We start from the raw sequence: 72,089 nt of genomic DNA on the forward strand, positions 1-72,089 counted from the left end.
CCTGAAAGGGAAGCCCTGAATATGGTGTGGGGGTGGGGGTTTTGTATTTGTTTGGTTTTTTTTAAACGGTGTGGGGAAGGTAACACCTAATGTAAATCTTGGGAAAAGTTTCAGATGACAACGACAGCAGCTGCATGCATGGATGTAATGTAGAACATCACATGGATGAGGTTTTCACAGGAGTTCGACACTCCTCTGTTTCACAGCATTGTTGATTTATAGTCCAGATCAATTTTGACATGGCCATGAGACACACAGTACTGTACCACTAGTAATGAGTAGGTATTTATGAACAGCAACAGACAGCTAAGCTGAAGCAGGTAAGAAAACAGACATTTATGCTAGAGGTTTGCCTTTAATCTTTCATAAAAAATGGAAGCAGGGCCTCCAGCTGAAGTGTACGAATCAACTCTGCTTAAATTTTAAAGTCTATGGCCTACGTAGTGGGGCAAGCAGAAGAGGGAAGGAAGCAGCAGCAATGCCACTGTGTGCATGAAGGTACCTCGTGTGAAAGGTGGTGCATCTTTTCCAGGCTTTCCACGTACTTAGAGGAAGGAAATGATTGTTTTCCAGGCTCACTAATAGCCTGCACCTGGTTCCTGGTCTAGATTGTTTTCTGGAGAAGTAGATTTCTCTCCTCTGAATGTGTCTTCCCTCCCCGAAATAAGGCAATTTGTGATTACAGTAACCAAAGGAAAGGAATGAGGTCAGAATACACCTACAGATGATACAGATCCCAATTGGATATGCAAAGTAAACATTTGAAACAGCTGGGTGAGCGTAACATACAACGATTTCCTCCCCTGCATTCAGAGGAAAATGAGATGTTGCCTGCAAAGAACGAACTCTGTCCAGGAACTGTAATGGACACTTGCTCTCATCCTTCAGATAAGGTGGAAGCAGCCAGACAATCCTCATGAACCAAAGCAGTGAAAACTATGTAAGTGTATCCACTCATGTTTTCTGATTTTTGGGGACAATGGTTTTACTTTGTGCAGGAAAGAAATGGTTGCTGAATATGAGCAGTGATCACCAGAACAGCAAAATTTGTGACAGAAAAATGGAAGCGTAGCTGTGGTTTACCCTAAGAAGAGTAAGATGTGATTTTTTTTTTTTATAGGCAGTGCAATCCCATTGTCATACAGTACATATATCTGAAGTTCTTCTGAGGAACGTACTGCAGGTGTATCTCAACAAGAGTGAAGAGAACGTCTAGGTCAGTTATATTTTTAGAGACTAGACTTAATGAGGATGAGAGCCCAGAGCAGCAGGAATTGGGGAAGGAGCCTGGAGCTGAGGACATTTACTGCTCAGGTGGCCGAGAGCTGGGGGATGCTGGTGGTGGGGACTCTGTGCACCCTCTGCACTCAGCAGGGCAGACTCTTTCTCCAAAAGGGTCACCTCCTCAGTACATCTAAGTGTGACAACTTGGCTTTGCCATCACTTTTCTCTAACACATCCCTTCTGATAAAAATCTAGAGTTTTTGTCTGTAGGAAAGGGAATTTATTCTGTTAATCACAGACTAAATCCAACTGTTCCTACTTCTGTTGGCATAAGCCCAGGTGGTAGGCCCTCTGAGCAGAAAATCTGCCAACTGGGAAGTCATAATAGGAAAAAAACATCTGCTGTTTTTCATGTTAAAATCATGGATATACTGTGGAGCTCAAACCATGGTCTTAAGTTTTCCTTTCTCTGTAGAAAGCTTAACAGTATGTGAAAGTGTCAATACTGCCTGATCACCATACAGAACATACCTCCAAAAACACCTAGGGCTTATTTAGGACTCAAATATACATCTCATAGATGGTCCAGGTATGCATTTTTAGCCTCTAGATAGTGTTTACCAACTCACACGAGAATAAGCAGTGGTTGAAAAGGAGGAACTTTAACCTATGCTTCAATGAAGTGTTTTTGTTTTTGGTTTTTTATGTAGATGTTGCTTATTGAGTTTTCATGAAAGAATGAAAAAAACACATAATACTTGATGAACAAAGGATATGCAACATTACAGAGGTAAGAAACTTGCCTCCATATCTCTAGGGCTTGTTAATAAGGCTTCCCATCTGACCCTCCCTGTCTCACAAACCTAACGTATTCAGCCAAATTCTAGACCATAACTTCCATGAAGAAAACCACCTTATCAAAGGCCTTGGCAAAAATATGTGTAATTCTGTTTGACATCCTTCATAATTTTAGAACAGTAACTCCTGATTAACGATGACAAAAAAATCAATTATTTGAGACATTAAAATCTGCTATGTAAAAAATTTCAACAAGAATACATTCTGAACTCCTTGGGTCTATGTTTGTTCAGGACTTTCAGCTTTTTACAAGATCAAGTCACAGGTATAAGGCTGAGCACTGCATCTTGTACCTACTTCACTTAAAGGAAAAGAACCATCTAGAAATCTTGATAACGTTAGCAGAGAGGAGACCAAGATGGAAGAGTTACCTTGGATTGCTTGTGCCTTATGCTGCTGGAGATATCAAGTTCATAATTGAAGTGATAATGTAGGTTTTTTCTTCCATGGGGAAAATGTTACTACATTGCTGTGTGAGTAACTTGTCCCCAACCAATTTTCCAAACAATATCTAACATCGGCCTGTGAAAGTTTCCTCCATTGAAATTCAGTATGAAGTTCACTACAGCAATGGTATCTAGGGTCTGATCGCTTGTGCACTGAAATGAAATGATAGCCTTCTGTTCATCTCATTATGCATGAAATTAAGATAGAATCCAGGAAAGATATTGGCGTTTCAAATGTATTCTTGTACTGGAAATGTGCTTCTCTCCACTACTCCCACAACTTCCTTGTACTTAAAATGGTCATGTGTAACATCCTCCAATATCCAAATTTTCAGTGAGAGCCAAGAGGAGCCACATTTCTTGTTATAGGGATGGATGATGAAGAAAATAATACTAACATTTTAAAAGCAAAGCTTTAATTATTTGTATTTCTTGAATATGGCCATCAGTCTTAAGTGATTATTTTCTACTGGTAAGTATTACCATTTGCTTTCAATGTGGCCTATCCAACACTGTCATAAGAGTTTCACTCCAGCTATGTTCCATGTGCTCATATTCAAGTTCTTCATGTCACCATTGTGTATAGGAAATTTTGGTTTATTTTTATGAGACAGAGACCAAAATATTTACTAGGTGGGATGGAAACAAGCAGCTATCTAGATAGTTGCTAGTGTCTGTAGTAGTTAATTCCACAATCTTATACTAAGTGTAAGTAATTTGCTTTTCTTGTGAAAGTAAACTTTACTATTAGCACATAAATATATTGTGCCAGAGGTGAAAAAGCTGTTGACTACATTTACCTCTGAACTTTGATGCATTTTATAAAATTTTCAGGTCCTTCAGGCCCTATAAAGATAATAGCTGAGAATTTAAACCGAAGCACTTGCAGTCACTCTGATTTCGGTTTACATTACAATTTCATGAAAAACAATATTGAGAATTCAGTTTTTCATTCTTTCAGAGGCCAAGAAAATAAAAGCTTGGAAAAGTTTTAGGACATGAAAACAAAACTATTCCCAGTCTTTTGGCTCTTACATACTTTTAAGCAAACAAACAAAACCCCCATTGGTTCGCACCACCAAATTTCACTGCTTTCAAATGAGGGTGTATCTTTGTTACCTCTCGATTCAATTTCCTAGCAGCAAGGGGGTTTGGTGTGGGGTTTTTTGGTGCTGGGAAGAAGATGGAGTTTCTTAGCTGTATCTGGATGTTACATTTAACAGATTTCAAGACAGCATTTCCCTTTTGTAGAAACTTTCTCTAATATCTGTAAAAATAACAGAAACCTTCCAAAATTGTTTGGTTTTGCTTCCTGCATTAACATCTCTGAGCATGTTTGTGTGAGTCACAGGTTGATGACCTATGTCTGTCTCCCAGTGAAACAGTTTCCTATTACAAAATCTATCATCGCAGCTGGCACTGACACCATTTCTTGAAGTGTTATCTCTGACATGAAGGAACAGGCAAGGAACTGGTGTCCTCTTTTTGTCCCTGTGAAATAATAGCTAATGCCTGAAATACAAGCACAGAGCAGTATTTGAACACTTGCTTTATTGCTCCCTGTGTGACCTTACCTTTGAGACCTCTTTTATAAAGTCCACATGTCTGAGCACATGAGGGTAAAATAAAGATGAACTATAGATCACTAACATTTTCAGTAATGTTGCTGTTCTTCCATTGAGAGAGTTGTGACAACTGTTCAATGCCTTTCTTCTCTTTGGGGCAAATGTTCAATGCCTTTGTGAAATAGTACCGTGAGAAATCTACACAGCATGCCCACCCCTGGCACACTTGCCCTCAGCATTGGATAATGACTGTGCACTTCATATAAAAATTAAAAGCTGCAGAATGTAAGAAGAACATGCTTGGCTTACCTTTGTCTGTGTAAGAAGGTTTTCAAGGTTAACTTTTTCAGAGATGGGATAAGGAGAAATACCTGTTTGTGTTCCTTGACACTTACTTTCAGATGCTTCAAATTTTGCCTAGATGTGACTACTTGAGCTGAACAATTTTGGAAAACTCTACAAGTATTCACTCATTAGCATAGAAAAATATTTGCTAGCCTGAATTTAAAATAATTATGAACTATGTCTGTGAAAAAAGTTTGGCAGAGAGGGGTTGCTTTGCATTTATTGAAAATTGTCCAGTTTGCCCAGGTTCATGCAGCTAAATACAGACTTTTTATTTTTCAGCATCGCTGTTCCCTGAAGACTTTTTCTAGCCTTCACATGCTTCAGGTTTTGCAATGACGATGTTGGCTGCTCCTGGCTGAAAGGGGAAAGGAGGGGAAAGCTGCCTGACATAGATGGAAGGGGGGAAAGTAGGTCTCCTTAGAAGAGAGAAGTGTGAGAGAGCGGGCAGGTGAGAACCCAAGGTAGAGGATATTGTGACAAGAATGGGGGAAATGAAGCTTGTGCCAATACAATTTTTTGGAGTGACATCAGGTCTGTGTGCCTGACTTCTAAGTTGTCCAGGCATTGCATTCAGTGTGTTGTCAAGCTTCAGCTAATAAATCCTGCTGCAAAATAAATGAGAATTAACCGGGCAGGGTACCTTAGATAAGATAAACCAGGTCTGGGACCTAGGGAACTCAGTTTATCGGGACAATGAGCTAAGATAACAGGGAGTCAGGCTTTAAGAGGTTCTAGAAAATAAAGTAGGTGAAAATGGAATTAAACACTGCTATGTAGTCAGGAAATCTAAATGGAAATATTTCTGATATTTATCAATGTTACAATGTTGAAGTTTGCAATATAATTTTTTTCTTTTAGCACTGGATGTATGAGTATATATGCATATGTCCCTTCAAATTCAAATCTGCTGTAGCATAGGCTCTTTCTGTAACTTTTAAAGTGAAAAGCAGATTTACAGAGTATCATATAATTCAGGATGGCAAGTATATGACAGATTGGAAGCACTGTAAAATCTGGCTTTATCATCGTTTCACTATGTCGTGCTATGGAACTGCTTGGTTTTATTTCCTCTGCATGGCACTATTTATTTAATTTCCAGGAGTCTTCTGCCTACACATGGTGGTTGCTGTTTGATGAGGCAGAGAGATACAGACATTCACTGGAGACAGACATACATAGCTCCTTATTGAGCAATTTATATTTGCCTCTAAGTTACAGGACCATTCAGATTAAAAGAATGCACTTGTCCTTTGTGTATGAAAACTATCATTTTTATAGAACATACACATATATGCATTTGTGCATGAGGTAAACAAAAAGCATTGTACAAATTAATCACCCAAAATATTCTAACTGGCTATCCCAAGAAAGACTGTAAATAATTGACTAAGATTTCTACTAATAATTTAGAAAAGGGACTACATGTTTCGTGATATATCGGATAAATCTATATTTAGGTTTGCAAATAGTAGCTCTATTTCTAAAATTTTGATGTGCTCCTATATCATTTGAGAGGGAGTTTGATATAGATATCCTCCTCGCATGTCTTTCAAATATTGATGAGTAGTGTTCTCATTCTTTTAAACACGAATATTCCTAACCTACAAAAGGTAACGATAGAAATATCATTCTACATCTGAAGGCAGAGAGCATCTTTGGAAAGAAAAGTCCATAAGGACCTTTAAAAACAATATAATGTTTTACTGCTATTTTTTTCAAAATATTGGTACTATATACTTCTACTTTTGTACCGTATATTTGAACCTTAATACCCATGTAATATTACATATTATCTTCTTATCATCACTGACTCCCACTGTAGCTAAGTTCTAAATAAGTTCTAGGATTTCAGTCTGTAATATAGGTTATGCAGTGCAACATACTCATGAAAAGTATTCACATTCAATACTGATAAACTAATATTCACCAATCAATTATTAATAGAATGATGTCTCTATCTGTACAGCAGTTAACTTGCTTATGGCATGAAAAGCAGTGGTCAGTGCTAAGTTAATGTTGATTTCTATTGTTTCAACCTCTGTCAGTTTAGGACTCAGCTACTTGGGAGCGGGATCTTTACCGCAATCTCTTAGATTTTCATCAGAAGTCTGACTTGGGGCTGATACGGTCCAAAATTAGATCTAAAAAAAAGATTTTTATTTAAATTACACCTGTTAGAAATGTATCTGTATTTCTCAATGTTTTATCTCTTCTTGAGGGCATGTTTGCCATGAGCTCTGAATTCTATGTTTTCCACTTCAGCTTATTCATTGTCTGTTCTTGTTCAGGCAATAGTTGGCAACTTTGCCTCCTGTGCTGTGCCTGGGAGCGTGACTGTTTGGGATGTATATATATCCTAGATTCTCTGTTCAGTTGCCATCATGTTGCCATACGTGGCTACAAGCAAAAGCCTGCTGGGCTGCTGGGTGTAGTGACACTATCAGTTCCCAGACAATAGTCACTGCATGCTGTTTCTTATTCAGGAGCTGCAAAAGCCTAATTAATACAAAGGGTGCCGTTATAGACATTGCATCCCAGAGAGAAGCCTGGGAGGTTTGCCCCAAATTATTTTTTGTTCTGTGGATCTACACCCAAAATAGCACCTTTGGGTCCAAGTTTAGGGGCTGTGTTTGAAGATGAACCCTGTCAAGGAAAGCGCTGTCTAGTGATTGTAATATTTATAGAGAAGACTTTATGTTTTCTACATCGTGTTGTCACTGACTCTCTGACTTTGTGCTGCGGCACTTCTGTGAGACAAAGAAATTGTATATAAAATACCAGCCTTCTTTCCCAGGGTCGTTTAGGGACTCGGTGCTAAAAAATTGAACATAACTTTTCTGAGGCTAGAATCAATACACTAACTACTGCTCAAGTGGTGCTGGGAGGATTTTACCCAGTCCTAGGGCACCCAGTGGTAGGCAGAAAGACAAAATGCTTAGGCTCTTATTTTTGCAATAGGGATAAAATGGCCTCCAAGATGGTGTTAAAAAGGTCCTCTTGAAAAGTTCAGATTTCATAAGATTTATATGAGATGTATTGGCTTATTCAGAACTTTAATTAAAAATTGTAGAAGGTCCTTTAGTTCATTAATTGAAGATGGTTGCCTGTAAATGAGAAATTAATTTATGCTTGTTTTTAATTGTTGGATGCCACCACAATTGGTGCTGCATAAAAATACATACAGTACATAAAATGTGAATTAAAACAAATGAATAATTATAACCACATCAGCCTAAAAGCAGGAGGCATTTTAATATCGGTCTTGTAATGGTGCATGAATTAAGAAGGATTAATTTTTCTGAGACAGTTCAGAAGTATTTAGCCTTTATTCTGCCCTTATTTAAAATGCCTCATATAATACATCTCAGTATTTTACATAATTTAAGTTTTCCTAAGACATTTTGTTCTCTCTGAGGTTCTTCAACATACTGAAACACTCCTAAGATCTTAGATCTAGAAATCATCATTTTTCCAAGCAGTTCATTTATTCTTTGGGTTTTCATTCATAATCTGCAGGATCAGTGCCTGTTATAGATCAGTTTCCTCAGTTAGGGAGGTGCTTGTTTATGGCAATAGAAATACAATTAGCTACATAGATTGGTGTAAGGACATTCCATAATGGTCAGAATGTCACAGTTATCAGACTGTTTAGCATGAGGGTGTCATGGAAAAATGCTTATAATCTCTTCTGTAGAGTATTATTTTGTTTATTTGGGTAGCAAATGTGCAGCAGAAAGCAGAGCCTGCAGTCAAATCAGAAAGACAAGATTCTGTGGTTCTGTGTTCTTAGCAAACAGAAAACGTGTGTGAACCATATGCATGTTTTAGGACACATATTACAGAGAGAAACTGGTGCAGCAGCAAGGCTGCTGACCATTAGCAAAGTATTGCACAAACTGTGTAATTCTGAATCTTTGTGCAGTGACTGTTCAACTGGAGTGAACTATATAGCTAAAAATAAGGCTGTCTAAGGGCTTTTCTAGATTTGGCTCGGATTTTTTGTAGGAAGCTCATGTTACTAAAAAGTGAGGCCCTTACAGGCCTGAGTGTATTGTAGCAAATAGCACAGCTGTTACAGTAACGTACCTTAGTAAATATCAGATTTTGATTTAATAAACCGAGCAATAGAAAAGGGGAAAAACAAATTCAAAGTCTTACCAATTGTAAAAGTTTCACAAGAAAGCAGAAGTTGTATTATCATATTAATGCCATTATTAAGGTTTTGATAAATGCTTTACGTATGAATATTAACACAAGATAACCTGGATTCAAGATATTCACAGAGCATAGAAACACCGTCTCAGCTTCCTGAACGCATCTGTCAGTGTACTCTTTGATCCTGCTTTGTAATATGTCTTCTATTTCAGTTTTGGGTTTCTGGGCCTTTCCTCTACCGAGTCTTTTCACATATTTCAAAATATGTGGTAGCTTTGTGATGTGAACAAACATCTACTGGGATCAGATCCTTTAAAGTATATATGAATAGTAAATTAGTTAGATGGAGCTCTTGTATGCCTGAAAAGTGTTTCAGTTCCCTCAGCATGTGAGCTTTCTCTACATTAGAAAGCAAATCACAATCAAAGAGCCTTACATGGGTTTTATATTTTGACCTTGGGCAAGTCACCGAGGCCCTCTGTGGCTTGGTTTGAAGCTCAGCTTCCTGCATGTGCAAAATGTTAATGTTCTCTGCATTAAGGTGTACATTCATCTTTTTTTTGGTTTTTTCCTATGTAGAAACTTATAAATCCTAGAGCTGCCTCCCCCCCCAACCCCTGCCAAAGTTCGTAATTTTTTCTTTTTCTATTACTTTTGCCCAGAGCTATATGCACATTTTGCACATGTGTTTTCAATCCCTATCTGGACATTTCATCCTTATCTGCTGCTTTAGTAGCAGGAGTTCTTCAGTTTACAGCACAGGGGTCCTGAGTTTAGCCTCTCTACTTAAGGATAACTCTTATTGGGTTTTAATCTTGGGTATAACAGCTTCAGTGACCCCAAAGTTCACAGTCTGCCTCTGTTCTTTGGCTATGAATGCTACTCTTTCTCCTATGGGAAGAACAGCACGCTTCCCCCTGCCTCCCCTGGAAAAGAATGGTGTGACCTGAGAGGCTGTTTTATAGCAACTGTCTTACTCTTAAAACTATAGCTGAAGTTTTTGTGCACAGTTTTGCATCCCTTGGGGTATTATGAGGTGATTAAACTGTTGAACTACTGCCCATTTGATGGTCCCCCAGGGTCTTCCACTCCAGGGCACTGTAGGATTTCTTGACTTTAGGAAGTGCTTATGCTGCTCTTACCTTTCTTTCTGTCTTGCCTTCCCCCCACCTCCCCCTGCCAAGTGTTTCTAATAGCAATTATTCTTTTTCAAAATGTGACTTTAGAAAGAGGAAAATTCTTTCTCTGCTGAAGGGATAAAGGCACAGTTGTCTGCAGGCTTTGCTTAGCTGGCATCACCAGCGCCAGAGCCAAGCCAGCCTTCTGCCAGACAGCAGCTCAGACATTTGAAGGAGCCAAAGTCTAAGTACCAAAAGGGAAATAGGAATCCACTTTTCCTGACCGCTCTGCCAGCAAGTAGCAGAAGCATGTGGCTCCCTATCTTCACAGGACGTGAAGGACAAGGTAAGTAGTTTGGGCATGATAAAAGCATGAGAACAACAAAGCTGCCAAGCAGATCCTGAGGACAGAAATGTGGGTGATACAGGACCTTGTCCCTTTCAGATTTTGCTGCAGAGTATTCTCAGGAATAAGCATGTTTCATCCCTTCCCAGAGAAATGATGCTGCTTGCTTAAAGAGCACACTGGTTATCAACCCCAAGTCTCGCAGAGGTGGGTAGTTGTCGCTGAAGATTGCCTTTCCTTTCCTTTCATGTTTCCATTTAAATGGGAAAGGTAACTGCTGTTTATGTCAGGTTTCTTGTGGCTGAAGCTCTGATTTTTTCCTAAAAATTAAAGCAAACAAGTAAGAGGGGGTTATTGAAATTTATGAAGTTAGGTATAGGGTTGATCAAGAACCTTTGTTGAAAATGATGCAATCCTTTTTCTTCTTTGCCTGGACAAGCTTCCTGGAACTTCTAGTTTAGCATCCTGACCTTTTCTCTTGTCTTTTAAGCTTTTCAAATATTCTTCTTCAGTTTGGGTACAGTTTTTAAACTTTCCAACATAGCTGTCTCAGCTGTGTCAGTGCACAAAGGAAATAATCCTCAATCTTTCTATCCCAGCTAAGAAGATATGTTGTGCCTGGGATCAGGTGTTCAGGCTATGACTGGCCAGATGAGTTGATCGGTGACATCATGCCTTCTCTAAGGGTTGTTTTGTATAGTTATTGCTTTCCTTATTAGCTTCTTATAATTCCTCTGCCTCTCAGCACTGCTTAACTTTATGTTGACTTTTCAGTTAGTTCTTTTAGCTTTTTTCTGACTCCAGGGACATCATCTAATTTGAGCAAAAGTACTTTTTTGTATTTGCTCAATGCCTTTGGAACACAATTTTTATTGATGGAAAAAAGTAATGGACAAAGAATAAATTATAAGACGTTGTGCTTTCTTTCATTGGTGCCCTAAAACACTGGATGATAAACAGATATGTTTGCTTGTATTCAGAGATCAGTTTTATTTCTTTTCATTCTTTCAGTACACAATGCATACTGATGCGTTTTAATTAGCAGAAAAAATACATATAATGCCATGGAATAATACTGTCATGCATATAGGAAAACTTTGCTTAGTTTGTGTTTTTCTGAGGTAAACACAGGACTTCGTTATGCTTTTTGCTCTGAACGGAAAATTTATTTTAATTATTCTACCTTAACTTGAATTGTCAGTTTAAATTCACCTGCTGAGTGCTATCAACTGGTGTTGGCATCTGTATTCGCGCTTGAAGATGTCCATATTCATTACCGGATTTCTTTAGCTTAACAAAGCTTGGAATTAAATGCAACCCACAAAGCAAGCATTTGTCATTCTGCGATGCATTGAGAGCTAGCACTGCTAAAGGAAAGTATTGTTTCAGGCATTAACAGTCCAGTCTGATTATGGAACTCTGTCCGTTTCTGGTGGGAACCACTGCAAGAACAACATCATTACCATCTGTGTCCTCAGCAGAGGCTTCATATCTGAACATTTAGCATTTCAAAAATCCTACAGATGTTGATATTGCATTATTCATTTAGTTAGAGACTGCCACAGCTGTGTACTTTCCTGTATATTCTTTCAAACAATCTGGCAGCAGACTCTAATTTGAGCAGTGCAGAATACAGGCTGCAATTTTGATGGGTATGACTCTGGTATACATGATTTGTGCCTATTTGGCAAACTTACAGTCTCTGAAGAAGCAAAATGGAGTATTGTCACTGCACTTCAGCAATTTCAGTATTCCAATGACAATTTAATGGATTGAAAATGAACATGCCTTGTGTGCATCTGAATGTTCTTGTGGTACTGAAATTATTTTGGAGAACCTTTTCAAAGCAATACATCAACTTGTCAATCAATAGATTGATGGAGTGAAAGAAGTGGAGTATCAAAGAAAGCAAGAGAAACAGTGAAGGAAAAAGGAGTAAAATAACAGAAAAAAGGAAGGAAAGAGATGGAAGAAATGGAAGAAAATGTGAAATGCACTGCATATTAAAAAACTGAAAAGAAGGAAGCAAAATGGAACACAGAAAAAAAAAAAAAGAAAAAAAGAAGAAAATTAAATTATAAGGAGGAAAGGAAAAACTCAAGAGTTTGTGACAAAATACTTGGTCATGTATGGAAGGACTTTAAATACCATCGAGTTAGCTACTTGAAGACTTTAAATACCATCGAGTTAGCTACTTGAAAATGTATCAGATTCAAACCCACAGTTTCTAAAATATTTCTAATGCATACCTTGGTAAAAATACTCTGCTTTTGCTATGACTGCAAACCAGAAAGAAAAGGAGATTGGAATCCAAATTACCAAATGTCCACTGAATAAGATTATTTCCCAGGAATCAGCAGAAACGGGTACAAAGCTCTTTTTTTTTTTTTTTTTTTTTTATTTCTACTCACAGAACCTGATATTGGAAGTTATTCAATTGCTTGAATTTGAAGCAATTTTTTTTCATAGCTTATAACTGGGGAGTCAAATCCCAAGAAGTTCTGCAAACTACAAAAAATACTTTAAATCTGCAACAGTGATACTGAAAGTGAAAGATGACCTCATCTCAGTGATGTCTCCCAGAAAGAGGGTTGGTGCTTTCTGAATTTTTAGGGACTTAACTCACCTTTTCTTTTTTTTTTTTTCATTAGTTAAATGTTAATCATCAAAAATAACAAATTCACACATGAACATTGGATGAGTCCTTTGCATAATCTGTTTGAAGAAAGATCAAAGTAAGAACATCCTCATCCTATCACTCTGAGTTTCATTGGGTGATAGCAATTGAAATCAATGTTCAAAATGCAATGAAAGGGTAAGAATAGTCATCTCTGCAGCTGCCATTTAAATTAACTGTCTCAATCTGGGAAACATTTACTCCTTCTTACATGGCAAAATAGCAGCTTTTGTTTGACTAATGCAGGATGGACAGACTGTAGGAATATGAATTCTGTGGGCAAGGGGTTTGCAAGGAAATGCCCACAGCTTTTTATGTCTGTGTGGCTGCCACAAGTTTTCCTTCATTTTATCTTCTGTGCACTGAACAATCAATGTGGGAGAGGAGAGCCATGCTCACAGTTTGAAGCAGTAACTGCTTCATCTTTAAGACATGTAGACAACTGGCTTTTTCGTAGCTCCCCAGAAGAATGGGAAGCCAGTTTTTCTCTACCTAGTGGCATTACCTTGTTCTCCTTTGTTCTTATAGTTCTCTTTTTCTTAGGGAAAGACTAGTCTTCTGGCATGTTTTAGACTCTGAACGGTTGGGTTTTCCAGGGTCAGAAAGAAATGGGCTTCTCACTGGACAAAGACACATTCTTCTTTTCAACTCCTGCGCAGTGGCTGAGGTGCATAGTCAGTTTGAGAGGCAAGGTCGGGACTGTGCATGGCTTTAAATTTCTTTCACTCTAAGTGAATGCCACTGGCTTGCTTTCTCTCTTCTCATCCAGACACCCCTGGGCTATTAACACCACTGAATCCTTGCTCTGGGACTCTGCAGAGAAAGCTCAGTGTCAGCACCCTACAGTTGTGTGCAAGTCCTGTAGTCTTACTGGACTGGACTCTTTAAATAGCACTTTGTGATCATTACAGAGGAGGACCACACTGTTTCACATCTCTCTACTTTTCCTTTGGGGTTTGTTTAATAAAGTTCCCACCTGTCGGATTAAATCTATTCCACTTGTCAGTGTCTTACTTACCTAGAGAAAAAATTACCATTTTTTGAGACAAGTGTAATGAAACAGCTGTTCAGCGCCCAGCAACAGCCAAGCCAGTAGAGTTCAGTTTGCATGAAGAACTGGAGGAAGCACAGTTGGTCAATAGTGGAATAGAACAATTTTATAAAATCAGCAGTGTTTTCACCTTGAACTCCCTGTCCTATTTGGATTGCCCAGATGGATTGCAAAAGAGTGGCAAAAATTAATTTGCAGCATTCTGTATTGCTGCAGAGAGACAGACAAAAATATTTAGTTATGTTTAGAGGACTGGATTTGCTGGTGTAAAGGAAAGCATGGGAAGAGTAACTCATGTGTTTTTGATGCAAGAACGCATTCAGATTAAAAGCAGCATTTTAAACCTGTAAGAAGAGCAACAACTTACACAACATAGTTAATGTGTGAAACTCATTACCAGAAAATATTAACAGTATTCTTGGGAAAGTTTGGTCATTTATAGCAATAACAAGGTAACTGACAGTAACTGATACTATTAGAACTGTGATTTCAGATTGATCATATAGGGCATACGATCTTAGCTGTGAGGGTTAGACACATAATTTTCCTATGGAATGAATTATCTCTTGATTAGGTATTCTCAATTTTTCAATAATTTCTCTGTTACAGGAATGTTTGCTGCTTGAAACAGATGGTATGGACAATGGTAGAGAGGAGGTTAAAAGTAGCAGTAGTGTAATATGGAACATAGAGTTGCTTTCTTATACATAGCCTGTCTAATGAACTCCTTACAAAGGAAGACATGGGATACTTTAAAGTAGTTCCTTCCTTTTTTCTAAACAAAAAATAAGACATTTAAAATAAATGTTTATACCTAATGGTCATCTTTTGTAAAGTTCTTGCTGCTATTATTGTTGAAAACAAGACTATATTTTTTTCCATATTTTATAATTTTTTCTAACTGTGAAGTATTATGATATCAAACGTAAATATTTTGTCTTCATTCAGATGATATGCTCATTGGCCACTACCAAAATTATTAACCCTCGGACATTCTAATATACCTTCCAGCACTTTAGCTGCAAACCAGTGTGAAAATGAAAATATGATGAAATTAGATAATGATGTGTAACATTTTTCCCTAATACCTTCTAAAACCAAATTTTTCTTCCTTCTTCTGCTTTTAAAAAAATATTTCTACTCGGATTTTTAATGTTTCCCCTTGATCCTTAGCTATCCATGATTCTTTGATGAAGTCTAATTTTACCAGCATTTTGTGCAGTAACTTTTTCTGAGTTGTATTAACCGGGAGTGTACTTTGATCTTTTCTTTACATGTCCATACTTCTTGACATCAAACAGCAAAAATCCTGGAAGCCCTAGCCGTAAAAGAAAAAAAAATCCCCACATTTTAAGCAACCATTGAAATTCATGGGGCAAGTTCAGTTTTTACTTGTGACATTATGAGAAATCAAAAGTTTCAGAGCCTAAAGACAGCTGAGATAGGAGCTAGGATGTAATATCAACAATACCCATTGTGGTTATTAGGAGACAGGGAAAAGGATCGGAAGCTATATAAACAAGAAGCCCCCAAACAATGGCAAAACACAACTGCCAGAGAGAGGGAGCTGTGGCAAATTTGTAAGTATAACCACCCATTCTGATCCTAACCCTACAAATGCTTCTTGCTCAACAAGCATATTAAAAAGGGATTTGTGTAGGGATCTAGCCTCATAAATATGATCTCAAGTTTTGTGTTCAGGCTGTCCCTTTTCAGTCTGTTTTACCTATTTTCAAACTATTACTTTTTCAAAACTGCCATTGCCATATACTGTATCACTTATACCAAGCAGAAACTTGAGGAAGGCAGCTGTGAGAAAAAATGGTTTTAACTTTCTGGAAGTGTTATTAATTCAATATATAAAGTGAGAAAATGACCATTATAGAGTTTTTCTCAAAAACTGAAGTCCTTTCTAATTGCTTTAGAAGCATTATATTAAAAACCGATATACTTTCAGACCATCAAATTTTCTGATATTATAATTTTTAGAAGTTACTTTACTCACACAATGGAAGGACTAGGGATACTGGGTCAGATTCTCAGCTGGTTTAAATTGCTGTAACTTCAGTAAAAGCAGCAAAGCTATGCCAGTTAAAGAGAAGGTCTGGATGTGGTTAGTGTTCTTACAGTTACAATAAGGCATGTGCTTTTGTTGTTATTTATGTTGCAATTGTTCCTAGGAGCCACTTATTACCAGGCCCCACTGGGCTGGAGCACCGTGTACAAAGAACAGAAAACTCTTTCAATGCAATGAGAAGTGGCACTGTCTTTTGTATGTAGGTAACTAGATTGCATGAGCACTGTGCTAGGTTTTCTGCAAATGGTTGTTTCCTTCTTTAAAATAATTAATCTCAGTCGTGTCTCTGCCTCACTTCAGGTGTGCTCTGTGCAGAAGTTCTCACACTCTGCAGAAGTTCTGTAGGAAACAGCTTCAAAAGCAGTTTAGAGGGAAAAGAAAGCTCTTCAATCCCTCCATTTGTTTAGAAAGAGCTCAGTTTTACATTTAAGAAATTCTCTCTCGCTTTGAGATTTTATATGTAGAAATGGGCTGATTCCTTTAGTAAGGCCATGCAGTATATGGCTATATACAATATTCTTTAGAATAGCTGTGGACTATGAATTCTTAAGCTAACTCATGCAAGTTTGTCCCCATCATAGAATGGTTTGCGTTGGAAGGGACCTTTAAAAGTCATGTAGTCCAGTTGCCACCCCGTAATGAGCAGGAACATCTTCAACTACATCAGGTTGGTCAGAGCCCCGTCCAACCTGGCCTTCAATATTTCCATGTATGAGACATCTACCACCACTCTGGGCAACCTGTTCCAATGTCTCACTACCCTCATCATAAAAAAATCTAAAAATTTCTTCCTTCTACCTAGTATCAGATGATGCTTTTGAAAACAACTGGGTTTTGTTCATAGCTTTTCGGGCTTGTGCTTCTGTAAATACCTTATTTTGTTCTCTCCATTGCTGAAAGTGAGGGAAAATTTCCTTTCCATTTTCATTTTCCAGAAAATATATGCTGCTCTGCCTTACGAACACCCAAAACATTCCAGACCTTGGGTTTTTTCCAGTATGTTAAAGGGTAAGTCTGTAAGTACTAAGTGAAATTTCTGGAGCTCTGGACTCTGTCTTTTATAAAAAACACAGCTCCCTGCAGGATGATCAAATTATATATCTGATTTGCTTGTCTGAATTATGAAGTAAGAAAAATTGCCCCAAGAGGTGATGAAAAACTGCGTGGCTGGTAATACTGGTCCCGTGTCAAACAACACTTGGATGTTCCCACAGTCTGTAGCAATACTTCAAAATCTTTCAGGCACCACATCCTCAGTGTCCCTTCAGTTTTCTGTATGAATTATGGATTTTTGTGTTGTGGAAAACACTCCTGCTTTAAAGTCTTGCAGATTTTATTTTTTCATGATTGTTTTTAAAATTGTCATACCTTGTTAGCTGCAATATTAACATTAAACCTTTTTTTTTTTTTAACTATATGCAAATTGCAGCAGAGAGAAGAACCTTGTGCTAATGGAGCAGACCTATCACCTCCTAAGACATGAGAAGTAAATGAAAATGTAGCTAATCACATCGTTATCCCTTGTGTAAGCAGGTCAATGCAAAAAGAGAACAAGGATGCTAGAATATGCTACAGTGGAATGTATGACAAGGTATGTAAAGGGATATTTTTACAGCATCTTTCAAACTGAAAGATGTCTCTCAAGTTTAGGCTCCTGTGGAACCTAGTAAGGAACCTGTACATTCAATGTCTCATTAAAGTAATAATTTTATATTTGTAGTATTTGGGTACTTTCTTGAAGCAGGGCATAAAGACCTTGCCTTCACTAAATTTCCCCAAGATTTTTCTTTTAAAATAAAAAAGAAAAATTACATTAATGAAATATTCAACCCAGAATCTCCCTGCTGCAGTTTTAGATTGTAATAAATGTACTCGGTTTTAATAAAGATAGTAAAGCTTTTGTAGTTCCGTAGGATTTCAATTATAAATTAACATTAAATAGAATGTTAAACTTTGAGTAGGTCATATCCTTTGAACTTAATGGCCCGGGTCCTTGGCTGCTAGTAAGGAACACACAAGGTACCTAAGGTGAAGGGTATTTGAGGATGTCTTTCAGGATTTCTTACCAAACTTCTCCGTACAGGACAAGGAACCTAGAAAACTACTCTAAAATATGGCCATGGCCAATTGCAGTTACAGTCATTGCAGCTGAAATATGGGTGGTAGACTTCATGACTTCTTGCTGCCTCTATTTTAGGATGATCAGATCTCTTTGTTTATAATGTGGGAGTAACTTCACAGATTACTTCTAGGAGATATCCATGATCTCAAGAAATTAGCAAGCAAAATTAATCAACAGCCATGCTGTTTTGAGTACTTCATGTTACAGAGTAATTTTATTTTTTTTAATGCTGCCTCTAATATTTCCTTGCATGAGTTTTCATAGGTGAAGTCAGCCTCAGATCATCTTTATGGCAGCATAGGGCTGTGAATGATTGGGTCACGCATCTTTTTAGAGGTGAAACACGTAATGAAATAATGCTCATCACCAGAATTATATAAAAGGAAATCAATGTTTAGCTTCTCCACTTATTTTCATTTATTTCCTCACATGTCTTATGTTTAATATGCCTTTGTTAGGTTTTGGTATTAGCTTTAAAAAATGTTTATTAGAACACTAACGCTGTCTTATGTATATCACAAAATATATTCTTTACATGACTCCCACCCCCTTTTTTTTCCCCTCTTTTCCTCCTCCTGAGTAATTGTGTCATTGATTTGTTCAAAAGTAGGCTCATAGGTAACTAGCAAAATGTGTACACACGGTATTTCACAGGTGAATGTACTAGAGCGAGAATAATTTTCATTCCTCACGTGTTGTAGTCTTAGTGCACTCTGCTGTCAGCTTGAAGTTATTAGCATTTTTACAATACACCTTATCTAGACAAAAAAAAAACCCGAAGAAACACAACCACCTACTGATGCTGGAAGTGTATTTAGTTGCTAAATGACAACTTGTTTCTCATCTTTTTGTTTCAAAATCCAGGATAGCGAATGGCTCTGTTAATCCCTCAAACTGGACTATTTCTTTTAACGTTTTGCTCAGGTAGCTCTGTTGGGGGTAAAGTGGATGGGGCCAGAGAGCTGGAAATTTGTAGGTTTTATTGTTGCATTTTCTCCAATGAAGTAGGAGGTTCTGATCCTAGCTCTTGCATGAACCAAACACCTGACGTTAAGGTGTTTGAAACCTGTTTGGATTTTGCAAATCCATCATGGAAAGTGTCCCTAACTTGTCGCCCCTCAGGATTTGATGATGCTTTTTACTAACACCCACAAGCATGATTTAGGTGGACTAAGCTCAGGCTTTTCTCTGGGAGGAGCGTGAGTGTGTGCCCCTTGCGAAGGAAGCTCTGTAGCACTAAAGTAACTCAGAAGTTAGGGTAGCAACAGAGCTTATCGCTCTTGTTATTATTGTTATTATTCACTTCTGGGGAAATTTTGAGTAGTACTGCTAGGATGCCACATCACTCTCACCTCTGCTTAACCCAGGCAGACTCTCACCCCTTTCCACACAGAGGTTCTTGACCCCACAGAAGATATCCCTGTAGATCCACACTTACAGAAGGGTGCATTAGAAATGGCTGCTTCACGCTTCCATGTTAGGCAGGGTCCTTGTGTAAGAAGTTTCTCTGTTCAGCAGGGATGCATTGTTCATAGTTTACTTCAGCTTGAAACTTAAGTGAAGGATTTGCCTTCCCAAAGATGTTTAACACTCTTCTGGCATGCCAATGTGAAACTATTAATCAGTTATTTTCTGTTTACTCGTTTTGTTCCTTTACTGTAAGGAACACGGTGATAAAGGATTTGCCAAAAGTATAACATTGTCTGTTGTCAATATCTATTCTTGAAAATATCTGAAAATGCATACTTTCCTGCGGCTTTTAAGACAGAAAGTCTTCCATTTACACTGTACAACTGACTGGAAGGGAAAATGGGTTGCAGAATTTATCCTGAGGATAATCAGAAAAACGGGGCACTCTGCTACATTTAAAAACAGGATTCTCTAAGGAAGCAACTCTGTGGAGCAGGTAAAATGTTAATTTATGTTTTTCTTGTAAAAAAACATATTTTATGTAGGTATTTTTCCATCCAGAAATATCCATGTGCCTTTCTGTTCTACTTGAAGGATGGGTTCACTGCAGTGTGGTAGGCTATATCTCCGAATACTCAGTGTTTGCAATGCTGAGAACAGGAATTTTCACTGGAAATTTTACCGGTGCTTCATTGAGGTCTTTACCCTTCTGTTCTGCATAAGCCATTTGATGTTCCTAGCATTGATGCCATATCAATCTGCACAAAAAGTGCAGCATTTGGGAGAGTCCTGCAAGGCTTCCATTGAAGCTGGAACTGTTTTTCCTACCAATATCATAGAGCCAAATCCTAATTAATGAAGCAGTATTGCAAAGCAATGAACTATCCATTGCTGTTTTGTTTCAGAAAGTAACATATATGGTTTTATACTTCAGTCTATTATGTACAGAATGTGATTTTTTAGTTTATTGCTAATGGCTTTTAGTTGCATATTTTTCTCAGCAATGGCTGAAGCTCTATCTTTTCAGAGATCTGCTGTATATGTAGTGCAAGGTGTATACACATGATCATCTTCACAGCCATAAAAAAATAGAAACATGAACATAGAAATACAGAAAAATTGAAAAGACCCTTGAGATCATTAGGTCCAACTGTTAACCCAGGACTTCCGAGTCCACCACTAAACCATGTCCCTAAGCACCACATTTATGTGGTTTTCAAATATCTCCAGGGACCGTGATTCCACCACCTCCCTGGGCAGCCTGTTCCAATGCTTGACCACTCTTTCAGGTCATAATTTTTTCCTAACATCCAATCTAAACCTCCCCTGGTGTACCTTCAGGCTGTTTCCTCTTGTCCTGTCACTAGTTATCTGGGAAAAGAGACCTACCTCCACCTGCCTACAACCTCCTTCCAGGTACTTGTAGAGAGCAATAAGGTCCCCCTTGAGTGTCTTCCTCTCCAGACTAAACAACCCCAGTTCCCTCAGCTGCTTCTCATAAGACTTGTGCTCCAGACCCTTCACCAGCTTCATTCCCTTTCTCTGGACATGATCCAGAACCTTTTGAAGTGAGGTGCCCAAAAACCACTCTTCAGGCTCGGCCACCCAGCCAGGTTTTAACCCAGCGTAGAGTGCACCCGTCCAAGCCATGAGCAGCCAGTTTCTCCAGGAGAATGCTGTGGGAGATGGTGTCAAAGGCTTTACTAAGGCCCAGGTAGACACCATCCACAGACTTTCCCTCCTCCACTAGACAGGTTGTCTTGTTGTAGGAGACCAGGTTAGTGAAGCAGGACCTGCCTCTCATAACCCCGTGCTGGCTGGGCCTGATCCCCGGTTGCCCTGCACGTGCCGCGTGATGGTGCTCAGGATGATCTGCTCCGTAACCTTCCCCGGCACCGAGGTCAGGCTGACAGGCCTGCAGTTCCCCGGATCCTCCTTCCCGCCCTCCCTGTAGATGGGCATCGCACCGGCTGACCTCCAGCCTGCTGGGGCCTCCCTGGTTTGGCGGGACTGTTGGTAAGTGATGGAGAGCGGCTCAGCGAGCTCCTGCGCCAGCTCCCTCAGTGCCCTCGGGTGGATCCCAGCCGGCCCCACAGACTTGTGCGTGTCTAAGCGGAGCAGCAGGTCACTGGCCGTGTCCTCCTGGGCTGTGGGGACTTTGTTCTGCTCCTCGTCCCTCTCTTCCAGCTCGGGGGGCTGAGTGCCCTGAGGGAGCTGGTCTTGCTGTTGAAGCTGGAGGCAAAGGAGGCATCGAGTACCTCAGCCTTTCCCTCACCCTTTGTGTCAGTGTTCCCTGCCGCACCCAGTAAAGGGCGCAGATTCTCCCTGGCCCTCCTCTTGTTTCTCACGTACTTGTAAAACCAGGTTTCGTTATCTTTTACAGCAGTGCCCAGCCTGAGCTCCAGCTGGGCTTTCGCCTCTCTAACCCCTGCACAGCCCCGCGACACCCTCACAGCCCTCCAGAGCTGCCTGCCCTTCCTCCAGAGGCGGTGACCTCTCCTTCCCTGCCCCAGCCCCAGCCCGGCTCTCTGCTCAGCCAGGCCGGTCTCCCCCGCCGGCTGGTCTGTGGGCACACGGGGACGGGCTGCTCCCGCACCTTCCACGTTTCCTTCCTGAAGAAGGTGCAGCCTGCCGGGAGCCCTCGGCCCCTCGGGACTGGCTCCCAAGGGACGCCGCCGGCCGGTCTCCTAAACAGGCCAACCTCAGCCCCTCCGGCAGCCCAAGGCAGCGGTTCTGCTGACCCCCCTCCTCACTTCTCTGAGAACAGAAAGTTCTAGCGTCTCATGGTGGCTGTGCCCAAGTTGTCCTGTGCCCACCACATCGCCCCCCAGCCCTTCCCTGTCTGTAACCATTCGGCCCAGTGGGGCATCTCCCCGTGCTGGCTCCCTGACCAACTGTGCCAGTATCTTCCACACACTCCAGGAACCTCCTGGGCCGTTTCCTCTCCGCTGTGCTGTATTTCCAGCGGACACCTGGTAAATTGAAGTCCCCCATTTCCCAGCTGTAGGAAGTCTTTAACCTTCTCACACACATGCTTTGTGTAAGGTATAAATTCTCCAATGTGGAGACTGTGTGTGCAAGCACCTCAGCACACACTTTGTAGCCTTTGTGTGTTATCGCTGCCTGGGTCAGCAAGAGAGAGCAGCAACTTCTTTTCAGGTTTTAAGTACATAAGTCTTTCTGTGAGGTCCACATTTCAGCACACAAATCTTTGTACAGTGAAGTCTTAATGTCCTGAATTAGGTGTAAAGACATCAGGGAGTCGCTCTGTATGCACTTAGGCAGCGAAGCCTGACCAGTTCCTGAAGACTTATGGGCTAAAGTGAAATCTCTGGGGAGATGTTAGATCTGTGAACAACCAAGTCTTTCTATGAATCAGACCACAGCTTATTGAGGCATGATTACCTTGATGCACAGAAATTGTACAGCAATAGATGAAAGTTTGATGTGGAGTCCCCAAAAGAAGGATATTGTCATGTGTGTAGGTTTAAATGCCCAGCTGAATCCCGAAGTCAGCAGCAAATTTTAAGGAGACAGATTTCACACTCTCTCTTCTCAGTCGCAATCAAACATCACTCTCGGCATCATATCTGCTGACTATTGATTTTCTTTTTTCATCTGCTTAGCTGATGAAATTAGGCCTGTGTCACATAAACAGGACAAATGACAAACTTAAGCCTGGTGGAACCTGGCGGTATGTTTTCCATGGACAAATGAAGAGACAGGTTTTGATAAGGCTGGAATGGCACTGAAACAAAAGCAGTGTTTTATTTACTAAAAGAGCAAGTAGTGCTACAGGCATCATTGAATGCTTTTTAAGGAAAGCGAATATGGAGGTTATATGAATTTTAATGTCCTGCACAGACTGAAGGTCATAAACTGCTAAATGTTTTCTAAGTTGGTAATCTAGTTGTTTTGTGCAGATTATAACAAACATCTGAATATCCTTATAGGCAGGTACATTATAGGTGCTGTCATCTCCTAAATATTTTCTTTTTATTTTTTGTTTTATTTTGATTGGGGGGTGGGGGGTTGGAGAATTGTTTCTGTTCAGTAACATTGTCTTCCACAGCTAATATCTGGATATTAAATGGCTTTTCACTCATTCTAATATTCTTGGTATACTAAACAGTTACTGAAGCTTTCTAGAACCACTACATGCATCATAGGGATATTTAGCATCATAAAGTAAATGGCTCTGAAAATGAATGGTGATAAAATTTTCGACTTTCCCAATTCAGTTTTAAAGTACTCCCAGAATTTCTTTAAAGGCTTGTTCACCCAGCTCAAGAAAAAGTTTGCCACTGAGACCAGTGAGTTCAAATACATACACTATTAGTTATTGATGAACCTCAAGCCTCAAATATATTTTTCTCTAGCTTTCTCTCCCACCCCTTCCAATTTGCATGTGTTTTTAAACCAAAGAATCTCAGGAACAGGGAAAAGCAAATAAATGTATATATTTCTATTATTACATTGTATATCCTGCTTTCTAACTAAAAAAAAAATAAATAAATGGCATTTTGTTCATGCCCTACTTTTAATTTTCTATTGGTAATTAAAATAGGTGGTTATAAATATTGTGTCCTTTGAATCATTAGTAAGTTTTGTTTTAGTGCTCGTCAGACAATCTTGTTAAAAGACTAAAGTCATATTGTCCTTTTCGTGCTAGGCTTGTTTTCCATAAATTGCCAGAAAACAATTTATTCAGTTTGTCTTTCTTCCAGTAATTGATTATGCGGATATTATTTATCGTACTGCTGCAAGCACATCTTTGCATAAATTGGATGTGCTTTATCATTCTGTGTTACATTGTATTTACAAATGCTCTATTTTCTGCTCATCATTGACGACTTTATTCCATGGTAAACTTGTCTTCATTAGAAGGGCTTAAGCATTACTGTTCATTTATCAGCAAGGGAATTTGGAGAAAAGCCCCACCATGTTTTCTATCTTTAGCAAATTCTTTTCCCCAACAAATACGCTTTCAAATCCTGTAGTGTTTTTTTCCCCATATGAAAATCCAATAAATAAGAAGAATGATTTTTCTTAGCACCTTTACCCTGTAGGTATTTCTTTTAGCTGCTATTAAAGTTTGCAAGTGATTTCAGTTTTACTGTTTGAATAAAAGAGCCAATACACTAAGGAGATGCAGCATGCCTGGCATTTTCTGGAGTCTTAATGACTGTGTTCGTCAGGTCATCTCTGTTAAGAGAATTAAGTTCCCAGACTAGCAATTTACTTGGTTAAAGGAAGGGTTGGCTGGGTATCTACACTGTTTATTGTCTTCTTCCTAGTCATGAATACTGCCCACGCATGATGTTTCAGAATTTGACTGCGTCCAGGGAATGCATTCACAAGTATGATTCATTTTCAGGTATGGAAAAACCTTTTCTCTTTATAGCCTTTTTCTTCCTAGCTAAGAAAGTATTTTGTCATTGCTTTAGTGAGATATAATTACAGTAATTCATCTGCAGTGAAAAAATTTCAGGTTTGAAAATCTCATCTGTGATTGCACAGGCATAAATGTTATGTTAAACCATAAAAGCTGATATTAGTGTAAATAAGGGCTCAACTTCCTGTGGAGTGAGAGGCATTGGCTACCTCCACTGGAATTAGCAGGCTGTGAAAGTGCTTATAAATGCACAGACTCAAGCCCCACAATGTGTATGTCAAATCATAGCCCTCTCTTGCTTCTCTCTGCATGATAATGGAGGACCCAGCTGCAACTCTTTTTACTTCAGAAAGTGTTTCCAGTGCCAGCACAATCCCTGTTCTTTACTGGGTACCAAGAAGTCTGAGGAAAAGTAACAGGAGAATCAATGTGCCATCTGTTATGTTGAAACATTGCTGCTATTTTCAGCTGTGTGGCATCTCCAGTATGGAAGCAGTGAGAAGGAAATGGGTCTCCCCCCCCCCCCGATCATTCCAGCATGATGTGCACACGTGCATGTATGAAGTAAGGATGTCTTCCTTTTAGAATTATATTATCAGACGAGAATAGAGTACCCACCCAGCGCACTGTCCCTGAGCTTCTTCAGCAGAAATACCTTGTGACAAAAGGGTGGAAAGCACGAGACTATTCCTTATGCCATCGTTGAATACAAGCTCATCATTGCTGGCACCTTCAGAGATGCCTGCATTACTAGACAGGAGGAAAAGAGAGGAAGGCACTGTGTAGTCCACAGAGTAAGTACTCACACAACCTATAGGACACCTGGATTGTGTACTTCATACTGTATTAGGAAGAAGAGGAATCAAAGAAAGGTGTGCTGCTTTATTATTATATTCCACTCTTTTTCTTTTTCTTTTTTTTTTGTTTTGTTTTGTTATATTGGAGTAGATCTCTCAGGGTATCTTTTCCTTTTCTTTTTGTTATTTTTGCCCGAATTTTTCGAGAATTAGAACTAGTGTCTGATAAATATCTAAAGGAAACAGCATAACGTTGTAGCAAGCAGTTATGTGACTTATCTATCTTTGAATAATGAGGCTTGAGCCATAGTGTCTTCTCTGATATTTTCTACATTCCAGTGAGTCACCACTTGGTTTGCTGGTTTGTGAAGTTGCCTTTGGGTATACTAATTCAACATTGCATATGGAACTATTTAAAAATTCTTCTTTACAGGCCTCTATAATCACCTTGACAGTCTTGCTCATGTGCATGTACAATTGGTTGTTAAATATTTGTTTTTATTTGCAGCAGATTTTTCAGAATCCACAATCTTTTTGAAATACTCTTTTTAAGGAGAAAAAAACTCCAGAAACTAAACAACCAAATGTTTGTAGATCACCTTTAAAACAACAGGCAGAGCTGTGGACTGTATATGTCATGTATATAGATTTATATATAGGAATAAACATTTATAATATATAGGACATTTGCATATATAAAGTATATGTATTTTGGTTTCCTTGATGTCACATAGGATGCCTCCACATATGCTTCTTTTTATATGAGTTATATTTCTTTTGGTGGGTGCTTGGTTGTTCCTGTTGCAGGGCTCCAATACATTTTTTCTGGAACATTTCCCCTTCCACCCCTTGCTGTTTCAATTAGTTTCCCGTTCCATAGAAAAATGAACCTTATCTGATATGAATATGGAACCTGTGTAGTTAAATTTTGGTTTCTACAAGCAATGATTGCTTGCTTGAATGTTCACACAAGGAGAATCTAAAAGAGACCCAAGTGTAGCTGGAATGAATTAAGATTTAAATTTCAGCAGGTATTCATTGAAAGCTTTTTTTTTTTACTTTAAAGGCATTCAGTTCTTCTGATGGTAAAGGATTCACCTAGCTCGAAGACTGTCTGGACTTTATTGCTAATTGTAAGTCACTGTGCAGGCTCACCAGCCGTACAAGGAAAAATAAAGTCCCTAACCATACATCTTCTCTTTGCATCCCCTTCCTTGGGGCTTGCTTTATTTCCAAAACCACAAACTCTAAACCAGAACAAATCAACTCAAACTGCTCGGTAATAATCACCCGAGGCCCTTCCAGCCTCAGCCAGCTGGGAGAAGATAGCACGCAACCTCATCTTATGAGATTTTCTTTTGTACCAACCTTCTCAGTCCTTTCACACCACCACCAAAAACACTGCTACCTGTCCAGTAACCCCTTATATGCCACATTTGCTTTAGCCCACAATACACTGTTCTTTTGCAACAGCTGCGTATGCCGAGTACCGTGTTTTCACACATGTAACTCAGATTCCAGAAAAAAAAATAATGAGATCCCTTAAAAATGAATCAATATTTCAAAATAGGGCCTTTCATAACGTGAAACCTGAAATTGCAAGGACTCATGTTGAAGGGAATGCAGGGAATTTCTGGGAAATAGTGAGACCTGGAGTAAGTTGGAGTAACTTTTGCCTTGATTAATTAGCACATTACAACTTGCAGTGATTTTTAATTGCAGGAGTTTTAGGTTTTAAAGATAACCAGTATACCATTATAATACTATATGTGTTCATCTTACCACACTGGAGGAGGAAAACAAACTTAAGATTGCACACTCTTGATACTATCAAACAGGAGAAAATAATACATATGTTTATTTATAGATGTGAAGCTTTTGGGATATGCAGAATATTGAAGTATGAGCACTTACATTTGTGTGGACATGTGAACCATTGATGGTGTATCTTTTGCAAACTGACAAGGAAAAACTTTTTTCCTGAAGCTTTGCTTTCTTTGTAGGAAGGGCTAACCTGCTGCAGTATTTTTAAAACACGTGATGGATCATTTGAGTTGTTCTAGAGAAGAGCTACGCTGTCTGTCAGTTAGATGGTAATACAGAGCCTGCACAAATGAAATTCACTTGGAGTTTTATTTGCCTCTGTAGCAACTGAACAAATATCTCAGAGACTGAACTTGTGCTACATAACTGGTAGTCTGATTTCTTCCAACAAACCAGTTTCATTGAGCCAGAAGGTCAGTGCGGAACAAGTTTATGACGGTGCACTATGAGCATGTTGTAAATAAAAGCTGATAGATTTCAAGATAGGTAAACTGCAGTGGAGGATTGCGTGATGCTCTATTGCCGGTACAGCATGTAAAACCTGACACTGTTCTACTTAGCAGCAGCAGTTTGTTACCGGAAGAGGTAAAACCCACAGACTAAAAAACAAACCAAAACCACCCACAACCTCTGAAAATTAAAATCTAAGAAAAGATTGTCAAATCAAATATTTAAAGCTAAAAAAACAAACAAAAAAAACCCAAATAAAAAAACCCCAACAAATAAAATTAAGCTGGACTTGAAAATTTATTAAGTCTTGCTAACTAGACAAAAAGAGAACTACCATATGGCCCTTACTGCCATAAACCATTAATTTGGGGCCCAGCTCTTTTGAAAACTCTCACTGGCTAAATCAGGTCTTTCATTTCAGCCTGAAATCTAGAAGGTGGTTAGTACCCTTGCTTTCTGCCTCCCTCTCCTTTTCTTTCTTTTAATCTATATGGCTGATTTTTAAGTCCTGTTGAGGAATGCTTTCTGCAGTATTTAACAGCAGAGGAAATGGAGACGAAGCAGCTCACCTGTGCCTCCCAAAGTGAAGCTGGAAGGAGAGAGCTCTGCAGCTGATACCGTGTAATGCAGCCTTTGAGCTTCTGCACTGTCAGTAAGATGGGACCTGACGACCGGGGAGGGGGGGGGCGGGGGGAAACCCATGGTTTTCTGGCTCTGCCCCTTTCTCCACCTCTCTGCTCCAGGGAAAGAAAAGGACTGTCTGCCATGGGATGTGTTTGGAGGAGGAGCAAGAAGATCAATTGGTATGTAACTACATTACAGTGTTAATCCTATTTGCAACATTTTCTATAACTAGGTTTCCTAGGCATCGGGCTAGTTTTATAGGCATAATATCTTTTCATGGTATTACATATAATATAGTATATGAAATATAGCATATGCCTGAGATGGTGGCTTAGCAGGATCTGAGTCACCAGTATGTTCCCTGTCACTAAATTTAACCTCTGTTGGAAATGTTGTCAAAGTAAAGCACTTGGAATTAAGTGTTTTGAAAATGAGAGTGTGATCACTAAAAGTAGCTGGCCTATTGATTTAAACAGGAGCACAGTTAGGTACTGATGGTGGATTAAGGGCGTATTTTCATAAAGCAAGAAGAAAAATAGATAAAGAAAATAAGAAAATGTAGTAAAATAAACTGTAAAATGGATTTTTTCCTATTGTACAATTTTACTAATAGCACGGACTCCATCAGCAAATCTTTACATGCTACTCTCGGCAAACTTGGTGCGTGTTGTGGTTTCACACTCAAAGCCATATGGGTTTCAAAACTAAGCAGGAGGTTGTATATGAGAGCATGGTCCTGCATTGCCCCTTTGCAGGGTCTGTGGAAGGTTTTGGAATTCAGCAGAGTCAGGCACCAGGCAAAGGGGTAGAAGTTTTTGCAAACTTCTGAACAACAAGGAGTACTCACATGGGTTTGTGTGGCAGAGACTGAATCTCTGGTGAACAGCTTGCTGCAGTTACAATTTTAATGAAAACTGAAAGCTTAAGTGCTACCATTTTCCATATAGCTTTTCCCCTAAAATGATTTATTGACCACTTATACATGATACATTCTCCTGTCGTGAATAACACACTATATATTTATTTTCATGAATAATGGCTACCATTTTAATTGATAGTTTCAGAGGAGTAGATTTATTTCTACAATGAATAAACCTGCTCTCAATATACAGCCTGTATAAATTATTTTAGTATGTATTCCAGTTGTCCTTTTGCAACCCAGTATGCTTCTAATCCGAACAAAAATCAATCAAATAAGATCTAATACATCACTAACCAGCAGCTTCTACAAAGCACATTAAGAGATTTTTCTATAATGTTTTTAAAATTTGTCTTAAATGGTGTTGCCAGGAGCTTTCACTGAACCAAGGAGCTTTTGACTTGGCTGATATATCTGTCTGTAAGATGTCTGTTTCATTCCCTGTTAGCTTATTTGTCTTTTACTGACATCCTACCTGTATACATATGACATCTCAATTACTTTACTCAAGCACAACATCTCAATTATGCTACCCTTTTTTAGGTAAAAATTTAAAATTCAGCTATGTTAATAATCAAATATTGATTCCTGCAATGCATGAGCTTGTACGGGCAGATGATGTATTTTGCATTCGCTCCTAAGTATGAGAGCAAACACAAAGAGTCAAGCCTATGAAGGATTCTCTTAACCAAGAAGGTGATCACAGTTCAGAACCAAAATCCCCATTACTTGCAAATGATCTCGTTCTGATATTAATGTTCAAGTCGATACATGCTGTGTGCTCACAAATATGTCTCGATTGTATGCTGCAGGACTACAGATCTGTTAAAGGAATAAACCTGCATGCATTCTTGTTTGTAGTACAAAAACCCAAAGCTGGCTGTGAATCATTTCAAAACAGAAATAAAATGTTACAGAGCAGGGACTAGCTGTCTTCATGAAAAACAAGCAAACAGAACCCTAACCAAACAGAAATTCCTGAACAAATTGCATTGCAAAACATTGGCCCAAATATCTTAACAATATATTCACCTACCGGTAATTTTAGAGAGCCATTATTTATTCTTCAAATTCAGGAATGATACAGTTCTCTCTTGCCCTTTAATAAGGATTTCCTTATTGTAGCTTGACTAGAGTTTTCTTAAGGCATTGCTTCAATCCATATGTAAACATTTACATAGGGGATTTTACATCCATTCAGAAATCCCAGAATGAAGCACCAGTACTGGAAAGTTTAGGCTGGGGTATTTTAATATTTTTCAGTATGTTGAGAGATTGGCGATGGGAACGCTGTCAGATCTAATGGGTGAGGGACAGAGGGAAGAGTTTGTGAATGCACTGTAAATGACATGATCCAAATTTGAGTTCCCAAGAATGAATTTCAAACTGTGACATAGGTTTTGGCAAAGGCAGAGAGGTAGAATCCACATAAGAGAAAAATACATTTGGGTGGGTGCCTTGTCTTGAGTAAGGTGCTTCACCATCTACTACATCAGTTAATTAAGTGCTAAGTGGCAATAATATTTGGAGCCAGGTTCTACTTTCTATTCATAAAGCACTTCGAGGTGTTTTTTTTTCCGTTGAAAGACACTGTTGTGGGGTAGAATGTTAGTAATGTATCAAGATGTTTTAATCACAAGAAGTATCGCTTACAGATCTGGCATTCATGCCAGATGTGCTGTATAATGGATGTACAGCAATTTAGCATTTACTGTACCTTATTTATAACGTTGTCTCTGTTTTTGTATATGTTTCCTTAGCTAAAGCTCTGGTATTTGAATGAAAATGGAAGTACAGACTATATAAGAATTTGAATAGCTTTTATCTATGTCTGCATTAACAAGCAATTCCTTTTCTTACTCTAAAATAAATAAGTCATTTGCTTGAGAAAACAGAAACTAGAAACTGTAGTTTTCTATTTGTGTTGTTTAAGCTATGAAATCAAGATATCTTTTAATAAAATACTGCAATCAATTAAATTCAGCTGTTGAGCTAAAGCAAAGACTGATGAAAGTCAATCAAAAGACACTACTCGCTGCAGGGAGGCAAGTAAAGCAATAAAGAACTAAACCTAAAGCTACATAGTTCTTTTTGTTAGGTAGCAGTAATTTGCATTATTCATTTCACCCTGGGGAAAAAGGAAAAAAAAAACCACACCAAACCCCTCCAAACCAACACATGAATAGATTGAAAGGATGGAATGGAATCTAGCTGGCAAACAAAGCAGAGGTAAAGCAAGGGAAGCAAAGAAAGCAAAATCAAATGTAACAATGCTACCTAGGTGAGTAAAAGAAATACAAAAGGGTTCTAGAAATATCCAGAGAGAATAGAAAGAGACCACTGAAAAGTAACAAAGGGACTCCAAGATGGATGAAAAATGTTCAAAACTACTTTTCCTTAGTTTTCAATATAAAGGAAAAAGATGAAAGTGGAGAATATTATAAGCAATGGGCCAGAGTTGTGCTAAACTTGCCACAAGGGCCCTATTTTCTGCATTCTTTCTCACGCTGAATAATGCTTATATTGCAAGTAGCCCCCCGGCTACTCAACAAAATGGAAAAAAGGAAGTGCCACATAGTATAAGAATGACACGTGGAGTTACAAAATGTAATGCAAGCATGCTGCTCTGAGAGCATCCTACTGAACCTCTCACTAAAGCATTCTTCTACGGAGATATGAAAAACGTTATCTGAAATTAGTATTGATGGAAAATAATTTGTTTTCCCTTAGTTCAAATCCATTGTGTTTGAAACAGAAGACCACTGTTACAGTGCATGATGTCTTTCACGGTGCATACTAACACTCAAGCACTGTCAAAAAAGACATGGAGGGCATGCTTGAGGATATTAATGAGAGACAAATGAGGCACAGGCCATGCGTTCCTTTAGATCCTACTCAGAATATACTTTAAGAGGATTTTTATTTAAAAGAGTAAATATATTGCAAAAGAATACCTTACAACAGTGATGTGGATGCATACATCTTCACTCTGATACTTTTGGTTCTGTAGAATCTGCTCCCCACCTTTTAAAAAAGAAAAAAAATGCTTCATGAGGTCTTGTGTATTGATTGGAGTTTATCTGGATGGAACAAAAATGATGTTACAGGGGGAAACTCTAAGTGTATTATGCAGAGCTGAATGACCTACCCTGGGGATATCCAGTTAGAGAGTAATGGCATTTCCCATTGAAACTTTTTTAGTAAAAGATTCTAACAGACACACATAATGAAGAATGTAAAATCTGCCTAAAATACAAAGTGTTTTGACAGCATGGCAACACTCCTTTTTGGTATTTTTGGATCAATGGGATTTTTCATTTTATAATTACTTCTGAAAATGAAAATAATTCAAATCCAAGTAAAAAGTGTACAAAACTGAAATTTCAAACAAAACGTTTCAGTTTTATCTAAAAAGAATGTTTGATTGACCTGAAACATTATTTTTCTAATATAATTTCATGGAAGATTTGTACATGTTGGGTTTTCAGTTAGGTTTGTAATGGGAAAAGAAAATCCATGTGCTTTCTCATGAAATAAAAACCTGAGTCAGTATAAAACTCTGCTGTTGTGTTAGTATGTGTCTGAGGCTATTGAGTAAGTAAATGAATATAAAGAACAATGAAGCTGACTCTACTCAGCATTGGTTAAAATGACACTGCTCAGTTAAAGAAAACAATACAAAAATCTGTAGAATAAGATTCCTTTGGCTCTGTTTTTGTAGTCTCCTTGCTTCTTCAGTTGGTTGAGGAGCTTTAAAATATTATGAGATGAGATCTCTCTTTGCACAAGTTTAGGAAAAAAATTTACTACTACTCCTACAAGTGCATGCGCAAGCAGACACAGATGGGTAGACAGATGTATGTATGCTATTCCTGTAAGTCTGCTAGAGTCCAATACTCTCTGACTGGGTTCTTTAAAATATTCCACACATGGAGTGTAACTTTTAGTATCAGATTTACTTGTTTGAAGACGTTTGGTATTACATGGGATTTCTGATTTGTCAGAATGATACAGAACATACTGAAATCACAATACAAATGTGAGTTACACTTAGCAAAACACAGTAATTGCAATAGACAGTTCAATTGCAATACCAAATTGGTCCCCGTTACTGGTCTCTACAACGTGCTCACCGTCACAGTGCTGGGTGTCCCCAGTCACCAGGAAGGAAGACATGGGTTGAAGCAGCTCAAGCCCATTGCTCTCTTTGGAAATTCTAGTGTTAAAGTGTTCAGATTTATAGCCCGAGTGGGACTGAGGCACCTAAACACTCCTCCCAGGCTGATCTGGCTAACTCCGGGAGGAATTCACACTCTTGATGAACTCTGATCCACTCCATCACTGATAGCTGTTTACCTAAAACAAAGACCACCTTCTGCTCCCCTTTGTATTGAGATTAAATCAGTTTTCTTTGCCCTGCTGTGATCAGTCACACCCAGCATTGTTCCCAGATCTTCCCAGGCACAACGCCCTTGCCCATCTCCTCTGAGCCACCTTCTGTTGTTGGGGTTTATTGGTCAGCCACAAAGTAAAAAATGCTTGGGAGATCTTTTGACCATTTCTTGGACTCCAAGTCCAGATCTACAGGGACTTCCAAAGGTGACGGTATAAGATAGTATCGTGTAGGATTTGCTCAGTCTTTGCTTTCTCTTGATTGCAGGAGCAGCTGTTTGTGTCCCCTCAAAGGCCGATGGGCTAAAGAGCTCCAATTCATGCCACAGTGTCATCTACACTCTGCATGGGAAATGTGGGAGAAAGGAGGACTAGTCAAAGATTTTTTGCTACAGTTTTGCTTTTGTTTTTTATTTATATCGATTTGCATGTATCCATAATAAATTCAAACGTTTAAAGCAAAATTTGTTTATAGTCTGCCATTTTACACTGTAGATTGAATGTTCCCTTAGCTGTGAGTAAGAGTCATGCAAGCATATCTACCACAACTAAACAGATTCATGCACATACGAAGCATGGCAATTCGGCATAGGTATTACATATTAGGAGGATCCTAGAGTGAGTAAATGTGCAGCAAGAAATTAATATCAATCTGGAATAAATCAATAATAGTGGTCTCTATAACCTATTTAGTTAAGAGGGGACATGTAACAAATTGCTTTCTCTATATTATGTTTCAAAAAAGAGGTCACACTGTGAGTAACGCTGTTATTGACCAGTCATAAAACTGACTCAATTTCTGCGTCTCACATAAGAGGATGCACTTTCTGCCCAAGATTTGGGACTGATCCTAAGCTGATTTCCCGAATAGAGAAAGACTTCACATACACAGTCTGTTATTAAAATGCAAAATTGATAAAAGTGAAACCTAAATAAAATGTTTACTGATTTTGACATATTTATGCATGAAAATTGTAGGAAAAGGTGCAGATAGGTTACACAGTTTGACACGCTTAAAAAAAAAATAAGGGCAAGGAAACCTAGTTGGATTTCCTTCTTATATAGGTCACAGAATTTCATCAAATCAGTCCTGCAACAGGACAACAGCTCTGCACAGGCTATGGGCTATCTTTTGATTTAAGCTTTTCTAAATTAAGAATGTGCACTCTCTTAAGCAAATAATTCTAAGGGTTTCTTGCCTCTTTTGGTAAAAACACCCAAGTGTTTTCCAGTCATTAGATTTTCTTATACTATGGAGCATGCTACTATTAAAAATGTTATCCCCATTTAGGTTCCTGTAGATCAGGAGCAATTCATCTGGTACCCTTCTCTGTGTTAACCGAAATAATCACTCAGTCTAAAATGAGTGTTCCAGATCTTAGATAATACTTGTGACTTTTTTTCTGAACTCTTTCCAGTATGTCAACACTCTAAGCAGAGGATAAAGACTTTAAATTTAAGCAGTGTAATTGGTTGCCAAAGGTAACAAACTAAGGAATTAGTACCAGTCAATAAATGAGGTATTTATTTTAGGAATGTCAGGCATGTGGCTTTCAGAGGGGAGGCTGCAGTTAGATACTGTCAGAGGAAAAAAAGAAATCCAGTATAATCTGCATTCTGATGTCTCCATGGAGAGTTTGGTGTGTAACCCATGGTACCAAACAGGCCTGATCCAAACCGAATTGAACAGCTTTGGATCAGGCCTTAACTGGATCAGGAGGTTTTATGTAAAGCTAGGGAAACAACCAAGGACTTTACCAATCTCTGGCAAAACCAGAATTTTGCATGCTGTTTTTCACTGCTCTTGAAAGCTCTAAAGACAGACAACAAGAATGATGAAAGGATTAAAGGATAAAGGTATGCGTGGAACCTGAAAGAGCTAGATGTATGCAGTTTAAAAAGAAGGCAGCTTAAGAGATGCACAGCTACTCTAAATTCCTTCGAGGAACTAATATATCATTCTACAGTTCCTCTGGGAATAACCACTCCTCAACTTATTAAAACACAGGATGTACACAAAGAAAATAATGTGATGTGCGCTCTAATGCACATACTGTCCTTTTTATGAGAAAATGCCTCCCCTTTCTTCTTGTAATCTATTTCTCAGTTGGGTCACTTTCCTAGTGTTTTTTTTTTTTTTTTTTCAACTCAGCTCAGAGCTTTGCAGTCGAGTTCAGTAGGAGGGAAGTATTTGCAAGTTATAAGCATTAGTTTCTTTAAAGTCTTGGTACCAGTATACCTACAGTATAGAAGGAAAAGAAGAATTGGGGTATATTAGGGAATAATGAAACATCTCTGCTCATGATAAAGAGCAGAGCTGAAATCCTGGTCCCAGTGAAGAGTATGACAGAATTCCCATTGAGTTCAGTAGTGTCTGTTATTGAATTTTTCATTAGCATTCATCATTTTTCCCCCTCAGCAGTTCAACAATGGCAAAATAGTCTGTGTAATTCATTGCACATACAAAATATGCATATAGAGCTCTTGGCAGAACAAGCTCTTGCATAACGTAAGAGCCACATAATTCATTTATATGATGCAGTAAGGGATGGGCAGCATATGTGCATATATACATACTCACACTACACCCCTTGTGGGTATCTAAAGCTACAGGATGTTCTGGGGAGGAAAGAGCCTAAAGCCAGAAATTTAACATCTCATGTGTTGATGCATTATTACTTATTTCTGTGACATATGTATATACGCTTCAAAGCTCAGTATTTTTATCCGTCATAAAATATGCCTTCTTATTTCCTTTATTTATTTTTCTTGATCTTCCCATTAAGAAAGTAGGCTGTGTAAATGACTATAAATTATATCAATCCCATATAAAAATTATCCTCAGCTGTTCATCTCAGGTACTAGGTGTAGGTATGTCTACCTATGGATATATAAATACGTATAAACATAAATAAAAAATATATACCCATCTTGAAGAATTAGAGATATTTGACAATATAGTTATTCTGTGACTGCTTTGAATTCTTTTTTTAAAGTCACAACGAAAGAGCTCCTGGATTACAGGTTTGCTAAGTCTTAGAGCCAATACCTGGGTCTTCAATCTATTTGTAAAAATATTGTACATGCCTATTTTTTTCAGGAGGATAATCAGCTGTAGCTCTTTGGGAACCCAGTGGATACCACTTTCAAAACAATATTCCGCTGCATTTTTCCCTACTTTATTTTCACTCAAGTGGATATGCAGTGGTGTATACACTCAAATCTCCTGTTAACCTTCCTTACCCTTTGGTCTATTATGTCTCCATAAGTATAAAAATATCCACCTAATTCCGAAGTCTAGTATATGTACTTTGGCTTTGCTTCTCATGACATCAGTCATTGAATTCTTGATCATGACAACCAAATCTCTGATGATAGCATAGTTACGGTTTATAACTAAAATAAAAACTATAGCAACTTAAAGTACAATAAATATATATATATATGCATTTTTTTTCCTTAGCTTTTACTACATTCGTGACTTCTAGCCAAACTGGTGTTTTAACAGTCATTAATTATAAGTCAGTCATCTGTCGCAAAGGCATTTTACATACTTTAGAACAATACCTGAAAATAGGCAAGTCAGGTGTTCATGACTAAACTTAACCTTGACGTGAGTTCCTGAGCAGTCATCAGGGCCTTTTATAAGTATTGTGAGTGACTCTGAGTATTCCTTAAACTTTCCAGGGTGCAATTTGTTAGTTAATTTCTATTTGTAATAATCTGCCTTAGGAGAAGTCACATTGGTCCAGTGGGAGCAGCTGTTCCATTTGTGCTTGCCCAAATTGTTTGACGACTTTGGAAGAAGATGCTGAAATCTTCATAAATTTTCTGTCTTGCAAAAAACCAGCAACCTACACATGTTTTTCTTAGAAATAAGCATTGGCAGGTAATCTTAATGCTTGACTCTGGGAGTGTTTCAGATCTTCTACTATTCGGGAAAGCAAGACTTCATCAAGGAGAGCACCACTGAGCAGTAGATCAGAGACACCAGAGGTAGGCTGCGAGAATGATGAGGCTTTGATAGTAGGTTGAGAACAGGACTGCTTCTGATACTCACATGAACTCTTTTAGCATTGACATGAAGATCTTTGTATCATGGTGTGCAATGATCAGTGTCTCCCTTGATCTTTCTACTCTGCCTGAGGTATGTGGGTTTTAGAAGGTGTCCCCAGTATCATGGTGTGATTGCACTTGGGCATGGTTTGGGCAGGGTTTGGAGGATTTGCCATGTCCCACGTTTTCTCAACATCTTTCAGCTGAGTTTATGTATCTCAGGTCTGCTTACAGTCTGGACAGTAATACTCAGTACTGCAGAGAAAGATGAAAACACCTGTGCTTGGTAGAAGCTTATGTACGATAATTGAGTGAAAAAAAGGGTGATCATGCCATACTCATACATGCAAGCATTCAACCTTGAATGAAACTGCCTACTGCAAGAGCTGATTCACATTTTAGGCTGTATTTCTTGGCTGTGCTTGAATTCTTCCTCCCAAAGAACATCTTCTCCAAGCAGCCCTAAACAAAGCAAAAGGTGTTGCTGCAAGATCAGCTGGTGTGGAGAAGACCACCTCTACCTTATTATCAGGAGCAAAAGTTACTCCCAGCCCCTTGCAGCTCCCCTTTTACATCGTCTTCTCTCTTCTGCAAGAAATCAAGGACTGCTGTCTTATTGCTCCACAGTGCTGAGCAGTTACATCGGAAGAGTTTTATAGATGAGAACATAGCTCTTTTTAAGGTAAAATGCTTCTGCTTCCACAAAAGTAGCATCAAATTTATATAATTTTAAGTGCTCACAGCAGTAATTCACTCAGCAAATATTTGAGTGTTTTCATTGTATATCTTCTCATTCATAGAGCTTAACTTTTCAACAGTTCTTGACAGTCATTTCCTCTCCTGGCGTCAAGTCTTTTCTTCCTCCTTCCTTTTTAAAATGGTTTGAGTATTGTATGTTTGCTGGTTTTGAACAGGTGAACTGGAAAATCAGTGAAGTTGTCTTGGGCTTATATAAGAGTTCCTACTATTTTTGTGGAATGAAGGAAAACTGAGGAGACTGAGTGGCTTTACATAGCAGTAAAATAAAGTTCACCACAAATATTTTAGAACTGTATCTGTCAAAAGTGTTTTGTATACATTTTTTTAAAGGATGTAAAGATCAACTGCATTTCTGTGGCCAAAAAAGAATGCAGTTAAATATACAGATTTTGGGTGGTACATGCTAATTCTGTGAAGACCCTGAAGGTGAGTTACAATCCCTCTTAATAAGATATATTTTGCAGGTTTGTCCATAGTAAACGCTTCAAATTATACTTGAAGAAGGCTGCTATTTTGTAACTAATGATTTTTTTTAACCTGCAGATAGATAAGTGATATAACTTCTGAGGCTTTAAAATAAGTTGGATACTTTAAACATATCCATATCATTTCTTTTTGAACAGATATAGGACTTTATTTAAGTCCTGTATGCTATAGAGGATTTTGTATGACGTCCCTTTGCTGGGTTAAACTTCACTAAAGGAGCACCTTTTTTGTTGCAACAGTGGCTTGAGTGAAATGGCCTGAGTGTGCTATAAGAAGCTTATAGCAAAACACCAAGTGCTCGGGACTGAGGAATGGAAATCAAGGCAGTAGTAGAGATGAAGGTCAAATAGCACCATCTCAGAGTTAATTTGCCACTGCCTTGCAACAGAAGTGACCATGTACAATGGCCTGCTAAACTTCTGCATTGCTTTCACTCCAGGAGCATAAATGATTGTGTAAGTACAAGGCGGTCATGCTCTTTTTTCCTGATATCCATCACTTTCCTTCACTAACTCCCTACTACCTCTCGGCCCACATTTGACCTAGACAAGGGGCTGCACCTTCCTCTTAAGCTTTCCTGGTCTGTGTGTGCAGTAAATGCAGTCATCATTCCCCTCCCGGCCCCTCACAGGCATACCTCAGGGTATTCACCTGGGCCTGTGCCACAGATTTTTTTGTGATCAAGGATATACAACAATAAGCATTACATCACACAAGAATACATAAAACACTAAACATTACATGACACAGTTGTACAAAGTTAAGCAAAAGCTAAAACAATTCAGATAGTAGGCACCTGATTGTTAGATAATTTCTGCAACAGCTGAAGGAAATAAAACAAAGCTGCAGGCAGGCAAGGCAAAGTCCACGCAAAGCCTGACAAGTCCTAGGGCCAGTGTGATTAGCTTCACACAGAGCTGGTGGCCACACCATATTAACTGGCTGCAGGCTGTGCCGATGCTGGCTTGGCGCAGCAGCTCTTCACAACCCAACTTATCCAAGTGCCCAGTCGACAGCTCCTCACAGCCTTTGACCAGGGTACCGGCACTGGAGGAGACCTTGCACTGACCTTTAATTTTTTTCTTACAATAAAGTTGCTGATAGATCTTTGCCATGTATTCATACACTTCTGTTTAGAATGTGTTTAAAGTTGTAATTCACTGGCACAGGTTTTCAAGTGCAAAATACGCTATATAAATATCTGAGCTGATATCCATGTAGAAAATGTATACAGTGAGTATTATTCTCAGCCGCTTTCTATCTACCTAGAGGCATGAATGCCAAGAATACTTCAGATTACAGGATTTATTGATCCTAATGTAGCTGCCATATTCAATCAAAAAAGGAGTAAATAGGCATCTGTGGACTGATTCTCCTTTAAGGTATTCCTAGTAGCATGCACTGGTAACCATTGCATAATAATTACTTCCCAAATAAACAGCTGATTAAGACTGACATTTGTCACTCATGGTGAATATTACTGAACTCTTCAGGGGACATCACTGAAGTCAATGCGGACACTATACAATGTGATAAAGTCGTGAAGAACAGAACTGTATGGATATTTACTAAGTAACTGGTCTATTGAAAGATAAGCACTTGTTTTGGAAGATGAAATGCCTAGATAAGCATTAGACTTTTGAATTCCACTAAAGTGAAAAGCACCAGAGGGCTTTTTATGATCTCTTCCTTCTAACGGGAAATTTAGTAGCAACAGCTGACAGTGGCATTTGAAATTCTTGCTAATAAGCATTATATCCTGCGCTGAAATATATCTTTACAGCTACTTAGAACTGTCTCTGTTAGAAGTACTCCTAGAGTGAACTGCAGTATAATATACCATCTTAAATCTAACAAAGTTTTCTGTGATCTCTCCAGCCCCCCAAAAGCAAGAAGCATGCAAAGGCTAATTTGTATGACAGTGCCCGATACATAACTTAGAAGCTTGCCAAGGTTCATCCAGTAGAGTGCCCTTACGATAATCAGGAAATTGTTTGAGAAGGTATGTACAATGTCACATTTCATTATTTATTGATGGCTAGCAACACTTTTAAAGAAATAACATGCCTTCCATTGTAATTGTATATTTACATTTCTCTTCACAGGAAAAGTCTGTATGTTTTAATTGTTCAGCTTGCCAGAAGATGAACCAAATCTGGCAGACAAGGTAATGCAATGACTAGGTCCCTACAAACTCCTTCTACCAACAGCATCTTGTAGGTTACTATCCTTACTCATTGTCTTTCCAATCTTACTACTTCACAGTTTGAGTAGCAGTGACTGTTAATAGCTTGACCTATCCGAAGGTACAAGTGTGTTTCAGCAGAAAATTATATGCCAGAGAATATATCACCTGTTGCACTTCTTTCATAGCTTAATGAGCAGGCCTCACACGGTAAATGTCAATATCATTTTTGCATAGATTCTGCAAGGGTATTTGCATAGATCTGTTCTGGATAAATGGAAAACTCTGGAGCTGAAAGAAAGGTTGAATATTTTTCTCTCCAGTGAAAAAGAAACCAAAAGGTGGCATTATGAAAAAGAAAGAAGACATCACAAAGAAAGAGATATACAGTATATTTTACTGAACATGTTAAATTCAGTATTGATTACCCATAATGTGCCACGGTAGTTTCACAAGAAAGGAAATTCATTGTATGTGTAAAGCTCCATGTCAGCACAAAACTTCCTCTAATATGACAGTGACCTTCAACTGGTTGTAGTACTCTGCTAAAACGGTAGTGTTATGTAAAACCTGAACAGACAAAACTCTTGAGGTAACTTCAGAGGGAATTTCATGTAATAGAACATGTCCCTGATTTTTATGATTCTCTGGTACCTCTGAAGTATTATTATTGCATTTTACTGGAAACCAAAATTCATGTCAAAATGATAATCTCACTGTAAAATCAAGACAGTAAGGATTGGGAAGTGTCATCTGCATAATCATATGATCACATCATCACTTTTCTGTTTTCTTGAGGGGGAATACCTGTTTGATTGAACTAGCCGTATCAGTCCAAGGTTCAGAAGCTGTGCTAGTCCAAATGAGTCAAGTTTTGAATGGAGGGGCAGTGGAACCGGTTACTTGGAAGGCAAAATATGCGCACAGACGGAGTGCACTGGAGAGGTACGCAAGAGGCCATCACAGTTCAGACTAGTACAGTTTCCCAGCAGGGAGCCCCATGTCTGGGTCATGCTCTGTACTGTTGAGATGATACTGAGATGTGAAACTGCAGGGTTTGGCTTTATGAAAGTAGAAGAGCTGTCGCTGTCTTCTGCAGGGTACTTCAGAGACAGATGCACAGAACTGTAGTACTGTGGTACATCCAGAGGATCCAGCTGTATTCCCATTGCCTTAACACTGGTGACATTAGAGGTAGATGGTGGAAGATGCTGGTGCTTCACCTCTGGCGGTAGCATGAAACTACCACTGAAGTGATTTGTAGTTATATGCCTATGGACAGCACAAATTACAGGAGAGAGATATTTTAAACATGTTATATCTCCTCAAAATCTGAGTGTGACTCTATATGCTGAAGCTGAGTTGGTCCTGCAGCCAAAGGGTGCTCCTTGAGCTAACAAGCCTGTGAGGACTCCTTAAAGAAAAAGTCGTGGAAGATTTCTTTAATGCAGAATCCTACGGGTTGTCCTAGTAGCTAATGATACCCGCAGTCACTGCAGTTCCCACCAAGCTCTCCCTGACCTCACCAAGGGCTTTTTTTAGATAAAGTTAACATGCAGGACCGAACACGCATTCCACTGGAAGCTGCCTTCTGAGTCCTCCTGCCAAGGTCCCTGTGGACCCATAGCAGATGTCAAGGAAGACACAGGCATTCAGCAGCATAATTCAACAGCAGGGGTAGGTTGCCTGAAAGTTACATTCACTTGCCTGAACCGAGAGATCCTAAGAATCGCCCTATGCTAGAAAACAGTCCCACCAGCTCCAAGTGAAAGAGAGCTGCCCCTGTGCCCTGCCGTAACCCAACGAGGTGGCCCGTTTTGCCTGCCTGCCAGCCAGCAGCATCGTCCTGGGAAAGAAATAATTAAATAGGAGAAGTTGCTGGATCAAACAACCATCAAAGCCCTCTCAGAGTCCCCGGTAATGAGACCTAAACCACAGCCTGTGTCCCCTGCCAAGCCCCTGCCCCAGCTGCAAGCTCACACGGCCAGGCCAAGAGTTTAGGTGAGCAGCACACAGGGCTTTGGATGACCTCTGCTGCAGAAAGAGCCAAGCGAGGAGATGGCTCCTCGAGCAGTGCTGCTCTGCGTAAGTTCAGCTGTGTCGTCTGTGCAGGTGGCAGCTGGAGCAAAATCTGATCAGCGCAAAGACAGTAGTTAGCTTTTTCACCATACTCCAGCCTCTGCAGGTCTTGTTCACAAAGGCAGCAAGGTACAAGTTCTGTGCAAGGTTGAGAACAATTCCTAGCAAGTGCACACATTGCCTCGGGCTGCTCAGCTTGTGTGTGTTACACCGGATATCCATTTTATTCCATTAAAAGTTAATGCTTAGGTGCAACTAATAATTTTACAGCTGGCAATAGAAATAGGGACAGAAGAACTATAAATATTGTTTTCACATGGCATGTAATTTTTGCTTCGCTTCTTTCTTTCCCTTCAGTTCTCCTCCATAAAACTGTAATAATAATAATAATAATAATAATAAATGAAGAAGAAATAGTAAAATCAAATAATTTAAAAACAAATACACCAAAACAAACCAAAACCTTTCTAGTGACAGAAATACTTTCATACATGGCAAGATATGCAAATTTAATTTGCTTCATAGAAGGGGATGTTACTAGATAAGTGCTTCGCTATCTGACTGACAGTGTACCTTGACTAAATAGCTGTTTGAAGATATGAGGAGCTAGATGGAAGCAGTTGTCCTCAAGATGGCCTAAATACCTCATGCTGTGTTCATTAAGGACATCACTCAGAGTACTGTGTTAGGATTCGTGGGGTTCTTTGCTCAATTTGATCATCTTTAGAAGCTCACAAGATCACAGGCCAGACTCATCAAAGCAAGGGATAAAAGAGACTTTCCTTTGTACAACTTGGATGTGGAGCTACTTTAAATTAAACAATATTTTAATAAATTTAGTTTTCATTTTGTTAATAGTTTTGCATTTAGTAGTGGATGAGTGGATGACTGCTAAAGCGAGTATGATATGAAAAGATAAGTACTTGTTTATATAGAATTTTCAGTGTTATACTGGAACTTTTGTGCTATTATCTGGTAGAAAATGCTATTAATTTGTGACTGTCTTAATATAATAGTGGGGTCTCTTAATACCGAGCTTTTTCCATACAAGATATAATTTGCATAAGATGATAGACTTCTGTTTGGACTTCTGAACTATAAAAGAAAATTATTAATTAGAGCTGGTTTTACGATTCTGTCATCTCAGTTTATGAGGACCTATGATTATTTAGACCAAAGGAACTAAAAGTGTGAAGGAAAATCATGACTGTCAAAGTTTTAATGGGGATATGGTACACAGAATGAAGTTTGGAGTTAGAGCATACTTGAGAAATGTCAGGACCCAATAAAACCTGGGAATGCCTGCACTGAAAAACAATCACTTCTTTTCTTGGAACCCATTATCTGGATGACATCTAGACTTTATTATAAAAGATGATTTACTCGCATGAGAGACAGCTTTTCTGTGAAAGTAAATTATAGCAGTTGAAAAATTTTTATTCGGCATTGATAGGCTATCTTTATATGTGGAATTGCTACAACAGTTTCCTTTGGGATTTGTAGTTTAGGTGTGTCCTTCTGCCATTTTCTCCAGAGACTGATTTGCCAGCAAAGCTATTTTTCTCTGTATTTATTTTTCCTTGGGCTGCAGCATGTTTTGGGATCTCCTAACAGTACATTACTAGAAATATTGTCACCGTCTGTGAAGGAGATTGGAGCGTAACTACTGATGCATGCTTTATAGTTAGGAAACATGCTGATTTTTCCCAATATGAATAGAAATTCTCAACACTGAAAATTCTACATAGAAAGATGTCTTATCCATGCCCTCCAAAAGTAATGTTTCGTTAAAAAGTTATCAGAAATAAAGATAACTTTATGGGTTTTTTTGGCAACCCTAGAAGTAACGTCAGGACTGATTCTTCTAAACTTGAAATGGAGAATCAAGTTATAGTATTCCTGTTACTTTTTAATTTTCTGTGCCTGTAAAGAATAATAAGGAAGTCATCTAAAGATTCCTTCAAAGTGCTTCTTACCACTGTATAATTATATATTTACTAGTTGATGACTATTCCTAAGTTTACTGGTGCTTAAATTACTGTCTGAGATGTCAGTAATGTTGATACCACATTAAAATCCCCTCTGAATGCTCGATTGACAGACAAATAATCTAGAAACTTTTCAGGCAAGTGCAACAAGTATCAAGAAGAAGCAATTGATTGTAAATGCTTTCAGACAAGTCATTACCACTGAAGATATTTGTGTATCAGTTGACATGACCTTTGAGACGAATGCTTACCCACATGCACCACTACTTCTGAACATGTGTAAATTATTCTATTACAACTACCAGTTAAGTGCATTTGTACACAGAAGTGTCTCTATAGAATAAATGTCTTTTAGCATTTTAAAGAGAAAATGGCAGGTTTCCTGTCCATCAGAGGAAAACGTTCTTGTTTGTCTAATTGAGATAGAGCATCACTGTGGAAGAAAGATGGTAGAGCAAGCTATGACATTGCTTAAGACAGCTAAGTAGTAACTATGTCCACTTCTTTCTAGCAGCAATTCTTAATCCACAATGAGGACTGGGCATGTGAATGGCATCAGCACCTTCATTCAACACTTACACACTCAAAAGAACATATGAAAGGCCAAATTAGGATAAACTGAAGAGCCATCTGCTCTGGTAGCCGTTCTCTGGCAGAGATCACAGGTGGGTGTCTATAGAAGAGTGTGCGAAACAATATATTTAAGTATCTAGGAACCAAACCTTTTATTGGGGGCAGTAGGGTGGGTTGGAGGGGGTTGGGGGAGACAGAAAAGAAAACACACAATAAATGTCATCATCTATTTTGTCTTTTGGTAAATTAAAAGCAAGTGGAGACTTTCATTCTCTGGCAAGCACAATAGTTATGGTAAACATCATTGTTACAAGCTGCTCAGGCAACTGATGGTCTGAAATCAAAACCTCATTGTGGGGATGCTACTTTTTCAAGCTTAGAAAGAGTGAAGTTATTAAAAATACCATATTTATAATAAATGTCTTTATACTCATAATGTCTTTAATGGGAGGTCTCTTTCACCAGTCAAGCTATTTTCCCAAGTCCTTAGCTGACACTGTTGGTTCTGCATAAGCCTGAGAAACAATATATAATATCATAAAACCTGGGTTTTAATACCCCAAAATCATTAATTCTGGCCTCTCCTGGGTATTTTCTTGCTTTTGTGTCTCTGTATCATACCTTGAATATTAGTTTACCAAAAGGTTTTTTGCTTAATATGTGTATACAAGGCACACAGTTCACTGCACTCCTAAAGTTCATCAGTTTACTGTCAAATAAACTTTAATATTCAGCTTACTGCTCTTAGTATCTAGCTCCGGAATTAAGCACTGGTTTTATGGCTGCAACCTTTTAAAGGGGTAAATGTGCACTCCTATTCCCTTTCTCAAAATTTCTGTCATTTTTCTTTCTTGCATTACGCAGAATTGCTTTCTATAAAGAGTTTTGCTAGCATAACTTCCTTAGTGTCTGCAGTATTGCATAGCATGATAAGGCCTCATTTACATAGATGAAGTAAATTTCCCTTCTTTATTTGCTTTCAAAGCCAGTGGGAGCTATGTCCATATACCTGATGACATTATTTAGTTATTAGACATTAAGGAAAAGAGTTGTGGGAAAAGCAACAAATACAGTATGAAATTGAGGCTTCTCAGAGAATTCACAACAGCCATTTTCAGCAATTGAGAGATATTGGAGAGATTATTCTTCAGGGACCATGGACTATTTACAGCCGGAGCATAAAGGGAATAGGCAAAAACTACTCTGTTCACCTCAGCCTGTGCCTAGCCAGGGATTCCCATGTTTTCTTTGAATATCCATGTAGTTCACCCGTATCCTTTTGCTGTTCACTCCACACCAAAGCTCAGCAGAAGGAGGCAGTTGAATGGCAGTACCACCCAGGAAAAGCTCAGAGCAAGTATTTGCTGCTGTGACCTGATGACAATGCAGCGTACAAACTTGTCAGGGAGGTTTTTTTAATGTATTTACCAAATACCTTTTACAGCTTCCAGAGATCCACAGAGGTATCGCAGTGAGGGTAGATTCTTCAGGCAGGTAAGGACAAAAGAATAGGGATCCCTTTTCTGGAAAGCTTAATTAAAGGCCCTGTTGTGTTACCCGTAGAATGAAAGCTTGGGGCTAACAGGCACCACAAATACTAAACAAGAGTCACTGCACCTCAGTGTCCCTCTGTGTCAGGTAAATCTCAGTCGGTTTTTCGGTCAAGTCTGGAGAAAACGCCAAGAGAGGAAAAGGAGTACAGAAAGCAGATCCTTGGCTTTCAGTTCCAGAACAGGATATGCAGGGCTGAATTTGAAAGGAGTGTGGTGGTGTGGTACCTGTGCGGTGGAATCTGGGTGGGCTGTGTCTCAGTCACTATCAGCCTGCTGGCTGCAGCATTAGTTTCTCTAAACCCCGTGCCTAACCCATGCCTTTTCCCAGTCACTCCTTCCCCATCTGAAAGGCACAGGTATGAAGAACACCTGAGTTCAAAGAAATAAAATGAAGGCGTATTGTGTGCTTGGGAGACATGCTTTACTGCCATTTGTTAATACTTTTGCCCGTTGTGTGGTACTGTCATCTAATGTCTTCCCCTTTGATAGTCAGAAAACACAATCTGGTGAAAACAGGGCATGCAATTTTTTATCTCAGGACCAGTGCTGTCATTCCTCTTCAGCTTAAACAGAATTTTTAAGTTGAAGGGGCTGTGAATTTATGCTGTAATTGTATATGAATTGTTTCTTACTTAGATGTGAAATACAGGAACACAGTAGCTGTCTTCAACATGTGCTGCACCAAGCTTGACCAATGGTCAAAGCAGTGGTTTGAAGCAAAACAAAATGAGGTATTCTTCTGAGAACAGCAGCATGTGAATTCCAGTTTCTCACTACAGCTGAAGTGTAATTCAGTTTTCTGTTAAACCCATACAGCACCATCTATTTAGACAGAGCATCATGGATACCATCTAATGTTTCAATAAAGTGTTGAGTGAGTTTATCCATGCCCAGCTCACTCTTTGAGCTATGCTGCCTCTAGTCTATCTGTCTCATAAAGATTTTAATACAAAATGCTGACACAAAGAATTTCTTTGGAAGAGATTAATCAGGCATGAAAAGTACAGCAACAGTTATAGATGGATCTTTCTGTAGCTGCTGCGATTACACTAATTTTAATAGATGTTGAGCGTCTTCAAAGATCCCATCATTAGAAAGTCTAGATCTTAATTTGGTTTTTGCTCTTTTCCAAGTGAACTGTGAAGAAAGCCTGCAAGTTGTTAGTATAACGGAGACTGCTAGATGTTCCTCTAGGAAAGGAAGATCTTGTAACTTGAATGATCAGCAGAAAAGTATAAAAGCTAAAACACAGGTCAAAACATTTGAGGACAGGGCATAAGGGGAACCACACCCAGCACAGAACTACAGGTAGAGAGACCACCTGTGGTACAGGGAACTCTACAAAGAGAGATGATGGACAGGCAAAGTTGCAAAAAGTATTTTCTGCATGTTGTTACTTACAGAAAATGGTGCTTTGGAAATATAACTTCTACCCTTACCTATGGTTCATCCTGCTAAGATGCTGAAACTTGTTTTTAACGCTAGATTACACAGGCAAAGGCCAAAAGGGGCGTAGACTAAATGTATTTCTGTGAGGAAGGACTATGCATTTGTGCCTTTTTCTTGACTGACTTTGGTGTCTCAAGCCTGGTGATCTCCAGGTGAAATTTTTCTGTATTCGGAACACTTAGATGTGCTCTGCCCTGTATGGATTTTGTGTGTTTAGTAAGGTGTAAGTGAAAGCTGTAACCTGAGTTTGGGACTTTATCAAACTTCTCTTTTGCAGGCTGGCTATTTTGCTGAGTTTTGTAGAAGCTTAATTATCTTTGGAACTTTAACCTTATATCAAATTCTCAGACAACAAACAAACTGACATGCACATGAATAAAAATGTATTAGCATGATAGAATGTAAACTTTGTTTCCGGAGGAAACAAAGAATCAGCCTCATACGCTACAAATCCACTCACCGCAAAACATCCTTCTGGTCAATTAATTAGCACGTTTAATAACTTTATTCTTATTTTTGTTATGAAATCTTATTAATTAATTTTCTAATGGCCTGTTATTAATATGAATTCTATATAACAAATCATTCCTTCTCACGTAGTTTGAATTGTTTTGTGCTTTCTTTTGTGCTGCTCTCTTATTTAAATTATTGACAGATGTTCTTTGACCTACCTTCTGGTCTTCCTCCACAGCCTGAAGGCTTTAGGTTGTTGAGCCATACTCGGTAGCTCTGGAAACTGCAGTTGCTTTCACTTACGTCATGATGCTGCTTAAACAGTCCTGTTGCTGCAAGAGACCACTTTTATTGCCTGATGGGTCAAGTATTTAGATCATCACGGTTATGAAACCACATTGTATAATGACTCAACAAGTAGCTTATATTTTCTCTGACGGGACTGTAATATGTGGAATGCCAGTGTACGTTGTCCTCCTCATGAGTCTATTTATTTTGCTTCATAAAATATTGAAAAGCACAAAGGATTCTGCCAAAAGCAACTTTTCTCTTCTCCTAAGGGGTCCTCCTTGGATTTCTTATAAAGACTGTAGACAGACTGATTGAACTCAGTGGGTCAGACCCCAATAAACAGCAATGCAGTAGAGGAATGAATACTTATTTTTCCTCAAGGCATTTTAAGAACAAAAGACACCTTAAACACACAGTACTTAGTGCCTTGATTATCAAAGGCTTGTGATCAGAGAAAATATGATTATGTAGGCATGAAGTGAGGAAACCACCCGAGAAAAAGCTCACAGTATAAAAGATCTATTGAAACAACACTTTATGGACATTTGCTGCGTGCACTTATGGCACTATATCAATAAAATAATAACCTAGAAGGAGCTGTCTCCCATATTTGTTTGCAAGAAATATAGGAACAGTGTTCTAAAGAGACTTGTGTGTATAATAAAAGATAATGTGTGATGGCACACAATATATTGAACAGAAAGGCTGAAAATAAATCCCAATACTCTTATTTTACTTTTCGGCATTCCTCTGTACATTTCTGAATATTATTACAATGGGGTATCAAATTGTATTTATTTCTCTACAAGCCAGCTGGACTAGTAATGAAATGCATGTCTGCTTCTTTTCCCAAGTGTTCCTACAAACAGCATGAGAAGGATACGTGGGTATGCCTGATGCACTTTGCACTGAAGTACGCTGGGCTTCAGCACTATGACTGGGCCTCCTGGGTCTCTGCAAGGACATACGCCATAACAATAGAAAAGCTCAGGAGATGCCTAGGAGTAGAGTTTCTTTTCTTCTGCCTGATGATGTGGCCTGCCGGTCAAAGGCACTGCTGATAGGGCCAGCACTCTTATTTACATCTCTGTTTTCAGGGCAGGATTTGTGAATAGGGTTCTGCATGCAGCTGCATTTCTCTCTTGGTTTTATTATCTCGAGGTTAAAACTCACATCTGTTATTTCCATGTCGAGTAGGAACTACTGAAAGCTCCTAGTCTGTGTCATACATCAAGAGGGACAGGCTTCTGCTGCAGGGAAATCTGGAAGGCAGAATTATCTACTGCATCCTGGGGTCCCTTCTAAGTTCTCAGTGAAAACAGTATTTTTACATTACATGCACTGTCAGGATCTCCAAGAGACTGATTATCTTCTAAAGCGTGAGTTCCTTTTATCTTCTAAATACTTGTTTGGATATAGCAGTTGTGTGACAGAGAATAACATTGGCTTTACTGAAACGAATACAGACTTATAAAAATATTAAGAAGCCTGGACTCTCCTGCCTTCTCATGTTAAAAAGCTTCTAGGACTCCACACAGTGCTTTTCAAGGGATGTTCTTCTGACACACACACTCCTCACGTGTGGCACCTGACCTAAAAAATGAAAAACAAGTAGAACCCAGGTTATGAAGAGGTGCTGTGATTTCAAAAACACACCCTGCAGATCAGGGGCAGGTTGTACCTACAGCCACCTGCCCTATCCAGTGAGCATTCTGCCTTTCTTTGACTTGAGTTTGCAGTTTACTGATTCTGACATTGGGAATTTACTGCCTCACCTGCAAAAAACATCTGCTGGTGTGGATTTCTCCCATGCCGGACATAGGAGGCCAAGGTGCATACCAGATTCTGAAGGAAAAAACCCACCTTAAAATGGAAAGCATCCTGCTGCATATTGGATTAATGCGCTGTCAAGAACTATATGTGTCAGTACATCAAAACCAGAGAAAACAGAAACACAGTTTTAAAAAATCAGCTTGTGGTATTTTCTTTTTTCAGACTGTAGTGCAGGCCCCTCAGTCCCGGAGAGCTATTAGGCTGGTTTTCACTTTTCCTTTTTTGCTGGAAGATCAGTATGTGTGGACCTTCTTCCAGTGCAGGAAACCTAAAATGGGCTTCCAGCAAAGCAAGGTAGTGCTCTTACTTGATCGTGCAGGGAGTCACTGATGGAAAAAAGCAAGTCATCCAGTGCTCTGAAGTGTCACCACTGTTCGTTAGGACAGATTAGTCTGTCAACAAACTAGAAGTCGTGACACAGCTATAGGAAAACTACACCAGTTTCTGGAGGTGCCCAGATATGTAGATACCATGACAGCTCTAATTTTAAAGTCTGGGCTATTCTGTGTCTCCATCCCCTTGAATTTAAGAGTAATGGCACAAGAGAGAGAGTAGTACATTCCTTGCATGAGGCATCATCTGTCTGTATGAAGGATTCAAGACCCCCTTCTCAAAAGGGAACCGGGGTGGGAGTCTCGCAGTATGGGGATGATGACTGGTTGAATACTGCTTGGTCAGTCTCCAAAAACCTAAAAATATGCTAGCCAAACCTATATATGTTTCTGGAGTCATTATACCGATCTGGTTGACCTGCTGTTTCCCATCACTAACTCCTACAAACAACTTTATGTTCAGCCCAGTTACAGAGTCCCAAATTTCAGCCATTTTTTTGAAACCTCATTTGAAAATGAGATTTAAATTTTCTTTCAAAGGGCAGAAGCTATCTTTTATCACGCTTAGCCTCACAGAAGACCAATTTATTTATTTTTTTCCCCCCAAAAATGGCAGTAATAATTAATAGCACATCTCTTCAGGCAGAAAACATGCATGGAAAATCTTTATGATAAACATTTAGAAGGTTATGGGTATGGTAAAATGGGAATATCACTGAAATATTTTCAGTTCTTACATAACCAGTGATATTGAGCACACCTTGCTATTGTATTTGTCTTTATATTTCTTCATATCCACAGGCTCATAAGACGTAATTCTTTAGTCATATAAATAGGTATATATAATACATATACATTTTGCGCATTCTACATTTTAAATATTACAAGCTCTTCCATAAGTTAACATACCTCCCTGCATACTAAAATAACTCTCTTTTTACCATACTTTTTCACAGGCACACAATTTTAAAGGTGACGTAGATGGAAATATTAATGTTAAACAACCTTTCAAGAAATCTTTTTTATCACTGGCAAAACAGAGGGTTTAAGCTTCACCCTAAACACCATTATTTACAACAACAGTAAAGAGAAGTAGCAGAGAAACCTCTGTAATGCCTTTCAATGATATGGTGTATAGTTTAACAACAGAATAATAATCTGGAACCAGGAAGTTTATTAGTAGACATAAAACTGTTGATTCCCTACTAAGGCTCATGCTAATGTATGTAAAGCATGGCAAAATAAGCCATCCTGAAAAAATAAATATAGATTCTTCAGAAAGCACTTATTACTTACAGTTACCTATATCAAAAAATGTTGCCATTTCAAAATGAATGCATTGTCCTTCGACCTCTAGTAAATAATTACTGACTTTTGCACTCACAAGATTTGTTTTCTCTTTCAGTCTCTGCCTGCAAAGGTTGTTTTTGGTTTTTTTTCTCTTTCTTAATGATTAAACTTTAAATACTTTTAAATAATAGAGTGAAAAGGAAATAAACCTATGCTTATCTTTTCTAATGCAGAGTTAAGCGCTATATGTACCACCAGTGCCACTGAAATCAACAGAAAATTTGTGGAACAAGGAGATCAAGACCGATCCCTACCAGAGAAGGTAACAAAACTAGTCTTAGTAAAAAAATTTTTGGCAGAGCAGGAATACCCATCTGACTCTATGTTTTTCAGTCATCTTTATTTTTTTCCTAATATATTTTTCTTTATCATCAACCATTTAACCTCCAGAGTGTTGTCTGCTAATAATACTGTCACTTTTGACCTCATCTTACCCAGTTCAAGTATTTTTCTTACTTTCCATTACTACAAATGTTGGTTCAGGATATTCATCATATTGTCAAACCCCACTGAAATCCCACAATAAAAGATGTGGCTATACCTAGCTAACACCTTAATGGGGAATCAAAATGAATCAGAGCCAGATGCAGCGGCTAAACAGCCAAGTTTCAGTCTTTCCAATGTGCAAAGCAGATATGCCTATATAAAAATCAGACCCCTGTACACTTTGCTGCTCAGTGAGAGGTGCAGCTTTTCAGTCATTACTGAGATTTGTACATGTAATATCTTGATTGCAAGTTTAGAAATCACTTTTTAAAGTTAATGTTATATGGCGTGAAGAAATGTGTTTTAGCACAGGCATTGCAGTGAGGCAAACAGCTGATTTTGTAGGCAGCAGTTTGAAAGTACAGTATTGGCAGTTATAAAAATCTTGTTTTGACTTGTAAAGTGAGAAACTCGCTATGGACATCATTGAGGGAGAATAAATAGAGTAAACCAAGGTGTCATTTATAGACTGTCACTTCTCTGACCATAGCCAAACATTAAAAATGAGACTTCAGGATAAAAAGCCTCCAAAATACTACATGAAGTAAAGCATCTACAAAAGATTACAAGGAAGAATTGACATTATTAGAAGGATACGTGCTTTGATCAGTGTTAATGAACTGTACATGAAAGGTATGGATTTCAAAGAAATGATGGGAACCACAATGCTGGAGGAATGTAATAATGTGTCAGGCTTTTTGCCACATACACTCCTCACTTAGTAGAAAATGAATTATTTCTATGACTGGAAACTGTTATTTTAAGATTGTTATTTTTGAAGTGCTATTAATTATTCCTAATAAAGTTATTTTATGGTGGATACAAGCAAACAAACTGCTTCATTCTCTTTTTTGGTGTGTATATTGCTCTCTGAGCTCTGAAATCTGCAATACAGCTACAGTACAGCATCCCCAGAGTGCCAAGTTAAATGAGTCTTCCCATAAACTTGTACCAATTGATTAATCAGTTTTCTTAATAATCACTTGCTTCCACTCTGAATAAAACGTTCGGAAACAAGCAGTCTCAGAACACTGGATTAAATTTGCCTCTCTGAGGGCACAAAAGAGATGGTTCGTATTGCTGAGAAAGCATTTGCTCTGGAGAAAAAGTGGATGCTGATCTTGCTCTGTCCTACCTTATGTGTTTTCCAGTAAATGGCAAAATGTAAATATACTTGCAGCTCCTTGTCAAGAAATACTACACATGAAAGATATTACTGGACCTCAAAAAAAAAAAACAAAAAACACCAAAACAAAAACCAACCCAACCACCTTCCTTTTCCGTTCATAGATCATACACACAAACTAATATTTACAGCAATGTTATTCAAAACCCTTGACGCATTTCCTTCAAATTTCTTGGCCTCTTACTTACTTCTCACTTACATGATCTTTCTCAGATATACCTCTCCTTAAACTGCAAGGCCATCCGTAGTGTTTGTCCTATCACTGACACAATTCTGAAGGTTTCATGCAAGTCTCAGGTCTTGTCATTGCCCTGATGGCCACCAAGCAATTTACCCGTGTGCTAACTCTGACTCTGTTTTTAGTCAGTACATGGTGTTACTGACCTTCAGACATGCCTCTGCAGCTTTGTAGAGCAGAAGCAGAAACATTTCCAGGGGCTGATGCCCTTATTCCAGAGTTCAGCACCACCAGTGTGAGCAAAATAAAAGCCTTCCATGAATTTGCTGCTAAGATGTTTCTCAAACATCTTCTGGCAAACCTTATGGCAAAAGCAAAAAAGGATTTTTTAACACTGAAACACAAAGCTTAATAAAACAACTGTTGTCTTTGAAGAGAGAGGCTGACAAATGGATCAGTGAAATATATAGTTATCATCCGTTTGCCTTTAAGGTGAGGTCTTCACACCTTTCAGGTAATAAACTTTACTAATTCTAGTCTGACATGAAAGCTGCTCTGATCTAACAGCACTTCCAGTAAAAGGGAAAATCCCATTGTCCCCTTCCTTTACTCTCTTTTTCTTCCTCTGCTGTTTTCAACTCTACCATTCTGTCTTCTTCCCTCAGTCTGGCTGGACTGCACAGCTAAGCCTCTGAGACAGCTCACCAAACCGTCAGAAACCTAACCCAGCTAAAAAAGTGAATCACTTCCATGTGAAGCTGATAAGGAAAGAAAAAGACTTGACTATATCAGTGCAAGAGATTTGCTTTCATTCTTCACACTTCTATTTATTTTCAAATATGTAATGTTAAAGCAATTCCTCTGTCATATTCACTTATGACTGTGATGATCAGCCATCTCACGTTATGATTTCTCCTTTTCTTCCAGAAATAGTTTAGAGCTCAACTGCTTCACATTCAACAAACCTTCAGGCCCCTCCATGGAAAGTTATCAGCTGCAGGATTCAGTCAAAACAAGGAACCAGAGGCTTGTGCTTTGTGAGAAAGCTTGAAGGTGGATAGCTTAACCATCACAGAAAAGCATATTGCAACAAAAAAGTTCTTTTCATGTTGTTCTTTTCTTCTTCCTTAGGGAGATCTCTGTAGCTATCAGATATTCTAGCTGAGTTTCAGTGTCCATGCTATTAAGCATATAATATGAAAGACCTTTAATTCATCCCGTCATTTTCAGTGAAACAGCCACTGAAAGCTGTTTATTTGCCCTCCTAGCCTGATTTTACAGGAAACAGGCACTTTATCACACAGCTTTTGAATAGAGGATTGTGATAGCAAAACCAAATACCAACAGACAGATGAAACAGAGGAACAGTATTTTATATTAATAAAAGCAGGAGGATGAGTTCCTGCTGATCATGTTTACTGCTTGTGTGCTACTTATTTGAATAAATTGTTTCCATGGAGGGCATCAAAGAGCACTGGAAATTCAGGCTCGGATTGCCAACCTTTTTTTAATGTTACATGCAGTATAATTCCTATGGTTGTCGCTATTAATTGCTTGGTGCTGGTCACTCAGACACATGAGCAATAAGAAAAAAAAAAAACTATCTACACAATTCATCAGGTGTGTTAGTTTGGTAGAACAGTTTGTTTAATTATTGCTGTTATCAGTTAATTACAATGAGAAATCTTTAGACATAAAGGAGAAGGAAAACCTACAGTCTCATTTAATGGCTGATTACTGTTACTGTATAGAAAAGTACTACTGTTTTATCTCTATTTTTTCTCATAAACCCTTGTGTATTGGAGAGAGGAGAAAAATGAACCAAAACACTTCATAGGGCTCAGCTAACAGGAAGGAGTTTAAAATGTCATAGGCCACTTTTGAAAGAGCATGCCAAAATATAGCCACGGACATTCAAGGCTACTTCAAGAAAATGTGTTGTTTACCATTCTGTGGGTGTTGAGTCCATGCCAGGTTGTTTCTTCTTTTCAGGACTTTCAGCGGGTGACACTTGACCATTTACTCTGCATTCCCTGTGCAGAAAAGGAGTACCAGAAGTGCTCAGAGACCAGAGCTAGAACTTGTGGGACACCAGGACATGAACTGCACCATGGATGGTGCTTCCAGGTGAGAAGCACCTACAGCTACTGGGTAAATTGTTAAAGCTGCAAAAATTTTTTTTAAAAAATAATAAAATCACACCTTATCCATAAGCATTTTACTTCCTTGTTGCTGGAAAAAAGAGGTGTACTAAGGTCTCAAAGTAATTGACAAGAGGTAAGAACAAAGTCAGAAAGCGATCATTTTATTAGTGACATCTTTTTTTTCTTTGCCTTTTAATCTTGGCTGACAAGGTTGTTGAAAAATGGTACTTTCGGGTAGGATGTAAGTAGGCTGTAAGTAATTCTTTCAGCTCACTTCTTTGTTGAAGGAGCAAATCCACACAGTGAAATCGTTGGAAATGTAGTAAGTGTAATGTAGTAAAGATGATCAGTTTGTTATTATTTTTTAAAGGGACAGGTTAAAGAAAGTTACTCCTCTTCCCTCACCACTGTTAAATCATCAGTGACGTGGCCTCTGTCTCCTCCCGTCTCATTGCAGTATAACAGTGGCTAAACTACTAGGGCTATAGCAGAATGGGAAAAATTGAGAATATCCCAGATCCTGAAGAAGACCAGAGACAAAAGAACACTGAAGATTTGCACTCAGATAAAATGCCTGAATGCCCTAAAAGTACCATTCACAGGAAGAAATGCAAACTGATTGTTGAATAATGTCAGCAAGTTCCTATGCCAAAACAATATATGAAATCACGTTACTCATTCTGTATAGGAAGATAGTCCTCCTTTGTCCCTCCACTCCTAGACAGATGCTAGTGGGAGCTGGCTGAAGTTCACATCGTGTTACTTTGCTCTTCACAGTTGAGGCAACTATTCTAAGTTAGTCATCTAGATTTCCTCTGCAGGCAGTGAAGGGGGAGCGGAACCTTTACTGCACAATTTATCCCATTTTAAATGTGTATCTAGAATGGGTCAGAGGAATAACAGAGGCGAACAATTAATCACTTCCAGATGGCCAAAGCTCAGAGAGAGATGCCCTTATGCGGTTCTCTTAACTGGATGACTAAATACAGGTTTTAGGCTTAAATGTAGCAGTATCTTATATGCTTTTTCAGCTTTGGTGTTTCTGCATCCCTCAGAATTATGAAGTATTTACTTAATCCTGGAGGCAGGAAATGTAACAGGAGGATAGACAGTTTGATCTGGTATTTTCACTTTTGATATGGGATGTGACTGGTATTGGATGGACTATCGCAGCAGAAAAGAAGAGCTTAGTACATAAAATGGGCGGAAAGTTCTGCACGTTGTCATATGCACTCCCTTTAAATCCCAGGCAAATCACTGGAGACTGATTTTTCTGCTAGGAATTAGCCATAAAACATTCAGACATGAGTAGTAATTTCAATGTAATTGTCCCTTGATTGCTGGTGTTCCAACCGTTTTTTGATGCTGTTTTCCAGTGGTTCAGAATGAGGATATTTGCATTTTCTATTTTATTTGTTTTTAAATAAAACTGATTTGTTAAGTATAACTGCATTTAGAAAACTCAAACTTCAGAAAAAGCCAGATTTAAGATTGCCTTTGCCCAATTTTGAATTATCAACATAGAGATTTTCATAGGCTATTGCTTTATTTTTTTCACAGGCCAACTTTTTTAGTCTCAGCTGAATCTGTGACTCTGCTGCATTTTTGTAAATAAAAACTTTGCTATGACAAGATAAGCACACAGAAAATGAGGAACATCTTTCCTCTCAAAAGTCTGGTTTAAGTGACTTGCTTTGAATCATAAGGTAGTCTTGTGACAGATAATGATATAAAATACAATTTCTAAGTTGGCATTACATTGCCTTAACTGTAGGAATAAAGCCCATTGAAAACCAGATTGCTGTTTCAGTCTTGGTATAAAACTGAAATTATAAACTTGCATGATGAATTGCTGAGCGGCTGAGAACAAAAGATTTCAACTACATCAGAAGGAAAAAGTACTCTCTGAATTTATTATCCAAATCTTCCATAAAGTTAACGACCTTACAAGAAGCATTTTTTGTCAAATAAACAATTTTTGTGCATAGCAATTCTACCCAATAATTTTAACAAGTTCAGTCTTTTAGTGCTCTCAAGTCCCACAGTTATTAATTTTATAGCTTCCAATATCTGAAAAAGTAAGATGAAGGTCTTGAATATAATATGATTAAGTTGACATCCACAACTATTTTCAGGGCATCAACCATCTTGTTCACTGCCTGAACATAAAAATGCAGGTTAGGCTAATATAATTAAAGACTTTATTATAATGCCTATAGAAAAGAACCCTGAGTTAAGATTAAACAGACAACTTTCTTTATGGTATTTCCCAATTTTGAGTGTGCTTTTTCAGTATTAGTATCTTAATGTAGTTTTTGTTTCCTGTGAAAAAGTAAAATAAATAACTGTTTAAAACTTCCTTTTCTACTTAAATGTAGTCATTAACACGTTACTTTCCTAACAGCCTGCTTTCTCCCTTCTCTCTGAAAGTAAAAAGCTGATGTATTAATGAGGAATTACCAGTAATACGATGACATGTGTAATTCTGTAATACCAAGAAATGATAGGCTTTTGTATTGACACTTTTAACTTTGTACCAATGGTCACAATTAATAATGAACATTTGTTGAACAAGATAAAAATCGATAAACTCGCTGACATATGGTAACCGCCTAAAAATGTGTTATAACTGATGTATGGCAATTGCATTGTTTGTTATTGATAAATCAATAAATAATATATCATCACAAATGTTCCTCTCAGTTCTCATTTGGATTAGATAATGAGCAATGTGATAGACAGAAAGAAATTTTAATTAGCTAGACTATTGAGAACAGTTGACTGACTTGGACTTGGTGGTTAACACTGACATTCAGCCACTGCTATACCACTACAAGCTAGAAGGTAAGGATTACATGGAAAACTGGAAATACCTCTGGTGCCAGCAATATATATAAGAGCAGCTCAAGAGAAAATTTAAGTTCAATTCTGAAATAAAAGTCATTAGTTGGTCAATACCCCTACTGATTTGAGTAAGATATTTTCTTGAATAATTTGTTTCTTGTCAATGTAAATACAGCAACTCCAGTTTTATCTCCAGAACTACATCGATCATATAGAGTAAAGGATAACATGTATAATCTTGACCACTCATATCACTGGTCTTGTTAATGGCAGCTACATTCTTAAAAAAATATAGAGATACAGAAATAGGATAATTAAGCAGGCTACAAGGAGATGTGGCTAAAGCTAACTTATTGCACAAATAAATTATTAATAATGAAGGAATAATAAATAAGAAAGTACAGGAATGTGAATGTTACTGCTCTGGTTTGTTTCTCAAGACTTGGAGTTGGATAACCCCAAAATATTCCAACAGTTTTAGCTATAAGCAAAGACCAGCATGCTTATTTCTATTTGTATCTTCTGTCAAATAAAGTTCTTTAAAAAAAAAATAAATCTAAAAGTAAATGTCTTACAGAGCTTCTTCGGCCTTCTGACCTACAGGGAGCCTTTTGAAAGTCTAGTTACCTGTTTTTCTCTAATTTCCTAATGTACCTCACCAGTGTCAGGGATGATGTACACAGGACAAATTGTTGCTTTAGGTATGGGGTTGCTTCAGCTGTGCATTTCCTGCTCATATGTTTCCTAAATCTTACAGTTAAGATTTTTGTTTTAAACTTCAGAATGTTACAGCTTCTGAAAGAAAGGGACTATGGCTAGCAATTGACTTTAATGGGGCTTAAGCGTGTTTGAAAGGCTTTCTTGAGTAAGCTCAGGGACTTAGACTTCTTGCTACTTGAAAGCTCAGCAGGGTTTAACTCTTCTAGCCTTTCATTGTCACCTTATTTCTGTTAGAAATCCCAGCACTTCAGTGTAATTAATTGTGCAAATGAATACTATCAATGTAAAGATAGTGGTATCGGGCCAAAAGCAATGGCTGTATTTCATGCGCTCCCCAGAAGTGACTATCCACCACCACAAGAACAAAGAGAATGAGGTCAGAGAAAATCCCTCATTTCCACTTCAAATGAGAGCTAGCTATAAAGAACAACTTTAGCCTGCAGTTTCATTCCTACTTTTAAAATTGATCAAGGAGAGTTCTGTTAAAATACTGTACAATGATATTAGCAATATTAATAGGAAATAATTATGAAGAGAAATAATACCTTTTCCTAAACAGGTCCTGATATAAAGTACCAATACTGCTAATGTAAAAGCTTAGCCCTCTTGGTATTCAGTGCTACATTAAAAGAATTTTTATTAACTAATTCAAGAAAGAAGTATGATGAATGTCTCCTTCCAAATTCTATCCCTATCTTTCGTTACAGTAGTATCTGGTAATAGAAAGTGCTTCTGGCAATACTTATCTGCATATAATGCATAAAATTTTTAAGGTATAAAAAGGTCTGTATGGAGGACAGCTACTTGATCCATACTAAGGATATCATAACATTTTGCTGCTTCAATTTAAAATTAAACCTAACAGTTCTACTTCTTTTGATCTTATAATCAGGAACTTATAATATATATGTGGGACAAATTCTCAGCAGAGGAAATTGGCATAGCTCCATTGACTTCAACAACAATTTATGTAATCTGTCAATCTGACTCTGTATCTTTAATCCATCATTACAATCTCAGAAATTTGCCTCTCAGACTTCTCTTTATCACCTTTGACTCCTTTTTACAATTACATATAAAATAAACAATTTCATTTAGTTGACATTGTTTCTGTAACTGAAACCCCTACTTGTCAAGTTCCCATGTTCTTACAATTTTTTGACAAATAGGTTGTCAACACACATATCATAATAGCATGCTAGTAGTACAAATGTATCTTTCCCTATTACTATTTACTTTCAGTCTATAGTAGTTTTCTCCAGCCCCAGTCAGGATCAAAGCTCTCTTGGCCTAGGTAACTATTCCTGGTCTAAAGAGCATACAGTTTAAGAAATGCAATGGGTGGAATGTTGCTTGTATGAATTACGAATTGCAGCATTAGCCATCTGCAGCCTGGTAACAAATAACTCCAGAAAACAAGTCTTGGCATAGACTTAAATTTCCTATGTTAAACAGAAAATCTGGGAGCTAGACAGGGTTGAGGCAGCATCGAAGAACAGATGCTTGCTGATAGTTGCCTATGGCTCTGATTCAGGAACATATTTAAACACAGAGATATGCTCAAAGGCTTTGCTGCATAGGGATGAATATAAAGCTGTGCTTAGAGCTAAACACTGGCTGAAGTGTCTTGCTAAATTGTGTATCTAAGAGCAGGATCTCTTCCACGGTCATGTTCTTTAGGACTGCTCTGGTGACTGGTGCTGGGATATCATCTGTTTTGATTATTTGTCCGTTATCTGTCAGGATGGGTAGCTTCATCAGAAAGGAGGTCAAAATGTTTTGATTTTTTGATACTGTGATTGTGTTATTATATTAAGCCAAGGTATACCATCTCTGATTCTGTCAGTTAAACTAGGATAGAAATCACCCTAGTCGTAAGACTAGCAAGCTATTTGTTTCTCTTTTCAAACTACCCTTCACCTGAGAAACAATTGTGCCAACTGCATCAGCTTCAGCAAATTCAAAAATTGAGCTGCACATCGGCACATCTGAAAACAGCACATTATTACAGTATTTTACATTCTTTATTATGTGCCAAAAGCGATTAGGTTGGTATTAGAATTATTAGTCAATATTAACAGAAATTTTAAATGGTTTATTGTGCAGTGGTTCTCTTGAACACTGAGTAGGAACACAGCCTGAAGCTATCTCACATAACTTTACTAACCCTTTCAGACCTGGTCTGAGGGTACGTGAAGCTGAATATCTGCTATTGCAGTAGTTTTCACGGAGTTCGAACTACATGTCAGTCACTCTTTACTGGTTTTCTCATCAGTTCTTCTTACTGACATGAGAAGAGTCATATTTTAGAAGATTCAATTACCAAGTTGCCATGATATATTTCAGGAAAATTTTATTTCATTGTCAACTGCAAATTATTTGAGGTGCTTTTCTCATATACTTTTGGAGTAATAATCCAATATCACCCAGGGACAGAGAAATAGTAGAATACATGCAAAACCATAGGAATGTTAAAAACGAGAAATCTTCTTTCTGAGAAATTTTTTGCTATCTGCTTAAGTGATGTTCTTATGAATCCCCTATCATTCAAAGTGTATTTTTATATGAATGAGAGAAAAGAGAAGCATTTGAGAGCATATAGAGATGGCATTTTTATACATGCCTTAAAATCCTAGGAATCTCCATTTCAGCCTCTCCCACTAACGATGACTTGGCCGATAAACATAATTTCAGGTAACCTCTGTAAACAGCTCACCTTCCATACCTGAGTATTTCTATTATTGTCAGCTTTAGCAACTGTTCTAAAAGTCTAAATTCTCCTTTGTGATGGGTAGCAAAACTTTTCCTTCCAGGCTTAGAACCTTGAACACTGGGCTGGGGCAGCCTAAAGACGTGAAATTTTAAATTCCCTCGCCTTCTGGGGATCTAGGAAAATCTGTCTGGTAGAAGGAGTTAATTGTTAGAGCCAGAAAGATACCTGACGCTCATCAAGCAGTCAGATCCAGATGCTTCCTATACAAGGAAGAAAAAGGGGCTAGTGGGTAGCACTAAGGGAAGAAGCTGCCTTTATCTCAGGAGATGCAGCTGTCCTGTAAACACTGAGTGTGTAGTGCCATCTGCTTAATGCCTGAAGTTGCGTTTGTATCACAGAATGGAAGAACCTTAATTTGAGGACGCTGTTTGCTCTCTAAAGAAAAAGTAAGGAAGGGGAAGCAGCCCTCGCTCTTGTAGTCTGCACTGTATGTTGCATCATTTAATTTTTAAGCTCCAAAGGAAGGGAAAAGAAAATAAGGAAGATAAATGGATTCTGTATAAAATATGGAGCCTCAGAAGAACAGAGTGGTAAAGATGAAAAATGACCCAGGGAAAAAAACCAGTAGTGGCAATTCAATTCCCTGTGCTCAGCAGTGGTTTCTGAAGCTGCATAGCAAACCTCCAGAAAGAATTGGGCTGCCCAAGCAGACTGACTGAGATGAGCAGAGGTTAAAGTCTGTGAAAGGCAGTGTTGTGGGCTCTTCTTAATGCAAGAGCTGGATTTGAATACAGACTACCTTTGCCTTCTTGCCAGAAGTTCCAACCCCCATACTGGAATATTGCTAGCTACAAGCCTTATTCTGCATGCTATGCAAGTGTTTTCCCTTTGTGGGAAGGACTAATGCGTCATTTCTTGGGTAAGTTAGTGCAGTCAGCTGTAGTGCAAACTTAAAGTTCACCAGCTATTCTAAACTACCTCTGTGTGTTTGCACTTTGCTTTAACAATGTCCATGCAGACAGTTAGGAAGAGCAGTCGGTGCTCTGTAAAGCTCTACTCTGACTGTGTGCCAGCTTTCTGGAGTAGAAAAGCCTGGAGAAGTGCTTGTTCTTGTCAAATGCTGAAGAATTCAATATCTTTTAGGGCCACGCTAGAGAGAATGATAGATCATCTCTGAAAAAAAGATTAGAAGCTAAGATGTTTACTGCTGTGTATTAAAGCATAGTACCATTTTAATTTTTTGTTGGAACCGAATTTAGAAAAATGCAGTCTCTTCATTTTGCCTCTGTGAGAAAACGCCAGTATATTTATTACCTTTATTTGAAAGCAAGTTTAAGAAAGATTTCAAATGCTGTGTTAAATCTTTATTGATAAAAATTGTACGGTATAATCCCTGCATTCAAGATATTGCATATGACAGCCCTGAAATTTAAAGCTGGGCAGTAGTTTTTGAAAGGATAATACTCTATCTCGTGCCCTAGCAAAGAACTGAGCTGAGGTGGAGGGGTTGGTTATAATACAGTTATACGGATATAGCATCCAAAAGCTGGAATAGAAACTGCCAGTAGCTAAAATGAGACATTAACATGTTTCTTTATTGAAAGAGGTCGTTTAGGGAGCCTTACTAGAAAGCTGTTAGGCATTCCTGCAGTGTGAAAGTTCTTTTTTTCTAGAAAAGTGGTAAGATAGAAGTAGGTATGTACTGAAAATGCATGTTTACTATAAACAAGCTGTGAACATGCATAAAGAAAGGTATTTAAAAGCCATTTTGCTTTTAAGGCCAGTTCTTCAAAATGTATAGCATTTTAGAAAAGTAGTGCTAAATAGTGGATGTAGTTTGATTTAAAATGAAATGCAATGGCACAGCTGGAGACTATATTCTATTATGTTCTCACACTTACCTTATTGAAAGTCTTTTCAATGCCCTCTTTCTCTAATATACTTATTTATAATTTTCTCAAGATTTTAACTCTACATGATTGCCTCAGTTAAGATGGGATTGTGAAGACTGCTATTAATTGTGCATACTCTAGCCTGTGACTAGTGACTAATCTAGAAAGTTACTCTAATTTGCCTTGGTGTCCTGTACTTCCAAGCATTCCCCTCAGAGTGAGGACTAAAAAAGAGAATGGCAACAGCTTCTCCTTTCCCCTTCCTTTCTGTCTCCTCAAGATATGCACAAGTACTGTGCTAAAAGGTCTGGATGATCATACCGCAGTGCAACACACCTTAGGATTTCTGAGTTTGGGAATGTTTATGACAGTCCCTGACATCGCTGTGATTAGACTAACCATATTCTTTACCCTCATTTGGTAAACCTTACCCAAAGGTAGCAATTCTATGTTTCTTTTAGCACGCATACACGCCCACACACCCTTAAATTAGCTGGTATAGATGCTCATTGCATTTTATTGTTATAGTTTAAAAGACCCTTATATTCATCTGAAAGAGAACAAATATTTCATGCAGAAAGTTACAAAATTAGGCTCATGGGTCTCAGTGTTAGTCATCTTCTGTAGTAGACAATGCCACCATATCCCTCCGCAAAGCACATGAACAAGCTCCTGCTTCAAGCCAGGAATGTTTTCTGCTCCTACTACTTGTGATAGAAAGGCTAGCACAGAAACAAAACACTCTGATATTTGGAAAGTATCTCATTTTCAACCTAAATGTACTCACGGCTAGTACATAACTGTTCATTCATCTCCTAATGTTGTCTTTCAAGCAGTTCGATTCCCATTGCGACAGCTTTGCTCCTGATGTACACATAGAAAGCAAAATATTCTTTGAACTTTCAGACTATGAAGCTAACTGTTGAGCTTTCTCAGTCTCCTCTCAGAACACTTATTCTTACTGTAGTAGTGATTCTTCAAGACTGCACTTGGTAGTTTTAAAAGTGATCCAGGACTTCTCCAGCAATATCAGTCTTTTTTTCTAGGGGTGATATTTTGCCTTCTTGTGTATTGACAGTTTTGAATCATCAAGTCATTTCATTGCCATTCTCCTGCTTTTCGTGCTTGAGTTACCAATCAAAATTTTACATCAGATTGGTTCACAAGACTGAGCCTTGACAAACTCTTGCTATTAATATAATTTCTGCCTAATGCTTTGCCTTTCAATACAACCCACTGTCATTTCTCTCTCTTGTGGAACCTTACTCTGTAACACTTCTTTCACGTCTTCGATGTCTCTAGTTAGGCTAAGACTAACGAATAGTTAATCACCTCCCACATGTCCTATCACAAGATTTAATGAAGCACAGATGTATCTAATGCACTGGCATCGTTCTTAAGCCTAACAAAGTTTTTAGTTTAGTATAAAAATCTCTCTGCTAACAGAAAATTGAGACCAGTCAGACAAATAAGTCTACAATTATATGTGAAGGTGACTTTAATACTCAGAATGAGAGAAGAATTCGGTGCTTTCTCAATTCTTTTTTTTTGATGTGGTGGGCTTTTTTTCCCCTCTCCTCCTCCTAATTAAAACTATCTGCTTTCACAGGTAAAGGCACCTGACTAGAAACCTCACTCTGCCCTACACTTGAATTAATGGCATTCATTTTCCTGGGTGGGGCCTAATTAATAAATAGCCTGGTCTGTCTATAGCTAGCCTTCTAGCAAACATAACCACCTCTTCAGAGAGCTGCCAAGTTTAGGTAAGTTTAAACAATAAAATGAAAGCTGGTTGTTCAAGAGAGATGAAAGTGTGTGAGAAGGAATATCTGTTTTGTGGCTTCTTACGTCTTATCTGCCATACATGCACGTTCATCTATTTTCAGAACACTTAGCTTTTTTAAGACAGTATAACTTCAGAGCCATTTGCATTTTTGTTGTAGTTTATATTCCCGTTGTGTAACTGTGTTATTCCATAACTTATGTTTGAAAGCAACTGTTTTTGTACAGAAACTCATGAGTTTTCTTGGTTACAGTTGGAATTTTGGTATCACTAACCTTAAGTGTTTGATTTTTTCATAAGGCAGCCTAATGATTTTTCTTTGAAGGCTTGTGATCCCTTATTTTAAAGTAACTAGATTTATATTTTATTACAGAACTTGGTTTGTTGGCAGATTTAGTCAAATGTTCTGAGCGTACCTTTGATGGGTTGAACAGGATAAAAGAGTTTCACAGCTGTCTTTGTAGAGGATAAAGGGCAGAGGCTCAGCTTCATTTTTATTCATAAGGTTTCAGTGATGAGAAATGAGGTTCTAATCCTGCAACTGGAGTGAGGGAACCATTTTGCTTGTGGAGTTTCTTACTGAAATGTGTGACCAGCTCAGAGCAATGACAAAAAAAGAGCTTTTTTCCCTAGCTTCCCAACTTTCATTCTTTTAATGTTATACGCAACCCCCTAATGCTGCTCATAATGTAGCAGGTGCTGACTTTAAGGTATGTAGGTAGCACTAATAAAATATAGAGTAAATATTGTTGAATAATTCAATCTGGAGAATGTACAGAGATGTGAATGAAAGATTTGTCTGACTTAAGCCTGTGCAGTTAAAATTTGTATCTTGAAAATTTTCCCTAATGAAGACTAAACAATTGTGCGTAGTTTGTGTGTTGTGCAGCTGAATTACCTCTGGAGTTGAATTGCTCTGCACTGAAAGTCTGAAAAATGGCAGAACTTGGTAGAAAGAGCTTTCACCTTATATCCTTGTCCTTGGCTTTTCCAGCAGAAATGGGGAACAGGGACGATTACCTATGGGTTTCATAGGCAGTCAGAGTATGAATGATGTGTATTGGTTCTGAGCTGAAAAAAAATCTCAAGCAGGTTTCATCATTCAGGAATCGGTCACTGCATTATTTTACACTTTAACTGTGACCCAGGGGAAGTATTCTGACAGATGTTGAGTATTTTCCAAAGCTTTTGACTCTAAAGTTCTATGGATTTTCTCATTTCCCATTTGCTAAACTTACAGTAGTCTGCACAGTTTGCATCAAACCTGCATGTTTTCTCGAAAAAAATCCTGCTAAAAGTACTGTTTTAGCAATGAACATTGGTAACTGAATTGGGTTTACATGGCAAAGTTTTGAAGCAGAGCAGGGGTGGGCAGAGAGGCTGCAGGGTTGGTCTCTCTGAGAGGCTGGGGCTACTCAATGCTGAACAAGCTGGCTCCAGCCAACTCTAAAGGGGACCCACTTAGAGGATACAGCCCTCTTAAGGTGTCCTCCACCTGAGGACACAGCTGAGCTCATTAGCAAAGGTGGTGATGTCTCTCTGAAAAGGTATTTAAGAAAGGGCAGAAAGCACCAAAGAGGGGAAAGAAGGCAGTCCTCCGCTGTGAAGAAGGACAATCCCACCAACCTGGAAGGACTGTGGGCGGTAGGTAAGCTCACCCCAGAGCAGGTATTTTCCCAAAGGAACTGCAGCCTGTGGATGAGCCTACACTGGAACAGCTACACGTTTGGGAAAGGGGGTGGAAAGGCATTCTTCCGAAGTGTATAAATATTTGCTTACTGGTTACCCTTATCAGGAACTAAATATTTATTATAATATGAAATAAATTTATTTCCCTGAGTTGAGTCCATTTAGCCCAGGACAGTAATTGGTAAGTGATTTCCCTGTTTTTGTCAAGCCTTGAGCTTTCTTGCTCCTGGTCTTTATATTTTCTAGCCCCTCCCTGCTGAAAAAAGAAACTGAGTGACTAAGCATAGCTTAGAGCTTTGCTCTAGGTGTGATTGAGGCTAGTTCAATTCTAGGTCCTACTGGGCAAAAGTGGAGCTGCACTTCTTATCATCCATCTCTGCTAGAGGAACAGCTGAGCAGCATCTCCTCATAGCGCAGTATGCTTCCTCTGACATGGTTTAGAACAATATTTTGAGCTTCCCTGAAGTCACACAAAAAACACGTCCAAGAAATTAAAAGCTATTTCCCATCAGCGAGAGAATCGATACACATAAGGGAAAACATCAGAAAGACTATCAGTTTTCAGTAGCTGTGAATAAGTACTCACATCCAATTAACTTAGAAATTATTTCTAAATGAGGCCACAAATCATGAGTTCTGTGGTAACCAATAAAGGTGCTGTTGTGATTAGGTGATGTACAACCCGTATGATATTAACTACTTAATGCAGGTTTGCCTTTGCAACTAAGGTGATGATTTACTTCGTAACATGCAGCTTTTTTCATTGATTCTTGATGTAGTCACTCCACCAGTTGTGGGTTTTTTTGCATTTCTAAGGCACTAAGGCAGCTGTGTGGTCTGTATTTTATTACTTGATAGAACGTTAATTAGAAAAGTTAATAAACTGCAGATGAATTCAGTAATCCGTTCATTGAATAGCTTGAACATTTCTACTTGCTGGGGATGTCAGTATTGCCAGAGATATTCACATAGCATTTGTACAATGACTGTTTCTCCAAACATGCATAAACTTTTATCAAAAGCAAATCAAGAAAAATGTCAGTGCTATTAACTTGGGACGGGCTTAGTGTGTTGCCTCTCCATGCAGTCATGAAATACGAGTGTAAGGTAGAGAGGTGAGTCCTAGAATAGAAAGAAGCATGGAACCACCATGATGCTTCCTCACCCTATAAGAAACCCCATGGTCAAAAATATGCTAGTATACCTGTGCTTTTAAGAACTGGAATCTGCGTAGATGATGAATGTTCATGGTTTTCTATCTGTAATCTTTTTCTTTCTCTGTAATTTCTGTGATGATCAGAGAATTTTATCTACCATGCAGAACTTTCAGGACAAGCTAAAGAAACTCTAGTTGCTTAGCAATTTCAACTGTTTTGTCAGTGTTAAGTGTCTTACTATGACAAGTTTTGTCTGAGATGCCAAATTCAGTCTGGTTTTATCTGAAAACATATCACAGAATCATTTAGGTGGAAAAGACCTTTGAGGTCATCTGGTCCAACTGTTAACCCGGGACTGCCAAGTCCACCACTAAACCATGTCACTAAGTACCGCATCTCTACATTTTTTTAAATGCCTTCAGGGCTGATGATTCCACCAACTCCCTGGGCAGCCTGTTCCAGTCCTTGATCACCCTTTCAGTGAAGAGGTTTTTTCCTAATATCCAACCCAAGCCTCCCCTTGTGCAACTTGTGGCCATTCTCTTGTCCTGTCACTTCTTATCTGTGAGAAGAGACCGACCCTCACCTGCCTATAGCCTCCTTCCAGGCGGTTGTAGAGAGCCATAAGGTCCCCCCAGTCTCCTTTTCCCAAGGCACTCAGGATGATCTGCTCCATAACCTTTCGCAGTACCGAGGTCAGGTTGACCGGCCTGCAGTTCCCTGGATCCTCCTTCTTGTAGATGGGCAGGACTCTTTCTTCTTCTCCCTCACCTCCCTAAAACGCAATTGGCTCAGCCATGGTTTATCAATTTCTATGCTTCTTTGTAATGCTTGGCATTTGCTAATATATTCATATGTTTATTTTTTGCATGGAGTGTTGTATTCTGTTTTCTGTAGTAACTTCATAATTACTTTCCTCTGCCTGAGTTAACTGAAAGCTATTAAACATTGAGCAATGCAGAGCTAGAAACTGCCCAAAATAATGCTGCTGGCTGGCTTTATTCCCCCTTGCTGGTAACTATTTTTTTCATGAAAAAAAAGAACCAAGGAAAGCCTTTAGCTCTTTCTCTTTTCTGAAGAGTTCACAATGATGGGGGTTTTAACATAAGAACCCATTTTCTACTTAAGGCTTTTTTGTTTACTGTATTCATGACACCATATGCTCTTCAGAAAATTGCTCAGAGGGAAGTGCCTAATAGAGAATGTTTCATTCATTGTCTAGTCTTGAGGGGTAATCAGGTGGTGTTACCTGATCGCTTTGTGGAGACAACCACTTACCATTTGGTTGGGATTTTGTAGGGACACTGTGAATACTACTTTAATGCCTCTTTAAGATGAATACCTTAACACTCTAAAGGAGGAGGACTCTTCTCCAAAAGCGAACACCTCTGCTGCTTGATTGGATAAGGTATTCTTCTAGACAGGGAAAGATTTAGATCTGACCCTCCTTAGCTGGAGGGGGAAATTGGCTAATATGTTAAGTCAGTGTTTGGGAGGATCAAATTTAAAAAGGCTACTTCTGTCTCCTTATCTAGAGAATCTGGAGGATTGACTCAAGTGCTCTATTTTGTTTTTAAGATGGAGAGAAACAGTGGATGTGCAAGTACTAGTAAATTGGTATCAGCACAGCACTGAAACAGCTTTCTTTTTTCTCTCACTGCACCCCTGTATTGATTATTTGCTCTTCCTGGTTGTATGGGACCATTTGGGAGATGATGTGAATAATGTGAATACAATTAAAAGCTCTGCCCATGGAAGAAATGTTTGTGGAATGACAATGTCAGTGGTATGCCATATGAAAAAAACCTGGGAATCTGGCAATTGTGACGTAGAGAAACTGAGCACTTGATACAGGGTTGCTGAGCCTAAAAGTCAGGGATAGTAATACACCTTCTGTTCCTAAAAGCTTAAAGCTCCTACAGAAATATTTAGGACAGCAAGGAATTGGGTTTTTCCCCACGGTTGTTAATCCCTTAGGGTACTAGACCTGACTTTTTTTTATGTTTTGTTTTCTTTTCTCCCCCAAATGATCATTTGTACTCAATTTCTTTGCATCTCAAAAGCTAAAATTTCACTGTTGTCCTGTAAGGCACTAAAAGCTTGAAGAATGTA

General features: G+C 38.5%; 1 long non-coding RNA gene across 1 annotated transcript; it reads left to right on the forward strand.

Moving 5' to 3' along the window:
• The first annotated feature begins 322 nt into the window (after positions 1–322).
• Positions 323–59,538, forward strand: LOC114012820 (uncharacterized). The gene is made up of 15 exons (XR_008746124.1): positions 323–940; positions 1,935–2,014; positions 16,801–16,873; positions 17,295–17,456; positions 24,695–24,774; positions 25,261–25,356; positions 26,656–28,666; positions 37,531–39,554; positions 40,978–41,101; positions 41,205–41,266; positions 45,863–46,016; positions 50,868–51,049; positions 53,359–53,447; positions 55,963–56,088; positions 57,028–59,538. It is a non-coding gene; the product is annotated as an uncharacterized LOC114012820 (long non-coding RNA).
• Positions 59,539–72,089: the final 12,551 nt, after the last annotated feature.

The sequence above is a fragment of the Falco peregrinus genome, chromosome 2 (assembly GCF_023634155.1).
Source record: "Falco peregrinus isolate bFalPer1 chromosome 2, bFalPer1.pri, whole genome shotgun sequence".
NCBI lineage: Eukaryota > Metazoa > Chordata > Aves > Falconiformes > Falconidae > Falco > Falco peregrinus.